Here is a 59,025-nt window from a genome sequence, read left to right as displayed (position 1 = left end):
GCTTCTGATGACATCTTCTATTTCATTGCTTGAAATTGATCTGTTTAAATTGTGTATATCATCCTGATTCAATTTGAGCAAATCATATGACTCTAGAAATTTGTCGATGCCTTTGATATTTTTCTATTTTATTGAAGTATAAGTTTTCAAAATAATTTCTAATTATCTCCTGTATTTCTGTAGTGTGTTGTGATATTTTATTTTTTATCATGTATGTTTATGATTTGAGTTTTCTCTCTCCTTCTCTTGGTTAGCATGGCTAAAGGTCTGTCAATTTTATTTATTTTTTTCCAAGAACAACTTTTTGTTCCAAGAACCAACAATTTTTTCAATTGTTTCTTTTGTTTCAATTTCATTGATTTCAGCTCTGATTTTAATTATTTCCTATCTTCTGCTGCTTTGGGTGTAGATTTGTTCTTCTTTTTAGTACCTTTCTTATGCTGCTCATTTTTTAGATACGGAAATTGTTGCTTAGAAAGGACAACTGACACATCCGAAGTAGTATACCTCATGTACAGTGAATCTTAGGTTTGAATTTCTGATGCTAGAACCTGCACTCTAACCCATGCTTCTGTATACCTTCTTAGAAAGAGTAAAAGTGAAATTAATCCTGGACCAGTGAAGAGACCACAGGATACATGAGACTTATAAAATCCCACCTTAGAGTCCCATCTGGTAGGAAATCAGGGAACATTAAGGGTTATAATAAATCGAGTTTCATTGTCCCAGCTCTATCCTATCCACTGAACATATAGCTTTAACTTATCTATAAAGTGGAGACATTAACAGTGCCTTTTCCAGCGGGGTTTGAAAGAATTCATTCCAATAGTATGTGTAAAGTGCTTAACAACACTGGTCACATAGTAAGTGCTTGATAAATATTAAATGTTAAGATAGCACACTACAGTATAGAACATTTCTCACATGGGGACACACTACCTTATGTTCTCCCATGACAATCCTGAATTTTAGGATACCGGATTGAGTACTCCTTTTGCTATTGTAGTATAGAAAATGGCCCCAGTGTAAGACCAAAGATTGCAGTATTTTGAATCCATTATACAGTTGGGTTCCTAGAGTAAAAGACAATCACCTAATCCTGATTTGTGAATCAGGATTCAACATGCCAAGCACATATCTGGGAGGTGTATGGATGTGTTTATTTCCCAGGGAGAAAACTTTGTCTGCCTGTCCTTTTCTCTGTGACACTGGAAAGTGCAGCAGGGTGGGCTCCCTGGGCTGCTTCCTAGCCCCAAACAGGAAGCCTAGGAAGCAGCCCAGGAACCCTACTCTGCTGAAAAAGGTGCTGCTGAAGAGTGTCTCCAAGGCTTTCAAATCAATGGGAGCCAAATGGCCTGACAGAATATTAAATGTACTAACTTTAAAGGGGCCTCAGGAAGCCATGAAGCCCAAAGTAGAACATTTAAAACACTCTGAAGAATGAACAATTGAACTGGGTGTGGTGGTGCACCCTGGCAGTCCCAGAGGCTTGGGAAGCTGAGGCAGAAGGGATTGCAAGTTCAAAGGCAGCTTCAGCAATTTAGGGAGGCCCTGAGAAAATTAGCAAGACTGCCTCAAAATAGAAAAAGAAAAAGAGCTGGGGATGTTGTTCAGTGGTTAAGAGCCCCTGGTACAAACAAACAAACAAACAAACAAACAAAATTCCAAGTTTCTTTCTTCAGAGGCATTTTCTGACTTATATAGACAGACATTGAAGAAACTAGGAGGTTAATTTGTTACTCATTTCCACCTTCCTTCATTCATATTAACCCAAATTCTGCTCAGTCCATTATCGGTTAAAGATTGTGTTTTAGACCTGCTAACCTGAGACTGTTATACTAGTTATTGTACACATTTGGACAGTTCATGGATCAATTAATGCCCTGAGCTTTGTGGCTCCAGCATAAAGACCAAATACAAGACAAATAACCTGTTGTATAGACCAGTCACTCTTCCCTTCAAGAAACATGATGGGAACCCACAGGATTTCCATACTTCTAATCATCAAACTAGAGAGCGCCACTGTTTCAACAGCATGGAAACTGAGGCACTGAGTTTAACTGAGGTTAAGTTTAAAATTAGACAAAGGACCAGGAAAAGAGGCTTAATTTGGGGCTTTGACTACTACTCATCTGAAGTCTCTGCCTGTTAAGTATTTTTACTTTATACCATTTATTTCTAAGGTTAAAGAAAATTTTTCTTAAGGGAAGAAATAGTTAAAAAAAACATTCTACACGGTACCATTTGGACTAAAAAATATTTTGTGATTAGACCTTAATAAAAAAAAGACTCAATTCCTTTTCTCTATAATTTATGTACTTAATATATACTTAAATACTTTCTAATTATTAGAACAACTTCAAATACTATCAAGATTCTGGGAAGCCATAAAGAATGCCAGTTATGGCTTGAGTTGGTACAAAGCCCTGTCTGTGAGCTTCCAGTCTCCAGAGGAAGTGATAGATAAAAATAACCACTGGCAATCTGTTTTTTTTTCTATAACTGGAAATTTCCACACATATCTGCTTCTGACTTGCTTTGGAAAGTTAGGGGGAAGTGACTCTCTTTGCTTTCAGTCTAGCAGCAAGAAGGAGCCTCAGGACACTCACTAGGGGCCAGATTCCCATGGAGTAACTTTCTAAAGTGCAGTAGTGTTTGTTCAGAGCCACAGGCTGCAGAGACAAGAGCCCCAAGCAGTGAAGGGCTGGGCTATTGAGTTCCTTCCTCTAAGTACACCATGGCTAGGTGCTGTCCAGTCTTGCTGCAGGCTCTTGATTAAAGTGTTGGGTGATCCAAAGATATTTGAAAAGTGCAAGTGACAAACTCTGCTTGCCAAGGGATCCTTGTTCAGTTTCTAGAAGACTCTTGAAGATGTGGTATCAGCATTCCAGCTCCTAAGACTACAGGTTCAGATCTAGGGAGAAAAATCCACAATTAGGAAAAAAACAAAACAAAACACATTCCTGAGTAGAAAAATATATCACCTCTCAATAATAGACTGAAGTAAGAAATTACTTTAGAAAACACACATCTGTCTGGATCCAGCATGGTTGAAAACCTTTCATCCCCTCCTTTCTACCACTGCCCTAGTTCAAGTCTCCTCCCAGATATATTGTAGGAGCTTGTTCCTCCGTTCTAAGAGTCCCAGACACTTCAGTAATACTGGAACACATTTCATGGGGCTTGCTCTTGAAAATCATTTACAGTTCCTTATTGCACCAGATATTTTTATTAGTTCCTGCAGATCCATTCTCCACCCGCTCTCCCCAGGATGATGACATTGTAGATGGTTGCTAATGACTTCTGCTCCTCTTCCCTATGGTCTAAACAGAAAGGAAAGGGCACTTGAAGTCTCTTGATGTGTATGTGTGTGTGTGTTGGGGGGGGGAGGGAATTCTGAGGATTATGAGGCTAAATAAGGTGGACTTTGGAATAAAAGGGTAACATGAGGGCTACATGATTTTCCAAATATGTTCTGAGAAGCACAAGGTAGCTCAAGACTCTTGCAGAAAAATATAGTAGGGTATTTATATTCTACTCCAATTTCATCACTTTTTTAATTAAAACTTTTATAGAAATTTTAATTGACTCATAATAATGACATATTTGTGGGGTACAGTGTGATTTTCAATACTGTATACAATGGACAATGATCAGATCAGGGTAATTAGTATACCCATTACCATTAATATATACCAATATTTATCATCTCTTTGCTTTGGGAATATTCAACTCCTCTCGACTAGCTATTTCAAAACATATAATACTGTTGTCAACCATAGGTATTTAACTGTGCTATAGAACAAATGATTTCTCCTATGCAACCATATCCCTTTTCCATTAAACATTCTCTTTCCATCTCCCTGTATGATTATTAGTCTCTAATAACCACGATTCTACTCTCTATTTCTATGTGATGAACTATTTTAGCTTCCACATGTGAGAATATGCACTATTTGTCTTTCTGTGCCTGACGTATTTTATGTAATGCAATGTCTTCCAGTTCTAGCCATGTCCCTACAAATGACAAGATTCATTCATTATGGCTGTATAAGATTTCATTGCTTATTACAGAACATTTTCTTTATCCAATCATCCATCAATGGAAAATTAGTGGATTTCATACCTTGGCTATTGTTAATAGTGCTACAGTGAACATGGCAGTGCAGGTATCTCTTCACCATGCTCATTTCCTTTCCTTTAACTATATACACAGTAGAGTAATTGATAGATAATAGGGGAGTTCTATTTCTAGATTTTTGAGGAACCTGAATACTATTTTCTATAATGGCCCTACTAATTGATATTCTCACCAACAGGGTGCAAGAGTTTCCCTTTCTCCACATCCTCGCCAGTACTTATACTTTTTTTTTTTTTGTTAAGAGTCATTCATTTTTACTGTAGTGATGTGACATGTCATTGTGTTTTGATTTGCATTTTCCTGGAAGTAAGTGATGTTGAACATTTTTTCATATGTTTATTTGCCCATTTTTAAAGTCAGATTCTTCCCATTGTTGAGTTGTTTAAGTTCCTTATATCCTCTACCACTGTTTAAATATGCATTACCTATAAGATTTATGCTCATAATTTACTTTGTAATGGAAAAAGAAAACAATTGGGAACTACTGGAGTAGGAAAGAGGAAAGGAAACACTGGTGGTAGAGTGCTGAGGTTGCAGTTAGTTCCAGGTGGAAGAACAAAACAAAAACAGAGACTGGGCCTTTTGCCAGGGGTATATAGAAAGCTGGCTCCTTTTATTTGAATTTTAGCCCAAATTATACCACTGAGAATAGTCTATTGAGTATCATCTCTAATATTTGATTGTAAGAATATTGGATGGCTGATATTATGCTTAGTTCATTCTTATAATTTCCATAAGAACTACCTGAAACAGAGTCTTACAAATAGTAGATGCTTAGTACAGGTTTGTGGGCAAAAGAATAAATGAAAGAATAGCACTATCCTGAGAATTGCAGGATCTATTTTTCCATCACTATGTTATTCACTTATTATTTCTTAGTTCCAATATCACTATTTCTAAAATAAGAAAGCTAGATTACAGGCTCTACAAGCTCTAACAAAGCATGGTTTGATGACCAGAATAATAAATATGATACATATTTATGGCATCAGGATTGACTCCTAAAGTATTACAGCTTGACAGCCTACTTGTCTGCATCAGAGTAAGAAGGCATAAGCCTAAAAGCAGCACAAGTGAGGTTAGATGAAAAATAACTTCTACATATGCAAAGGTCATTGTACCACAGATGAGGACTCAAAGGGCCTGTGTGGCAGATCTAATTCTATCCCCTAAGCTTTGAGATAATTTTGTACAAGTCACCTCATCTCTTACATCCTTGCAGTATATTCATCTTTTTAATGTAGCTGTGCTAGAAATCTTTGCAAGACAACTAAGACATGGTTTGTATCTTTAAAAGAAAGTATAACTTTGCCTTCTTTAGAATTGATAGGGAACCTAAGGAACAGTCTTATACAATGCAGTAACTACTGAGATATAGAGAGGTGAGTAGGAGATCTCTCTTTATTTAAGAGGCATCCCTGGATATTTAAATAGAATATGTTGGGACATTTAAAAAAGTATTAAATGTATTAAAGTATGAAGAAAATTCACAAAGTAGAAAACCATACAAGATTCTGTAATCCCAAAGACAATAATTCTTGACATTTTCATAGTTCTCCTTCTTCTTTTTGGAGAAAGTGGTAAGGTGAACATGTAAAAACTTTTAATAGAACACAAATGATATAGTAGATTTTTATATACTACCTTTTTCTACTTTTTGTTATATAGAAAGAATTTTCCTACATTATTATTCTTCAGGAAGGAAATTTTAAATGACACCATATAGTTTATTGAATAAAGGTTCTAGTTTTCCACTGTTGTGTCAGTCAGGATATATGAGGTTATGCTGCAGTAACAAACAACTCCAAAATCTCAATTTAATAAACAAAGTTTTATTTTTTGCTCATGCTCCATGTCAACTGAAGGTCAGCAAAGTTTTTCTTCTAATTTTTAGTTTCTAAAAGGCTGAGACTGATACAGCAATTATTATCTCAAATATTTCAGGTTACTAAGTCAGATGGAAAAAAAACCCAGCAGAGCATATGGTGGCTCTTAGGTGCTTTCATTTAATTTACCAAAGCAAGTTACACATCCACATAACTACAATTGCAGGGAAGTTCAGTTCTATCATGTACACAGGCAAGAGATGCAGGAAATGATGAAAGAGCACAAACAACCTCTATGCCCACCATGGAGGAGGATGAGGATGAATTATCTCTTTGGCAATCTCTAGTTTTATTTGAGACTTTTCCCTTTACAATATGAAAATAAAAGCCTTGAAGGTCCATCTGGGGAAATTGAGGAGAGTGGAATTCCATAAGAATAAGAACATGAAGCAATTTTCCCAGAATTACCTAGAAAGTTAGGGGTAGAACCACAGAGTGGAAAACACCACTGAGCAACTGAGCCCTGCTGGGCACTCTCACAATAACCAGATCTGGCTTCAGTTGCTGAACCTGTGACAGATTTGGCTTCAGTTGCTGACCTGTGAAGTAAAACTAGTAAGCCCTTCCTTTCTTTAGTGGGAAGGGAGAATATTCACCTAAATAAAAGTCTGTCAGAAGTATGTGCGATGGACATGCCCAGGACAAGTTCCAAGAACCCATCTCTCAAGATGATGCTGAGTCAGAATATGAGGGTAGAGGATGACTTTCAGGCAGCCTGGAAGTGAACACTTCCTCACAATGGAGGATTTAATGGTCAAGTTGAGCTGAGTTGCAGAGAATGGGTATGGGAGATTGAGAGTCTACAGCTGGCAAGGCCTAAACAATATCACAATATTAGCTGTGGCAATTTCTGGAAAATACATCATATATTATTTTAAATATTACTTTTAGTTGTTGACGAAATTTAATTTTATTCATTTATTTATATGTGGTGCTGAGGATCGAAGCCAGTGCCTCATACATGCTAGGCAAGTGCTCTGTCACTGAGCCACAACCCCAGCCCTGTACATTATTTTAATATTCTTTATAATTTTTATTTTTTTCTTTATTTTATTTTCCTTATTTTTTATTGGTGCATTATAATTATGTATAATAGTAGGATTCCTTGTAATATATTCATGCATGCACATGAATATAACAATACAATTTGGTCAATATTGTTCCTCAGTATTTCCCCTTTCCCTCATTCTTTTTCATTTTTATACTCAGAAAAACTATATATAGTAGTGAGCCAAATTCGGTCAAAATCAGTCATCTTTAAAATTTTTGCAGAATAGATTATAAGATACACAGCAAAGGGATAATGGAAAGATATCAAACTTAGATAGCTGCATTAACACTACTATCTCACTTCATTACACTGGCCAAATAAACATAAACTATAGAAATGTGGTGTAGCCAGAAAATAATGCTGTAATCATGTGCTTGAGAGTGGGCTAGTCTGTGTGTTCAAGGTAGAGGCATGAGCTGGGAGACCGTCTTATAGATTAAGCAAGGGAGGATCATGTGGCAGGTAGGTGTGGTTTCTGCACTTGAGTACTTGGGTCAATTTGCTGGGCCGGGTATTTGCTAGGCCTTGGGCAAATTATTTAACCTCTTTGTGTTTCATTTTGACATCTATAAAGTGGAGGTGGAGGAGTATGTACCTAAGCAATTGCCAAAAGGATTAAATGAGTTAGTATCTCCAAAGTCGTTAGAACAGTAGCCTGGCATTGTAAACATAAAGTTAATTATTATGGTGTCTTAAAGTTGACCCTGCAAGAAGTTTGAATTCGGGTAAGCAAGAGGATCATGGAGGGCATTCCAGGCAGCAGAGCCAACATGGGCAAAAGCAGAGGTGGGAATGAGTTTGGCAAGGGAAGGAGCGAGGATGGCGATGGTAGAAGCGGTGGGGACAGCTTGAATTGAGGAAAGTTTTTGTTGAGGGGTATAGATGAAATTGACTTAGTAAAATGTGGCTGTCAAAAGGACTGAAAAATCTTGGGAAGAAATTTAAATCTGGTCCATCTTAAAGGGAGAAGAAACTGACATGATAACGAAAACAAGGTTTGGTGGGATTGGATCTGGCAGTGGTGTGCTGACTCTCCCTTAAGGGTACTTCCCCAAACTTTCTATAAAAAATTAAAATCCTCATTAGGTGTTGTCAAAGAAAATAAAATATTAGATAAGTCAAACTATCTCATGATTCCATTTTATTGAGAAATAATTTTCAACATTTTGGTTTGATTTTGTCAAATCCTTTTGATTACAAGTTTTCTTCCCCTCTAGATTTACTCAGATGTTCATTTTTTGAAATACAAAAGTAGACTCTGGAATGACAGAGGTTTTCTTATTGCTGAGAGTCTGAGAGACAGTGAGAAAAAAATTCTGCTGAACTAAATGAAAACCCAAACAATCTTCATGCAAATCTGGAGTGGCAGGTTCATGCATGAGCAGGTATTAGACAGTTGCCTGTTAGACAATTACAGTGACCAGATAATAGATGGTTATTTAACTTCTGTGTTTAAAGGCTTGTGCAATTTTAAAGGTCTAACAAGGCAACTTTCTCTAGCTAACGTCGAGGCCTAGATTGCTACCCCACAAACTTCCATCTCCCGTCTCTTGCCTAATTTTGGTGTCACGGAGTCCAGTTCTCTGGTCAAATGCTAGTCTAGATGTCATTATGAAAGTCTGTAGCTGTGACTAACATTTACCATCAGCTAGTTTTTATTTTTAAACTCTTCTTAATTAACGCAGATTACATCCCACAACACAGGTGATTCATTCAATCAGTTGAATGCCTTCACAGCAAAAACAGATTTCCTACAGAAGAAGGATTCTGCCTTAAGACTATAACACGAAGATTTTGCCTGAGTTTCCATCTTGCTGGCCCAGCCTACAGATTTCAAACTTGCCAACCTCCGCAATCTGTGAACCAGTTTTTTAAAATGTATCAGTCAATCTGTCTCCCTCCCTCTGTCCTTCTCTTCCCCATTGTCTCCCCCACTATTGACACCATTTCTATGGGGTGCCCTTGACTAAAACTAAAAACAGACACCAGTTTCCTGGCTATTCAAACACTAGGGTCCAGACTTAACCTCTTCTCAAAATCATTATCTTCATATCCTGTTCCTTTTCTTTCCCAGGAGATATCAGCCAAAATGCTAAATTAGTTCTTGCTAAAGAGTTAATAACTGGTGAATAATATAACAGGAACTTAAAAAGTATCTACTAAATCTAACACATTGATGTTTGTCTTGACAAAAACCATAAAATATTACCTGAAAAAAATCGAGCCATTTTTTTCTATCATTGCTGATCATTAATCAATATCTGAATTGTATGCAGATCTAAACAGGACTGCAAATACTTAGGCTAATCAGAAAATAACTGAATGCAACTGAAACAATAGAGAACACAAAATAATGTATTAGATAAGTGTTAAAATATGTATGTACATGACAAGAATGAAAATATTGATAAATACACACATAGTTATCTTTGAAGAAAAGAATACCTACTCATTTCTATACCCCATGACTTATTCTGGTCCCAAACCTAAGGCAACATCATTTATCCATCACCATACTCCTCACCTAGAAGTGGTCCATCACACCATCCTCATCTTTGCTTCAAGCATCCTTGGCCTGAGATAAGGTCTATTTACCTTTCTGGATTTGGTCCCAATTTCTCAATTTACAGGGGACAAACTAAAATCTAGAGGGGCAATAGATTTTACCTATGGTTCTGTGGCTAGCTCACAGAAAAATTCAAATCTAAATCTCCTGAATTTGAATCATGAGCACTTTTTATCCTCCTAGTACTGGGGATTAAACACAGGGTCACTCCATCATTGAACTACACCTCCAGTCCCTTTTTATTTTGTTTTGTGGTAGGGTCTTGCTAAATTGTTCAGATTGCTCTTAAACTTGTGAACCTTTTGTTTCAAACATCCCAGGTAACTGGGATTACAGGTGTGCTCCACCATATTTGACTATAAGCACTTTTAAAGATAAAAGTAAATATTTCAGGCATAAAACAAAAAGTATGGAGAATAATATAGTGGATATCTATATATCCACCTGTATATGCAGTTTAAGAAATGAATTTATTAAAACTACCAGATTCATAGTCAAGAGTCCTATGTTTTCTCTTATATGTGGAAGCTACAGAGAAAAGAGGGAAAAAGGTGGATCTCATGGAAATAGAAGGCAAACTGGTAGAGCAAAGGAAGGGAAACAGGGGGAAGAAGGAGGGGAGGGAAAGGGAAATACTGGGGAATGAAATTGACCAAATTATTTTATGTGCATGTATGACTATGTCACAATGAACCCCCATTGTATATATAATTACAATGCACCAATAAAAATTTTAAAATGAGGTTGAATTTGGTATTCATCATTGCCATGCTAGTGTTGTACTTTTAATTCATATTAATATTTCTCATAAAACTACTGAAGAATTATCTGTGTTTTTATAAACTCTTTATATAATAGTGATTATACTATCTGTATCTTTCTGTGATCTGTCTTTCCTCTCAAAATTACATTGTTTAGGGGCCAGGATTATGGCTCAGTGATAGAGTGCTTGCCTAGCATATGTGGGGCACTGGATTTGATCCCCAGTATCATATAAAAATAAAAACAAATAAGGTATTGTGTCCATCTACAACTAAAATATATATTATATATAATATGTATTATATATTATATATATATTAAAAATTATATTGTTTAGACATATTTATCTAAAAATACACCTAGTTTTGGTTCTTCCACTTTAATTTCAGCTTAGTTAAGTAATCCTGTCTATCTATTCTATTGATACATATTTGATTGTTTCCAATTTGCTGAAATTATAAGCAATGGTATCAAGAACCTTTCTATATGCATCTCCTTAGGTATACATGTGAACATTTTCTATGACATATATCTAAGTAGCCCTAACCTCATTTTACATCTCATGTTACATCTTCACAGATAAGTGCCAGGGAGAAGGAGAGGCAGAGAGAAGATCAATGTCTCATGTCCCTCATTTTCACTCTCCACCTCATCTAGAGGGGAGAGAATATGACTTATGTAATTGGGGAAAAGGGAAATATTCTCTTTTTTAAAAATTTGACTTTTAATTAAGATAGTTACTTTATTTTGAATTTCAGATGCCATTAAAAGAAGGTCTGCGATTTTTCTGTTTATAAGGAATAGTATTTGTTAAACACGCTTGGTATCCTGTTTACCCAATGAAGGTATTCTCTAATAGTGCAATATTTAGATTATGTGGCAGTCTGTCACGACCCCCTTGTCCGCAAGGAAGACGCGACTCAGGAATCTTCTTTCAGCAGTTTATTCAGGCCCCTGATATTCTTTTAATGATTCTTCTACTCTACTTCTACTACCCGGAATAATAATTGGATGCCCCTCCCAGCCTTAATAAAGCACCTCGAACCCCAATGCAAAGCTGCCACGTGTACCCTTCTCACAGGGTGCTAGAAAATGACACGCCAACTTTCTCTGATAAGGAGCTGGGAACATGCCAACTCTCTCTGATATGGAGTTGTCCTTCACAGACCACAACGGAGCCAGCGCCATCATGTAATGGCGACCACAGTCCGCAGGAACGGCTCACCACAGCTCCCCCTTTTTGTTTCACTAAGACAATACAGGCGAGAGTAGAGGTCCTATCCCACTGTGTAAAAGTGGCTGTATAGTATGGGCCAGCCCCAGGGGGCGCCTTTCCCAGACCTGACACCATATCAGTTGACGTCTTTTTTTGTGGGGCGGGGCGGAGACACGTCAAACCCGCATGCAATAGGACATGTTCCCCTTGAGGTCTCTTTTTTTAATGGATCACTCAAGTGCAGTGCCTTGTCTCGCATCCTGTATCGTGACGATGGTGAGTAAGAGGGAATAGCTGAGGTTGAACTGTGGCCATGCAGAGGTACAACTACGAACAAGTTGGCAGCACCCTGAAAGAAAGGCACGGACTTTAAAGTGATAGATAAAGACCAGTGTGGAAACCCTTTTGTGTGCAATGGCAACAAGACCCGCAGAGTGCAAGGGCTTTCCAGCACTAAGAGAAAGACAAAAGAAGGACATGTCGTACCCAGTGTAATGTTATAAGAACTTGGGGTGCAACGACCATGTCAAAGGCACTAGTGTAGAAACCCATCTGTGTGCAATGGTAGCAAGACCGGCAGAGTGCAAGGGCTTTCTGACACTAAGAGAATAACGAGGAAAGACATGTCAATTTCAGTGCAATGTTATAATAACTTGGGGTGCAATGACCATGTCAAAAGTTTAGTGTTTAAGATGTGCAAGCCAGACCTGTGGCGAGTTGCCAGTTTCTAAAGCAGCAAGAGCTTGTATGATCATAGCCTTATCTTGAGCACTACGAGCCTTAAGGCGACAGAGAAACCACAAACAGAGGAACATACCAAAACAACACAGTGTACCAAAAATGCCTACTCCCACCCACTCTTTAAAAAAGGAAAAAGCAGAAGATATCCAATTGGTGAATTGACCCAGAGTCACGGGATCGACACGGGTACTATTTAAGACAGCTATCTGGGTTAGTTGAGACTGGATCATGTTTTTCGCTTCCATGGACCAATTTTCGGCCAGATATCCACCAATGATGTGGGAAGCATTTCTGGAATCATTAAATCTGACAGAGGTTATACATAAATGTGCACGTTGGTCAATGTAGCCCAAAAGTACTAGGTCAGCCAATTTTTCTACCTGAGCTTGAAGAAAATCTATTTTTTGGTTGGTAGCTAAAATCCCTGACAAAATATGTTGATTAATCGCATTTTGCGATTTAAGTATAGTGGACGTTTGTTGAACAACTTGATTAATAGTGGCAGCAGTTTGTACTTGACTGGCCATGGCTACTCCGGCCGTAACTGCTGTAGCAGCAGATGCCGCCACGGCTGTCACTATAGTTGTCGTGATTTTAAAATCTCTGTGGACTTTAAGTAGCTCTACAATAGGAAATTTATCTGGATCCGCAGTGACTGGGATTGGGACAAAAGTTGGAATTTTTATAATTACTGCTACAGTCCAAGAACCATTCCAACACTCAGATAAGAAACAGGTAATAATAGAACAATCCAGCATCCCCAATGAGGTGTGATTAGCTAAAAGGAACAGGAACGGGGATTGTATACAGACCATTGTAGGAGGCAATGTGGCATAACGTAACAGAGAGTTGAACGAAACAGATGTAAGCCTATTACCTCATTCACTCTCCTTAGTAGTGTCAGAAACATTAGCCAGCCAACTTTTGGCTCCTAGTAATTGAGCCAATGTGGAAATATCAGCTGAAGCCCCCTTCTCATTGGAAATGAGCCATTGAAACCAGGACCAACCTGTTCTTGTAGAGGAGTTGGCATTGTTGTTAAAGTTATAAACATATCTCTTTAGAGGGGGGGAAAAGGAGAAACCTTTAGCAACTTGATGTTTTTCCCAAGAATGATCCTGACAAGGCGTAAATGTCGGGGGAAAACCAAAATTAGGGGTACAGTAAGGAGAGGCCTTGAAATGAGTGGCATAGCAAGTATTATTAGAAGAAGGAGGCATTGGGATTAATACCTCGGAGATAATAGTTAAAGTAGTTATGTTTAAAACAGAGCTAGTTGCGGGGGTCCCTGAGCCTGATTGTTTCCCTGAAACTACTTGGCTCAATATAGCACTGAGAATACTCCCTGAGACTCGACTGGACCACAATGGGTCCTCCCAGTTAGTCAAATTTTTGGTCTTAAGGCTAATACAATTAGTGTTTCCAAGACTGAAACAAAAAACTTCTGTGAGATTAACTTGAGACTGATTAAAAATATTTTCCATGTCCCCTCTAGGAGAGGTACAAGGAGCAGACATCTCACATGAGGTAGAAAAAAGAGTGGGGAGGACACTAGAATTACTATGAATTGGCATTGGCATTGGCCATGCCCGTGCCACTGCCCACCACTGCATTGGTGCCATCTGTACCGTTGGCACCAGCATCAGAGCCAGAGCACTCATCAGAATGAAGCTCCTCATCATGGGACTGTTGTGGCACCTCCTGCTGCTGGTTAGTAGATCTCGAGACTCTTCTTGTCAGGCGTTCAGGGATCCACAGCGGCTCCGTGCGATCCTGGGGAAAAACACATACAGATCCTCGTGCCCATGTCAGCACGGGGTCAGGGCCGTTCCATTGGCCCGTAAGAACATCCTTCCACTTAACATAGCCAGTCACAGAGGGCTGAGGGGACACATGTCTATCGGCCGCAGAGCGGCCATGAATATCCAAATTCAAAAAATTAATGGTAAAAAGAGCTAAGGACAGGCGTTCTTTAGGAGTGTGGTCAACTCCTATTCCCCCTTTTTGTTTTTCTAAGGTTTTTTTTAAGGTGTGGTGGGCACGTTTAACAATGTCTTGTCCTTGAGGATTGTAAGGCAACCCATGAGCAAGTTGTACTCCCATAGTAGAACAAAAGGATGTAAACTGTCTGCCCGTATAAGCAGGTCCATTATCAGTCTTAAGGGATGTAGGTGTACCCCATGTTGTCCATGTCTCTAAGCAATGAGTAATAACATTACGTGCCTTTTTTTTCGATAAAGTAGAAGCATGAATAATTCCAGAGTATGTGTCAATAGAAACATGTACATATTTGAGGTTACCAAAGTCAGGCACGTGAGTTACGTCCATTTGTCAGATGACCAATGGCTTTAATCCTCGTGGGTTTACACCATAAGTAGGAGGATGAAGAAATGTGACACAATGGGGACATTGTAATACTATCTGACGAGCATCTGCTCTGGAGATGGAAAAACGTCTGTGCAGCGTTATAGCATTGACATGAAAGTTGTGATGAAACAATTTAGCTTCTTCTAAGGAGGAGGCCAAGCATACCAACTGGCTTCTAGTTGCCGAGTTAGCACAGGCATTACCCTGTGATAACGGGCCAGGAAGAGAAGTGTGAGCCCGAATGTGCATTGGATAGAAAGGGGCAGTACGGCTACGGATAAGCTGTTGAAGCTGATTAAAGTAAGCAGACACAGCATGGGTGTCACTAATAGCTCCTACAGCCTCCAGAATTTTGAGCGCCTGTACCACATAGATGGAGTCCGAAATGAGATTGAAAGAAAAAGAACACTGTTTAAAAACTTTAATGACAATTTGTAGTTCTACCCATTGTGGATTTCCAGGAGCAAATTGATGCTGGACAGGGGGAGAGTCATTAATCACATAAGCTCCCATTCCAGACTTAGAGCCATCAGTAAAAATGTTAACAGCCCCCGGAATTGGAGTGGGTGAAGTTACTTTAGGGAAAATGATAGGATGTTCTTTAACAAAATGGAGTAATGGATGAGAAGGGTAATGATTATCAATATCCCCTTGAAACGAGCAACATAGAATGGCCCAGTTGTCTAGAGTAGCACACAAAACATTAAGTTGAACTTTAGAATAGGGTATGATAAGAGAAAAAGGTGCTTGTCCAAAAAATTGAATGTTCTGTTGAATCCCTCTAAGTGCTAACGCTGTAACAGCATCAGGATAGTATTCTAAAGATTTTTCTGGGGATACATGTGGGTGGATCCATAGTAAAGGCCCATCTTGCCACAGTACTCCAGTAGGCTGCCGCATAGTGGCAAGCACACATAACTGGAAAGGTTTATCACTCTGGAGCCTGTATAGAGTAGCATGTTGTATAGTTTTTTCTACTTTTATAAGGGCCGCTCTGGCCTCTTTAGTGAGGGTACGAGGGGAAGTAAGATCTGGATCACCCTTAAGAATAGCATACAAAGGCTGGAGCACGATATTAGGAATATGTAAATAACCTCTTATCCAATTAATATCTCCCAACAGTTTTTGAAAGTCATTTAAAGTTTGGAGATCTTGAGTTCTTATAGTAACCTTTTGTGGTTTTAATATGTCATATCCAATCGTCGCTCCCCAATACTGAATAGAATCCCCTGTTTGAACCTTTTTAGGTGCAATATGTAATCCATACTGAGCTAACAACTTTACCAGGTCTTTATAGGCCTCATAAACTGACTGTTGTAATTTGGCTGCCAATAATACATCATCCATATAATGAATAATCTTAATGGAAGGATATTTTTGTCTGAGAGGTGCGAGTGCCTTCCCTACATACATCTGACAAATCGTAGGACTGTTAGACATTTCCTGTGGTAAAACAACCCACTCAAACCTTTGATCTGGTTCCTCATGATTACACGAGGGAAGGGTGAAGGCAAAACGCTATGAGTCTTTAGGATGCAAAGGAATGGAAAAGAAACAGTAGCAAATCTCCCTTGTCCCAAAAGCATTTTTTTTTTTTTTGTCCCAATGGGGGTGTCCTGCTGCATGATTTTGGGCGGCCTGCTCTGCTGCGCCCTCTAGCACAAATGCTCTCCAGTCCAGATATTTGTCTGGGGAGACACAAGCCCGAACGAGGCTAGCCCAATCAGAGGGAGTCATGTAGTATCTGGACAGATTCTCCACCTGAGTTAGTGTAAAAGCGGCATCAACCCCATAAGTGCGCACAGACTCTGCCAGGGTTTTTACAATTTTGAAATCCAAAAGCTCATGAAATCTTTCCCTATTATCATCCTGAAAAACTGGATAAGCAAGACCCATCTCAGTGTTAACAGCCCTCCATGTTTGGGCGTGGAAACTTCGTCCTGAAACACCCCCGCCATACGGAGGCGGATCGGGAGGCCGCCCGTTCCCGAGCCCTTGCTTATCTCTGTTCCCTCTACCTAAACTCCCTAACTGCCGGGACAGCGTTCTTATCTCCTCCTCCTCAGCGTCTTCTGCCTCTGACCCACTTTTGCATGGGGGCGTGCGCAGCACACTGAGATCTGGATACAGTCTCCTCCCGTTTTCCACGCCCCGCACACTCCCCTCTTCCTGAGACACTTCACTCTCTGTTGTTTCTGATTTTTCCTCATGCAATTGTTCTAAAACCTCCTGCCCTTTAACAAGCGCTTCTTGGCATCTGCCATCCGTAAGACAACTACGGACCATCTTTTAGAGGGGTATCACCCCGCCCTCTAGCATGTCCTGTTCACGAGCAAAGTCAAGGTCTTTGCCTAATTTATCCCAGCTGGGTGTAGTGAGGCTGTCTGAAAATGCAAACCACGGTGTAGCTGTATCTACCCTCTGTAAAAATTTCTCTAAGGTATTGCGTTTCACCTCCAGTCCCTTGGAACGTAAAAAGCCATCTAAGGCCAGAAGGAGTGGACTTGAAGTCACGGCACCCATGACGCAACACAAGAAAACACAGAAATTGAAAGTGAAAGTACACAAAACAAAATGAACATTTACAGAAAACAAAAACGAAAATACAGAGTGCAATTGCTATGAGATGTAATGCCCTCTCTTTTTACAGAGGAGCAGGTACCTTTTAATGCTCCCTCTTTATGTATAGAGGAGCCTCCGCTTTTTAACAGCGGGTCCCACCTTACCTGGGACTTACCGGTGCACCTCCCTGACTGCTGAAAGTTCTGGTTCCTGGGTGTTTCTTTGTTTCTTTTCTCCCGGGTTTCGGCACCACTTGTCACGACCCCCTTGCCCGCAAGGAAGACGCGACTCAGGAATCTTCTTTCAGCAGTTTATTCAGGCCCCTGATATTCTTTTAATGATTCTTCTACTCTACTTCTACTACCCGGAATAATAATTGGATGCCCCTCCCAGCCTTAATAAAGCACCTCGAACCCCAATGCAAAGCTGCCACGTGTACCCTTCTCACAGGGTGCTAAAAAATGACACGCCAACTTTCTCTGATAAGGAGCTGGAAACATGCCAACTCTCTCTGATATGGAGTTGTCCTTCACAGACCACAACGGAGCCAGCGCCATCATGTAATGGCGACCACAGTCCGCAGGAACGGCTCACCACAGCAGTCTATGGTCTAAGACATTTAGGATATTTAATATACCCTTGTGTGTTCCCTGATTCCTCAAAGAGATTCCTCAGATAGAGAAATTTCTTTCCTAATTGCTCAGATTCTAAGCCCCTTTTCTGGTAGCATTATCTCTTTAGGATTGAGGTTACAAAGTGATCACCCACAAGCCATATTAGCCTATGGGCATGTTTAATTTGGCTTGTTTGGTTTAAAATATTTTCAACTAGCACTTAATGAATAACAGATTTTATGTAAACATCTGGATTTTCATCTTAGCAATGACAGGCTAGCTGATAGGCCGTATGTTCTCCAGATGGCAGGAGTCCCTACTACTCCCTACCTGATTGTACCAGATCCTTTGTATTCAATTCATCACCTGCCCAGCCCCAATGGGCATCTGAGGTGATCATCTCTGCTCTCAGGCCTTTCAACATTCCTTCCCTATAATAAGCAGCTAAAGGAATTGCTAATACAAAGGCTCTGAGCCTACAAAACACAGACAAAAACTGTTGCTTTTCCTGGAAACTCATCTTTAGGCCAAGAAGACTTTTATAGGAGTCAACGATTTCAGTTCTTAAGAAATGGGTGTTTGATCAGGCCTGCAAATGCTAATTGGAAACTTTAATGAGTCAAGATTCTCATTGCTGATTCAGAGAAGCTCAGTGTAATTGGATCTCAGTACAGTCCTTTACCCTAGGCAAAGAACCTAGACTACCCTAGGTTCTTTGCCTAGGGTATGAGTATGCAGTAAGGATTCAATTTCAAGAATGGCTTTCAGACCAGTAGTGGGAGAAGAGGAGGGTGCAGAGGCCAATGTCATTCCTTTCCGTTACATTTTGTGTATTTCTATGTAAGAGCTGGACACAGACCCTGGAATTTGAAGTCTCTCTAGAGTTGTTTTCACAATTGGTACTTCTGGAATTGTGCTATATTCAGCAGAATGCTAAAATAAGTACCTCTGAATATTCTGTGTTACTCTTGGAAAGTTATTTAAAGTTTCTCTGATTTTCCTATGTCATTTTGAATGACGTGAATCCATGCATCATGCCATATGATTCCTAGATCACAAAAGGAAGGGAAGCTTTTGCCGAGAAAGTTCAAAGTATCCATTTTCCAACAGGACCCAGGCCCACCTGACCCCAGAGCTCCTCTTCCACATGGTTTATACTTTCTATTCAACCAGCCTGAATGACTTCAGCAGCGCCCCCTTCTGATCTCCACATTCATTCTTCTTCTTCCACAAATTCCAGCTCCAAGCCTCATGAAGAGATTTCTGTTCACCCAGATTGCTCTTGAATCATAGCCCTCAACAGTATATATCTTAATCATGGTTGTAAACATAAGTTGTTGACTGTATCCAGATTGAGTATCTACTCTTTGTTGGCAAATTTTAACCATGCTAACTTTGTGAGCCCAGACCTCTTGTGCAGTATGGCCTAGGAGAGCTTAGGAATAAAGACTGAGCAAAAAATAGCACGCTTGCTTTGGGGCTGAAAATCAGACACCATCTTTGTTCTCCAAGAAATATATGGAGCAATGCAGGATAGCAAGATCAAGCCTTAGCGAAAATGCCACAGAACAGGGAGATTGTATATATGCTGAAACTATTCAGTTGCCTTTCATGAATTAATAGAAGAATGCTTGCAGTTGCCCCTCTGTACCCATGGGTGTTCATGTTGGTGAGTTCAACCAACTATGAATCGAAAATATATATTTTTTAAAATTGTGTTTATACTGACATGTACAGACTTTTTTTCTTATCATTATTTACTAAACAGTATAACAACTATATAGCGTTTACATTGCTTTAGGCATTATAAGTAATCTAGAAATGATTTAAAGTATATGGGGGATATACACAGGTTTATCTGCAAATATTATGCCATTTTATGAGAGAGACTTGCACATCTACTGATTTTGGTATCTTTGGGGTGTGGGGTCCTGGGAACCAATCCCTTATGAATTCAGAGGGGTGGTTGTATCTTTTAATTCACACTAAGAGAGAAAAGGGGCTGAAAAAGAAAAGCAAACTCATGCTTACTCACAGCTTTGTTCACTTCCCTCTTTACTGTGGTGACGGATCTTTTTGTTGTGCCTGAGTTAATAAAAATCCCAGAAATAGAATGAGCGTTGGGGTAAACATCAGTCAGTACTTAGGAAGGCTGTTGTTCCTAGTGATCAGATATGAAGGTCTTCGAAGAATATGATAAGGAAAGTAAGGAGAAGGGAAACTGGCCACTTCCTTGTCTCCAATCTTTAGGTGGGGATCAAAGAGGGCAACCTTGGTTGTAAAGAAAAAGAATGTCCTCATTAAACATCTGAAAAAAAATGCATCTGTGTAGTGGGCATGCAACCTACCCTACACCATCCCCTTGCTTTTAGGTGTGCTGTGGTCTCTGATTTTGTCCCAACCTGCTACTGCTGAGGAACACCATGTGATTAATAAAACATCTAAACCCTCTCCATTGAGTCCTCCAAGTTCTTTCTTTGATATTAGTAAACATTATATTGGGCTTTCGCAGCCTTGGTGTTGAAAAATGAGAAAATTATTCTGTTTATAGATTAAACTATGGCAGAAGGAAAATAAATCCATATATAGAGTTCCAGATGTCCACTGTGGTTTGGGACCTCAAACTAAATAATACATAATGTAAAATCTGGACTCTAGGCCAGGACTCTGAACAACAACAACAACAACAACAACAAAAGTTCAGTTTCTATTCCTTTGTTTGCCCTTGGATTCCCCCAGACACTTAGATGATGAGGGGCTGCAAATTTGGTATATAATCCAAGAAATGTCGGGTTCTAGAATATTCTCTCCCTTCCTTCTTTCTTAACTGCCACTTCCTGCCTTACTTCCCTGGCACAGAGCAGAATGTATGGTTGCTTAATTTGAAGTAAGATGTAAATGACTGATGATTTAAAGTGACTAATATAGCAAAAGCACAAGTTCGTTGCTCACCACTAAATCCCCTGCTTTCATTTCTTCCCCTGATTTTACATGTCGCTTCCATTCTGATTCCCTTCTAGGGCTTGATGCTCAACTCTTGCCCTTGCCTGGGTTCCTGAATTCCATCACTGTTTCTGCTTTTGCTCTGTTCACCAGGTTTTTAGTAATTCCATCATAACCATCCTGATCTTGCTCAGAATTTGAGGGACTCTACCCAGCATTGTAGCCTCCCCTAATGTTCGCATTTGAAAGGAATTCAGTGGTTACCCCAGAAGAATTGATTTTGAATGCTGACATTTTCATTGGAGGCCTTTTTAATGCCACAGGTCAGTGCTACTATTCTCTGTGGGTCTATGGCAACCATAAACCAGCAGCTGTGGCTTTTGGAATAGCTTCCTGTAAAGCTCTGGCTCAGTCTTCTAGGTGGTGCCACTCAGAGTCTGGTCTATAGGCTAGTGTGGGCAAACTGTTATCAGTCTATGATAAACATAGAAATTGAGTGTAAACATTTAGAAACTTTTGGAATAATTCTTTTATTATTTTCTCTGATGGCATTTTTTGAAATTTAATATTTGTTGCATCTAATAAAAAATAAGGTTTACTGTTTTATGCTTTTGTTCCTTCCATTACATTTTTTAGTAAGTGCTTATTATAAAATATCAACATACTGGAAATTAAAACAAGCTAATCCTTCAACAGAATTTGAGAAACACTTCAAGATCTGGATACTTGTTCCAGAGATCTAGATTCTATAGCAGGTGGCCTTTCTGGATTGTAACTTGGCTTGTTATTAGCTCAACAAATCAATGATAAAGTCACTCAAATCTTTTGGATTGAGAACTTGCTTTTGTTTTCAATTGCCCAAAGATAATGCTATTTAGACTGAGCCAATTTTTTTTTCAACAAAAAATCTACAGGTTTTAGAGTCACACTTGTGGACCTGTGTTCACATACAAGCCAGATGACTGTAGGATGTCAGATAACCTTTCTGAGCCTCGGTTCCTTCATCTGTAAAGTAAAGACATCACCTCTATCTCAAGAAATTTTGGTGGGATTAAGTAAAAAGAAGTTTGTAAAGAGTCTGAGTGCCATCTAATAACTTTCTGCTGTGATGTAATTTTACATATCTGCAGTGTCAAATATGGTAGCCACTGGCTGCAAGTGGCTCTTCAGCAGTAACAATGTGTGAGTAATTAAAATATAATTAATGAATCGAATTTTTATTTAAATTTAAATAGTCATTATATTGGATAGGTCAGGTCTGGCATATTCATCAGCATATAGTAGGTTCAATGTTTACAATTTTATTAAAATATTAAATAAGTCAGGTAATGCTTTAAACACTGGGCACATATTGGTGAATGAGAGGAACACAGTCCCCGTATTCATGAAACTTAAGGACTAGCTGAAAGCAGAACTTGACATTACTTTTGCAACAGAAATTGTTAGCTTCTTCTCTGGAACTCAACAGATCACCTGGGGCCCTTAATGGTTATCTTAGGAGGAAATGGTAAATAGGATATTTTATGAACCAACAATTGCTGCCCTCCCAATCCACTTTAGTGTGCAGAGTTGGTGGTGAGGCATGGATAGCTAAATCTGTTTAAGAGCCAAGGAGCCTTCTAGAAAGAAAGAAACTGAGACTACTACCTATCAACTTTAGTCTTCAAAGGATTAATAAGTTTAGGACAACAATGGCCCTAAGAGGAACTCAAGAGAGGGAAGTGAGGACAAGTGTCTCATGTTCAACACGACAAGTGTGGAAGAGGCTGGCTGTGCACAGCTATGGTTAAGGTAGGAAGCCTCCCCTGCCTCTCTAGCCCATGAGGGTCTTGCTTTGGGACCAATGGTAAAGCATATGAGGGTGAGCCATAGAAATTGTAATCTGGTATCATCATGTCTGCATGGGAATCTAGACCTGCAAGGGTACCTTTTTGCAGTGGAAGGAGACATCAGAAGAGAACAAAAATTCTGTACAGCAAGAGTAGAGTCAGAAACAGCACAAAATTAGGGTTCTCTGGTGGACTGACCTAGCTCTCCAGTAGGCTTTCTGCCTCTTTGGAAAGAGCACTGGCCCTGTAAACTGAGAAGGCTTCCTGATAGTTTGTGGGAGGTGGAGAAATGCATACTGTATGTGTGGGGTGAGACATTGATCTTCTTGCTAAGAAGAGCAAGTGGGTGCTTGAGGGATTAATTAGAAAACTAAAAAGAATGCAATGCATTTGTAGCCAAAGCTATTAAAAGCAGGTTCTAGACATTTACTTCTGTGCTGAGTGTATTGAAAGAAGAAGTCAGTGCTGTGGAAGCATACAACAAGAGGATTTAATAGGTGTGGCAAGGGGGTAGAATTGGGAGACTGATGAAATGACAGCTGAAATTTAAAGGATGATTATAACTGAGGTAGACAAGAAGAAGGCATTTTAAGAACAGAGGACATCATAAAAGAAAGTTCAGAATTGATAGTGGGGTGCCTCTGGGGACTAGAAAATCCTCTATGGTGAGAGCTTGGGTAAGAAGGGCGGGTGATAGTGCTATAGTCAAAGCTGGAGATATGAGTTAGATGCCCAGGGCTCATTGGGACTTCATCCAGTGAGCAAAGAGAAGTCATTGAAGAGGTTGAGCAAAGGAGAATGGTAGACTTTTATTAAAGCCTATTCTAGCCTATTCTCATCTAGAAAGGAAGAACAGATCATTAAGGAGGTGTCAGAATTAGATGCATGGAGATCAGTTAGGAGAATTCTGCTGTGGTCCAGGTTGAACACATATGTGGCAGTGAGGTTGTGTTAAAAAGCTATAAACGTTCCTTCTTTTGCTGCTTCCCATTTACACGTAGAGAGACCATCTCAAGCTAGTCGTGGTGGAGTGCACTTTTAATCACAATGATTTGGGAGGCTGAGGAAGGAAGATTGCCAGTTGCAGGTCAGCCTGGGCAACTTAGCAAGCCCCTGTCTTAAATAAATAAATAAATATTAAAAAAGTAAAAGTAAGTAAGTAAATAAATAACTGACTGGGAATTGCGGAACAAATTTAACAAAATTACACTATGGATATATATGTCACCGTGAATTACAACTTTATGTTTATAAAGCACCAAGTTGAAAATAAATAAATTAAAAATAAAAGGAAGACCAATAGAGTAGAGGAAAGGGAATAAGAGAGAGGGGAAGAGGAGGGAAAGAGAAAACATTGGGAACTAAAATGGGGCAAATTAAATTCCATGCATATGATTATGTCAAAGGGAACCCAGTTATTATTTATAACTATAATGTACTAATAAAAGCATTTTAAAAAAAGGGTGAGGGATGTAGCTCAGTGATAGAGCATCCTTGGGTGCAATCTCCAATACCAAAAGAAAAATAAATAAATAAAAGAAAGACCATCTCAAAGTTGAGTGATTTGTTTAAGGTTGTAGGGCCAATAAATGGCAGTGCCAGATCCGCCTAGCTTTCTGACTCTGGTTAGAAAATCTGTCCACAGAACCTACAGTTCTTTGCTCTAATCCATGGCACTCAAGGTTGTGTGCATGGCAGACACATTTCTTCATGTATCCATGTATCTTCCATACAAGAAAGCAGATCTGAATGCAAATGAGCTAGATAGGAAGGGGTGTTATTAGATGGACAACCATGATTTCCCTCTGGTTCATTAAAAAGGAATGTTAACAAATTTAGTCACTTAACTCTTACTAGTAACAAAGCTTTCTCAATCACAGTTGAGTCTTATATTCCGGTAACTCTGAGCTACTGACATCCTCAGTAATTTTCAAGACAGAGGTAATAACATGCTCTGTATTTGAGTGTGACTCTATTCCATTCCGCCAAAGATAGCCTGAATAGAAGTGACTAAAGGGTCCTCAGGTCTCAGGCCTGGAACCTTGTTTACAAGAGTTATGTATGTGGGAGCCAAAAGAAGAAAGGCAGAAGGTAAGACTTTAGTGAGTCGCATCTGCCACAGCCCTCTGAGAGCATAGATTTGTAAAATGATTTTATTTAAAAGTCAAACATATATTGAACAAACACTGTAATTCTTCCTCTTTTGCCATGAAGCACCCTTCCCTTCCACTTTTGTTGTCTGCCTTCACCCTCTCTCCTTCCCTCTCCTCCTTCCTCCCTTAGTCCTTCTTTCTCTCCCCTCTCTTTTCTTTCTTCTCCCTCACTTTTTTTCTTTCTTCATTCTCTTGAATTCTATAGGTAGAGGGTTTTTATGGTCACATCCAAGCTAATATGGAATGGATTAACAGAGCATGATAGATGATAATATAGATGATGGTTTTTATATTCTTCATGGCAGATGAGAATACAGAAGTAAATGTAGAATAACAGTCACTAAAAACCTGCTCAACCACCTGCACTAGTGCTGCCCCAAATTCCTATCGAATCATTCTCGTATGTCACTTCTTTTTCTATAGACAAGGCCAGTGTAGATCTTGGGAGAAGTTCACTAGGTGCTGACGAAGGGATAGCCAGACAGGCCTGTGTACATCCTGGGATTTTTGCAGCCAGGACAAGGACACCAAGGAAACCAAGGTCAGACTCACTAAGGACAGAAGCAGGAGTAACAAATGCTCTGTTCAGGGCTCAAAGACTACAAGCATGCCCTGTGCCAGCCAGTACAGCAGAATGGGAGTGGGCTGGTGAGAACACACTGGGTTAAGGAGGCATGCCAGGGGGAACTGCTGAGGCTCCCCAGCCTCAAATAGCCTCACAATTGGTTCTCTTTTCCTTTACTCAAACAGGGGATTCAGATTCCTGGGGGACAGGGGAAAGTTTTACCCTGGCTCAAGCCCAGGATGGGGAAAAGAGGTATAAAACTGAATGAATCTTCAGAAACACTCCTGGACACCTCTCACCTGCATCTGACCACATTGCTGTCTGCATTGCCAAAATGACATTACTCTTCATCAGTCTGATGAAAGTTTTTAGCTCCAAGAATAAAGCCTAGCATGTTAGCTATGGGAACAAAATTTTCTCTTTAAAAAGCTCAGTGTATGGAATTTACCTCACTGACGACTAGAGCTATTTTTTTGTAGGAGAAAAAAATCATCAGGATGAACTCAAAGCCCTGTCTTGATTGGATTTCATGCAGACTTTCCAGCCCACTTGATTACTGTAAATAAAACTTACCTTTTCTAGAATACAGCTTTTGGCAGAGTGGTTTTCTCATGGTTATCATTGTGACTATGAAAATTAAAATAATGATGCAGGAAGGGATGAGAATGAACAGCAAAGAAGTAGTAGGGATGTTGGGTTTCATCTGACCTGGGTGAAGGAAAGAACCAGAATCTTATTACATGGCAGTTCAGAAATAGACATCAAGTTGGCCATATGAGTGGGTTTTAACCAACACGGCCCCTGTGTTGAGCCTTTACTCAGTTACTGTAAATGCTCTGTACATCTCAGCTCATGTATCTTCATGAAAACACTATAAGGCAGGCTTAACTGTAATTTTACTAGTGATGAAAGGCTGAGAATTTTCCCAAAGGTAGACACCAAATGACTTAGCGGAGATACAACCTGGGCTGTCTGTTTCCAGACTCCATGCTTACTGCCACTCTGATATACCTATTATCTATCTATCAATCAACCAACCACCAACTTCCTTTTTATTTTTTTCTCCCTCTCTTCCTTCTCCTTCCTCCTTTCCTTTCTCATCATCACCCTTCCTCCCTCTTTCTGGTGGGAAAGTCCCTCAGTCCAAAAATATCTCTACCCCCCTACCCCCCTTACACACACACTGACAAGCATTCAAGTGCTTAGAATCTCTATCATTGCTCAATTTCAAGGATTATCAAGATCCTTTTGAAAGAGTAGAACATCCCAGGCAGTGGTAATTTAGTAAATTTGGTGATTCCTGCCTTAGTACAATGACTAGGAATGACCCTTGGCTAATCAAGATCATGGAACCGAGGAAGACATCAACTTAGTAAAGGAGGGAGATGAGAAGAGCAGTGTTGGAGGCCGTGGAAAGCCTTGTGAGGGAGAGCTCTGGGTAGCTACAGGTTAGAACAGGGGTCTCAGATGGATAAAGGACAGGACTGTAGGGATATTCACAGTAGGGAGATGAAAGGCTACCAAGTTAGGTTGAGTCATTTTCAAAAGTCTGAGTTTTGTCTCATGGAGCAATTTACACAGAATAAACATAACAGTTTCATCCAGGAAAAACTGGACAAAACTGTTCAGGAGAAAGGGCTCAGTCCTGCCACCTGCCTCCCTCCTACCTCTTCCTTCCCTGTCCTGACAAAGTATCATCTAAAAACTATAGATTGTTTTAGCTGAGAAGGGATTAGACATTATTTAGTCCTAAGACTGTCATTTTAGTTGAAGGAGCCTCAGAGATACCTAATAACCCATCTGCAGTCTTCACTTCCAAGTCGGTAACAGAGCCAGGGTTGCATACCAAGCCATGTCTGACCCAGAGCTCAGGCCCCTCAGATACCATCCCCATCCAACATATGACAGTGAGAGTTAAGAAAGAAAAGGATAAAGAACTTGTTTGGATAAGCGATGTTGGATAATGCATATTGACTATAATCTTCTTCACGTCTAGGAAATGCTTATGAGGCACTTGCTGCATTTAAAATTGCGAGTAAGAAGACTGGGCTCCTCATTGTCCCCACAATGGAAGAGGTCCCTGCTCATCGCCTGGACAGGTTCCCTCAGAATCCCTTGCACATGCAGAAACTTTACTCATTTCTAAAGACTTTGCAAAATTGAACATGCTAGGACATTATCTACTTGGACTCTAAGTATTTGGAGGATAAAGGCCTTATCTAAGTCACCTCTGAATTTTCTGCACTGTAGCACCAACCATGTATATTTACATGTCAATAAAAATTGTCAGGCCAAATTGATGGGCTGTGTGTCTAGTCCACCTAGTTGATTTTCCTAGCTATTAGTTACCTTGTGGTAGACTGAGGGTTATCCCTTTAGACCATCCTATCTTTCTTCCTTAGTATTAGTGCATTATCTGAACACATAGCTTCTCAGAGACAGCATTTCCAGTACCCACTGAAGTAAGATAAGTTCAAACAGAGAAGTGGTCTTCTGGATCTCAGCCTTAAAATATTGGATATATCTCCATTCTTTTTCCTTTTTGAGGATAGAAACACAGATTTGGTAGTGACTCTGCTTTGACAATTCAACATTCTTGAGAATAGAAGAGCAACAGGGTGGAAATAACCCAGATCTTTGAATGGATTTATGGAATAAAGTTGATTAGCTGCTCTGAACTACCTTCTATCTCAGAATATTGCATGGGGAGAAATATATTTCTGCCTTGTTTGAGTTTCTGTATTTTTGGTTCTCTTCATTATAGCAGCTTAGGCTGTGTCCTAAGATATATCTTTCTAGATTGTTTTATAATAATTGAAAATTCTTTAGCAATGATATAATGGTGCAGTGGCAAAAATGTTTGTCTTGTTTTACCCCAGTCCCATGCGTTCATAAGGAAGTCAATAATCTTGCTAGGGGTGCCATGTTTTTTTACTGCTTCCTCCCTTTCTGAGTGCTAAGCCCTTTCCAAGATACTTCCTTAAATCATCATGATAACCTTTTGAGGTATCCACCATTATTTACCCTCATTCTACACCTGAGAAACTAATTTCTAAGTAGTATGTTCAAGTTTTCAACATTTGAAATTCTGTCTTGACTTTAGAGACCATGTTCTTGACCACTGCCTGGAGTCACCTCTAGGTGTCCTAGGAGGCCTTCACTTTTCTCTCTGTCCCACAAAGGTCTTTTAATAGTCATTTCCTGTGCTGAAGTCCTGTTACATTTCCAAGGAATATGCAATAACTGGCTGCACAAGAAATCCTATGAATTCATTCCTCCCTAACTTCTGATTGAAAGTTAGGATGTTTAGTCATTTGTGCTAGAGTTTCAAGCACACCTCACACGCTCTCATTTCTGCATTTGTCTTATTCATTGACTTCTGGAGAAGCTTGTGGTGGTTCACAGCAACCATCAGTGAGCAGCTCGATTTATAAGAATAAGTAGAAAGAGATCAGTCATAAGACAACTTGAAAATAGCTTTGAGAAAAAGAAGCAAGGCACCTGTTGGAGGATTGTGAATTTTGTGTTTTGTTGCTGGTATTTGTGCCACAATTTGGGACATCATTTGGCTGCCTTGATCTGACTTCCTATATAGTCTGGTAGTTGAGATGATGGGACAAAAACTAAGTCTCGAACTCATCAACCCAACATTGATTGAACAATTGTTATTAAAGGCAATGCACTCTGCTTTTCATTTAGTCTAGCTATGGGACGAGGTATTTTCTAATTCTTGTCCACATCCATTCTCTTCATTTCAATACTCTGCTCTGAGACTTGGTATGGCTGACCTTTATGGAAGCCATCAGTAGACTCCATTGTTCTCAATAGGGAACAATGGGTTCGGTCAATGGGAGGCACTGGCAGGAAATTGGAGGTGGGAGGAGAACAAGGTTGGAGTGACATTCTTCCAGCTTCTGCCCTTTGTAGTCGCTGCAGCTAGCAGTCTCCCTCTTCTGAAGGTTACATCTCCTAAGTGATGCTGTTCCTACAGCTATCTCCTCCTGGTTCCAGTAGCTTCTCCAACAGTTGTAACAGTTCCCTCAATATTGATGCCCTATGTCCTTTGTAGTTTTCCTAAATTCTGATCACACCTCCATAAACAGTCCTTTTATTATACCCTCCTCTAATGACTTACTTTGAGTATGCCACCTTGTTCTTGCTTGAACTCTGACTGATAGAGCTAGGAGGTGGGGCCAGGGCAGCTCTTACCTTGAGGGTCAATGATGGCTGAAGTAAGTTCTTTCATCTTAGCATTCCAGAATATGCAGCTGAAGTTTCTGCCAGGCTGTGGCTTTAGGCGCAGAACACTAGTGACTTGGTAGAAGCCTTCAGGGGTCCTGGTATAGCTGGTGTTGGCAGGAACACTGACATTTGACCAGGACACTTCTGCTAGGGGATAACCTCTGGCCTGGCATGTGAGTTCCACCTCATCTGTCCCTGTGACCTTGAGGATGCCAGTATCTATTTTCTTGTAGGAAGCTGAACAATAATGAAAAAGAAATGTCTTTCATTTCTTATTTCTGTAGAGGTGTGTACCCAATACCATGTGAAATGAATAAAATTAATTCTATTAATATTAACTAATAATATTTTCACTTTTATTCTTGGTACACTCACACACTATTGGTGGGACTGCAAATTGGTACAACCGCACTGGAAAGCAGTTTTTTTTTTCCCCTAAAAAACTAGGAATGGAACTATCATTTGACCTAGTTGTCCCACACCTCGGTATATATCCAAAGGACTTAAAATCAGCATATTACAGTGTACAGCCATATCAGTATTTATAGCAGCTCAATTCACAATAGCTAAGTTATGGAGCCAATGTAGGTGCCCTTCAGCAGATGAATGGATAAAAAAAATGTGGCATATATACACAATGGAGTATTACTCATCCATTAAGAGAAATGACTTTATCACATTTTCTAGTAGATGGATGAAGCTAGAGACTGTCATGCTAAGTGAAATAAGTCAGTCCCCAAAAATCCAAAGGTTATGTTTTCTCTGATATGTGGCAGCTAACCCACAATAAAAGGAGTTGGGTAGAGAATAGAAATTCAGTAGATTTTACAAAGGGGAATGAAGAGAAGGGAGAAGAGATGGGAATAGGAAAGACAGTATAATGAATTGGACATAGCTTTCCCATGTACATATCTGAATAAACCACATTGAATCTCACCATCATGTACATCCACAGAAATTAATTAAAAAATAAACTATGAGTAAATTGCCAAAAGAACAATAGAGAGAAGAGAGTGGGGGGTGGGAAAAGGGAAGGAGAAGGAGAGGTACTGGGGTCCTAAATAGAATAAGATGTATTCCATGCTTGCATAATTATATAAAAATGGATTCTACTGTCATATATAGCTAAAAAGAATGAATAAAATAAAAAAATAAAGTTTAAATAATAGAAATAAATAAAATAAAACCCTTTCTCTGTCTTGGATATCATATTGGTTTACATACATCGAATTATTTAATCCTTACTATACAATAATAAGTTAAACTATATGCTGACCCTTGGAGGAAAATTAAATTCATATTCTTAGTTTGTAATCAGAGAAACATCAGGGAGACTTGAGTATATGCTTCCTGACTTCTGCATTAGAAACACCATTGCAGGATGATTCTTCATGTAGTTACAGAAGCAATATGAACAGGAAAAAGAATATGTTTTCCTGAGAGATCTAGTAGGACCCAGGACTAGCAGCTGAAGAAATTAGGTTCTGAAACAAAGGACTTGACCTGTTTCATCAGTCTCCTTAGAGCCAAATTTTGGCTGATCTCTAGCAATCACACAGTATCTGAAGCATGTGTTCACTTTATCTCTTATGTTATTTATCTACATTTATTTTCCCTTGATTCTCTTATAATCATTTAATCCTATTCTATTGTATTTCTATAAACTCTTTGGTCTTTTGCAGAACAAAGTCAAGAAAATGGATAACTTAGAGCAGTGTGTTGTGTGTGAGGGTCCTGCTAACTTCTGTAGGGTGGCTCGGGACAAGCAGCTCATCTTAGCAGCTGAGGTGAGATCACCATTGAGTGGTGATTTCAGAAGTAGAAGGGCCAGGAATTAGGAGCTTGTCTGAAGCTTTAATTGAGATATATAAATGATGGGGCAGATGGAAAAAAGGTTCAGCTAAAAGAATCAGCAAGGTTTGGAGAAAGGACAGAAGTCCACATCCTACATTACAACATCCAAGATGGCTCTACAGTCTCTATTTTATTTGGGAAGTGGCTGAAGAGGTATTATATCAGCAATACATGATGGGGAAGCTGGATGGTGGTTGATATTCTTCAGAAAAGATGAGTAAATTTTAGAATTTCAAAGATGGAAGTGGTCTTAAAATTCTAATTTCCTAATTCCTAATATCTTCTTCAGTAACTCTGCTAGATAACTATCTAGATGAATGTTCTATGTGCACTTGAAAATAATGTATATTCTGCAGTTGTTGGGTGTAAATTTTATAATATCAATTAGTTCAAGTTTGCTAATTGTATTGTTTAAATCTTCTACTATGTTTTCTTTTCTTTCTTTTGTTTATTTTTGTGTGTGTGGTACTAGGAATTAAAATCAGAGGTGTTGTTCCACTGAGCTACATCATTAGCCTTTTAAAATTTTTATTTTTATTTTGAGATAGGATTTTAATAAATTGCCAAGCTTGGCCTAAACTTGGGGATCCTCCTGCTTCAGGCTTTGGGGTAGCTGGAATTACAGACATGTGGCTACCATTTCCCAACTTCTTCTACTATATTTTCTGGTTTGTTTGTTCTCTCAATTATAATAGAGTTGAGTTGAAAGCTCAAATATGATTGTAGATTCGTCTCTTTCTCCTTTCAATCTGCCAATTTTTGTTTGAAATTTTGATAGTAAGTTGGTGGATGAAAACACATTTAAGATTGTGTCTCCTTGTAGGATGGATTCTCTTTTTTTCCATATTTACTTCATTTATTTTCATAATTGTCATTTACATAGATATACCAGTTTGTTAAGTTGATCCTTGTTCCCAGTTAATACATAATTCTAGAACAAACGTACTTGAACATAAGTCTTTTTGCAAACATGTAGTTTTGCAGTTTATTTTCAAAAAAGGAAAGAGTATGCCTTAAATATTTTTACCAAGACTTTGAGTGATTTACCTCAACACTCTTGCCAATGGCACTAAAATTTTAGTCACTTTACTGTTGAAAAATGGAATTGCATTATTGTAGGACCGATTCTTTTATCATTATGAAATACTTTTTATACCTATTTTTCTAATCCTAGTAATGAGATGGATAGTTAACTTTTGGTTAAATACAACCTCAAATGGAAGCTCCTCCTTTATCTAGAAACAGTCTTGCCTGGATTAGGCAGTCTTGATCAGGACTAATAAGCAAGTTAAACTTTTATTGGGAAGATCATCCTTACACAAAGTCTCTTTGTAGCTTCAACCCATTGGTAATTGTTTGTTTTAGTATCACAACATAAGGTAAGCACAGTAATTGATAACATGGACTTCAGAATCTGAGGGATTTTCTTCTTCTTCTTTTTTTTTGGTACCAGGGATTGAACCCAGAGATGCTTAACCACTGAGCCATATCCTCAGCCAGTTTTATTTTTTTCTCTTTAAGTTGCTTAGGGCCTCAATAAGTTGCTGAGGCTAGTTTTGAACTTTTGATCCTTGTCTCACTGTCTATCACATTGACGCAAATGAGAAGAAAAAATGTAGTTTTGCATGTCTTGGTCTTGAGGATCCAGGCAAATTTCTAGCAATCACTGAAATAAATCTTTTAGAATTGTTCCCATTCGCTTGTTAAATAGCCCGAGAGAAGAATTTGATTAGAGTTTGCAATTCCCAGGAGCTTTTCTCCCTTTGAAATTCAGGACATTATTTTCTTAACTCCAAATTTCCTTATCATCTTGTTTCCTCAAGGGAAAATAGACATTGAGAACAGAGAGATAGCTCTATGGTAAGTCATGTTAGCAAATGCTTTCCCTGGCCTTAGAGACTTAACAGTTGACCTTTTCACTTCTGCCTTGCTTTTCTTCCACTGCTAGTCCTGAGCCCTTGGTCTTCTTGTTCTTTAAATGGAAATCATGCTGTCTTTTCCTGTACCTGTTGAAGTTACCCTCTTGTCCATCTTGGGCTTTCTTTCTTTCTTTTTTTTTGGCTTAAAGTACTTCCTAAAACACGAGCAGATTCCTGGTATTAGCTCTTTCCTGTATCCATCTCCACCTTACTCTGTTCCTGTGTGGGGTCCTTGGCATCATATCCCTCCTGGTCTGTTTGGCCTAGTGTACTGTTTGCTTCAGCCAGGCCCCCTGCCATAGACTGCTCCCAGTCAGACGGTCACCACCCGGGTTTTCAGAAACCACAGCCCTTTATTATTACCTCTTCTGGATGCTCTAGCCATTACACCTCACATTTCTCCTATCCCTTTGAAATCAACTCTCTCTTCACTATATTTAATGTGAATTGCTGTATGGACATTAAAGAAGGTAATATAAACCTATTTTCAAGGTTTATGCCATGAATTTTAAGGCAAAAGTCTGTTCTCCTTCAGTCCTATTTCATTTATGGGAACCCTCACTGTGGCACCAGATCTATCCTGCTTCCTTTAGAAGTCTCTGATCAGGAGAAGATACTCTTAGGTGCTGGTCCTAAATATTTATTTATTTATTTTGCTTGCATTACTCCTAAAAGAACTAAGAAACACTATGGTCCCTCATTAATTCTTAGAATTTTTTTTATAAGTTTCTATGTTGGAAAATTAGAATTTTAATAAATAATTTATATTGTATTTTTTTTAGTAAAACAACTATATTATTCTTATATATGCACCTAATGGCATCTAAATATTTAAAAAGCTGTCTTTTTTTACACACCATCATCCACTAAAAAATACAGAGAGAAATTGTTTTCTAACGGTCAGAGCTTTATATTGTATCTTTTCTTGAATCTCACTTCTTATTTTAATTTCCCCATAGAAGTTATTTTTTTTCCAGTGCTGTGATGGAACTCAGGGCCTGAAACGTGCTAGGCAAGCACTCTACACTGAGTCACACCCCTAGCTCCAGAAGTTTATCTTGCTGAGACAAATGTTTATATTTGACAGTTTTTTGATTTATTATCCTTATGCACCTTGTAATAAAGTATGTATAGCTACTGAAGTTAATATTTTTCTTATAACCATGAGGCATTAAGTACTCAAAGTTTTCTTCTGCACTGAAATCTAATTTCCATTATCAGCATATATATGATTACAATGTAAAATGCTATGAATATTGGTAATTATTCAACATGAAAAATACAAATTTCCTGGAAAAGTTTTGCTTATTTTTCAAATTATTCCTGAATCTGAGGATACATATGTCTTAGGGTTGGACTGCTTCAACGTGGTAGTATACAGCATCCATTCTCTTTCAAATTTTCATTTTCTGTAGCTAGAAGGGCTGTGGGATCTTGTTCATATGAGTAAGTTGATGGAAACTTGGAACAGTTTTGTTCTACTTAGGTATGTCATTCTTTGAATGACAGGATTTATATGGCAAAATTACTCAATTTTGATTATATGATCATCATTCTATTTGTGCTTTCATCCATTTTGTTGAAAGCAGAAAATTTGACACCATCTGCTTTGCAAAATGGCCAGTTAGTCATGATGGTTCCATAAGGTGTGGGTATTTCTGTTTACTCTTTTTGGTACTATGAAGGTTTAAACCTTGGGGCAATGGACTACATTTATGGTGAGGTAGAAGTGAACTTTTTAGGAAGTGGAAGAAAGCAATAAAAAAGGAAGTGTTTTATGGGAACCCCAACAGCCTTGTCTGGAACACATATTCTGAGGTTCATCAATTTTGGGAAAGAGTACTTGGGGAAGATGAGAATCTAGAAACTTACTTCCTAAAACTGATTGTGCTCATTCATTGCTTAGAAAGTTGTCATGTTCCTCATGTACTCCAATGTGCATTCCCTTAAGGAATAAATCTCTCCACACTGGAAAAATCCCTGATCTAGCTGAGGTAGTAGGCGAAATGCCTCCCCAGGAATGAGAGGCAGCCCTCTGTCTGAAAGAATAGTGTAGCCACCCCCCAACTTCTCAAAGACCCTAGACATACCATAAATAGGGATCAATAAACATGGGGGTGGTGTCAGGGGTGCAGATACTCTAGGACTTTAGGGGATCCTGAGACTGCACGGCTTTCTTTCCTCATATGAATTGAATTCAGACTAACATAGTGTTCTCAAGTTCCTCCATGCTGATGCCAAGAGGTAGGAAAAGCAATAAAGAGAAAGCGGGTATGTGGCTTTCCTCTGGACACACCGATGGTTGAAGGATGGGGTAGTCAAAAAATATTTGGGTTTTTAAAATAAATCTCTGGATACTTTCTCTATGCCAGCCACCATGTCCAGTTCTTTATGTTTATTATCTTTGATGTTTACAACAATCCTATGTGGTAGGAGCTACTATTATCCTCTCACTGATAAGAAAAACAGAAGGTTATGAAAGGTGCCACAGGTGAAGTCAACGTTCATCCTTGTGCCTAATCCTTCTCTTATGTCCTTTTTTGTTCTGGATCATAGTCACACCATTGCTGCCCAGGTCAATAGTATTTGGGGGCCAAAACCCACAGAACATCCAGAAGGCAGATCCTCAGAGGCCTAATGAGTGGGGTGGGGAGGGCTAGAGAGCCGCCGGCAGTTTAGCTCAGAAGTCTATCAACAAGCCAATCAACAAGCTGATTCCAATCTTTCATAGTTGTTAAGAGTCTTGCTCAATATGACCTTTCCTAGAATAAACAAGAACACGAAGAGTCTCTTCAGATTTAGGTTCCCGGCTCTTTTGGGGTAGAAAGAGATCCAAACCAGAGAAATGGGGACAACTATGGGCTTAGCCAGGCTCTCTTGGGCCACCCACTTTACTTCTCTGGACTTTGGTTGCCTCATCTGTGATAGATAGGAGTTGGGCTTAAACAATGTTTTCCAAACTTTTTATAACCCAAAGTGAGAAAGAGAGGGAAAGAGACATACACACACACACACACACACACACACCCCTGAAACAAGAGTTTGATTGTTTTTGTTTTCATACTGCTGGGGATTGAACCCAGGGGAATTCTACAACTAAACTACATCTGTACTCTATTATTATTATTATTATTATTATTATTATTATTATTATTATTATTATTATTAAGACAGGGGCTTGCTAAGGTGCTCAGCCAGGAACAAGAGTTTTTAAAACAACACTTAGCCCTACTCTGTAATACTCTCTGACCTATTTATTTATTTATTTATTTTTGGGGTGAGGGGAGAGGAAACACCCATCTGGTTGCTTCTCACTAACTTGATTTTTTATCACAATTATAGTTGGAGAACTATGGTTTCTGGACTATAGGAATAACTACAAAGAGTAGCTGACTAACTAAGCTGGTCATGTTCCCTGAAAGAACTGAATTAGGCAAAGCTTATCTTTAGCACCTTCCCACCTTTTGGGATCTTGTTTTCCTGGCTTATTCTAGCCTCATTTTATTTCTACAAATCCTACTCCTGTTTATCCTTACTTAGCTGCTTTATGTGCAGGTGTCAGAAAACATTTCCAAGCAGGTGCTTCCCTCCACCCCCTCTGAAACAGCTGTCTCCTTAAAACCCTTAAAACAGGTTTCTGTTATTGGCAGCTAACACAGCTGGAGAGGTGACTCCATGAATTCTAGCCCTTGAAAGCACTCACCTTTGACTTCCACAGTCAGGTACTTGTAGTCCAAGGCGAGCCCGCAGATGATCAGGCAGAGGTACTGCCCTGCGTCTCTCACTTGCACTTGGGGGATGTGGAACAAAGCCTTCCCCAGGGGCAGCTGCTCCTCCAGCAGAGTGGCTCTCTCGCTGGGTGAGGATGTACCATTCTCCACCCTTTGAAAACTGGCTTTTATGGCTTCAGTTTCCGTACAATCTTTAGTGTCAAAATCACACTCGAGGGTCACATTGCTGCCGTGGTCTACTGTGTACAATTTCTTCGGGACTGTCACTGTGAATAAAGCTGAAAGGGAAAGACAGCTCACTGTTGCCTGCCTCTACTTGAAGGTTCAGTTCTTCCAGAAAGGGATCTGAGCCCCATTCCACCCTCATTTTCTGGGAGATACCTATTGGCATCCAGGCCTTCTTTTGGGCTCCTCTTTCTCTTTTGCCCAATCCGGCAGAGCAAGGGTGGAATTCTTGGTTCATTGCTCTGAGCTGGTGAACATTTCACCCATGTACCTTATTGCCCTCCTGCTCTTTCCTAGGCACCCCAACATGAGCTTCTGATGGACAGCAGTGGTTGCTTTCCATAGCATCTCCCACCTACTTCTCTAGTACCCTGTGGTCATTCCAGATCATCCCTCTTGGGAAAACAGAATCTCTCCTTCCAACTCCCTGGCCATCAAAGTCTGAGTCCATGTCCTTAACGGCCTTCACACCCTGTTATCTGGGCTCATTTTCTTCAATCTATACAGATCAATTCATGCCTTTCCCTGCTAAATATTACTTCCCTAGCCAGTGATAGTAATAAAAATTATCACTTGTAGAGTTCTTAAACATTTCTGCTGACACATTGTCTCATTTAGACTTCCCAGGAAGTGAGGTAGTCAATAGTGTTATCTTCTTTTTAGAAAATTAAATTGAGGCACATTAAAGTTAAGCAGCTTGCTCAAGATTGTACAGCAAAGATCAGACCAGGGATTTCTTTAAGTCACAAATGCTGTTGAACACCACATCATACAAACCCACTGTGGATGCTATTTTCTATTAATAAAGGGAAAGATGTTTAATGTGTATTTACTATGTGCCAAGCACTGTTAGATACTTTATGACTGTATCATTTAACCCTGAAAATATGACCATGAAAAACATATTATCATTAAGGTTGGATAGTTAAGGAAACTGGCTCAAAGAAATTGGCTCCTGAAATATTGTTAGTAAGGTTAATATTCATAACCAGTCAGTGTTTGACTTCAAATCTGTAGTTTCTGCTTAGATAGTATCTCCCAAAATACAAAGCACATATCAATAGAAGTATATATAATTCTAGATGGGGTAGAATCAAAGCCTAAAGAAAGTTGAATTATTTAGAGAGAAATTTATCCCTTTTCAGAATGCACTTCAATCCCTCAAGTACACGTAATTTATAATCAGACTCTTATACCATCAATGCTTGTTCTTTTTCCTTTTGATAAAACAGGAAGCTTCCAGGCAAATAAGTGTTATCAGGGTGGAGTTTAACAACACTATTTTATTTTAATTGCATTTACTTTGTTTCTAGTCTACATTTTATTAGTATAAGCAAGACTGAATTTCCAAGTACAAAGGAGCATCCTGTCTAGCTAAAAAAAAGCTGAATTGATTTAAATAATTCTGTGAAACCATAGTATAAAGAGTAGCCAAATATGGCAAAACTAGTGAAGGCAGTGTTTGCAATCATAAAGCATGAGACACTGCCCCAAATTATTCTGCTTCCATCATTAATGAATAGGGATCATTATGATGGAGTATGGAAAGATCTGGAAGTAGTTTCCAAATCATCACAGATTAGATCAAATTATGTTCAGTAGAGTTTGCTTCATTCATTCATGAATTTATTCAATCAAATTGAAATCAATCAGATCAAATCATTCTCTCAAAAAATATTGGGGGGCCTTCACCTAAGCATTTGCTTTTCAAGGGCCATTTCTGTATAAAACGTGGTATGGGAAGAGCACAGGACTTAGTGTGTTCAAATTCTGCCTTTTTCAGGATTAGGAGCCTTTGATCAGAACTCAACACTTAACTTTCATGAATCTCAGTCTCCTTTTTGTAAGATGAGGTTAGTATTTACTTCTCAATATCATGGTGAAAACGGGACAAGATATATTACATGTGCAGGGCTCAGGTCTGGTAACTAGTAAGTACTTGGCAAACTTTCATACCATGTTTTAATTCTTGGGAAAGTAGCAATCTATATATGAAAACATGGCCATTCTTTATTAGTCAAAATTCTTTTTACTAATCAGGATAATTTATTCCTGACAAGAGTTCACAGCATAGTAACTTTTGGGTTTCCTGCTTGAATGATTCACAGTACAATTTTCTTTGGATTCAAGTTTTTCCTCCCATTGAACTGAAAGTCTTGGAAGGCAATAACCAAGTTGAGTTTGCTTTGATATCACTCAGTCCTTGACACATGCTTAGTTCCATATAAGGGTTTAGCAAATAAATGGCAGAAAGAGAGAAAGAGAAAGAAAGGAGATGAATACCAGAGATGATATGACTTGGCATTCTCAGTCACCACACAGCACAACTGATAGTTATCTGCACCAATGGGCTTTATAAAAAAATGACAGATATGTTTATATTTTGCCTACACTCCCTGTTATAACCACAACTTTGACTCTTTCTACAGAGATCTATGGTCAGAGAGGAGGTTCACATGTGACCACTGTTCTTTTGTGCAAGATGGGATCAGGGCCAAGGCTATCAGGTGAGTGTTTTCATATACAACAATGCTAATCACATCTGTGCTTGCTGACCCAGAAGAGAAGACCTTGGGATAATATTTATGAAAAGGGACATTGTGCTTCAGGATTTCCTATATGATTCCACTTTGTAGAATCCCCTGCATACTGTAACAACAAGGCTTCACATAATGGGACCATAGTCTCCTTAATGGGGTCCTGTTAAGGGTAGACCCCTTTATGATGGGTACCATCTCTACATCCTCAGTCCCTTGTAATTAAGACACTCTGCTTGAAAGAATCATATTTATCTATCAAAGATGTATTAACTATCTTCTGTTTGTCAGGTTCAGGAATTTTCTACTACTTTCGCTCTTCTCAGTACTTCCTTCTTTTATTTTACATTACATGATAAAGCAAGAAAAATCGAATGTGATGGGGGGTGTGCAGGGAAAGTTAGTTGCTGTGCCTTATTAACAAGAAGAATTAGAGATTTGGTTGTCGATTCTATTGACTGCATTTAGCAAATTTATTTACCACATAATGCTTTCTTTACCACACGATCAAGGGAACATCTGTAACTTCCTCTGGAATTCCCCTTAGAATACAGCAGAACTCCCCTCTTTACTGCCTGAGCTCTAGATAAATGTTTGTTTTCTTCTTGTTTTTCTTCTCTGCCTTGTACAGGGTTATGTGTTAAGGGTTGTAGACATAAAGTATGCTACCTTTCAGACAGGTGATATTTTTTGGCTAGTATTCACAAGAGAAAAGAGTAATGAATGAACATGAATCATGTCTATGAGTACCTTGGAACAACTGAGGTTAATTGGTATTTGGTATAACTTTGTCTCAAAGCTTCCAATATGCAAAGCTTTGGGCTTGATTGCCTCCTATAAAATGCGGGGATTAGGAAATGCAACACACTTGAAATCCTAAAATATTCTTATTTTTTATAAATTGCATAGGAAATCAAAACACTTTTGCAAGCAATTCTGTGAAGAGGCTTTTCTCAAGCTTGGCTGCACATCAGAATCACTAAACAGAGGCCTCAACCTCAGCTGACCCTGGAATCACTGAAAGGCTGTCTTGGTCTGTTCAGTGTTTCTTTAACAGAATACCTAAGGCCATGTCTTTTATAAAGAGGCTCCTGGTTCTGGTGACCTGAGGGTCCAAGCAGCTAGGCACCAGCCTTCTTGCAAGGGCCTCCTGGCCCTATCACAACGTGGAGGAGAAGCAGAAAGGGAACTGGCTGCATGCACAAGAGACTGAGCACTCATGCACAATGATCAGGGTGGCTTCATTTTATAACAGCCCATTTTCATGACACAGGCTTAGCACATTCATGAGGGTGGAGCCCCCAGGACCTAATTACCTTCTACTAGGTCCTACCTTTTAAAGATTCTACCACCTTAACATCGCCACATGGAGGACCAAATCTGCTGGATGTGAGCTTCTGCGAGTAAACTATATCCAAATCATAGCAGAGGCTTCTAAAAAACACTAATGCCCAGACTCTGCTTTGGCTCCTTTAAAATTAAATTATTTCAGAGGTGGGACCAGCATTAATTTTTTTTTAAATTTTTTAGTATTTATTTTTCAGTTCTTGGCGGACACAACATCTTTGTTTGTATGTGGTGCTGAGGATCGAACCTGGGCCGCACGCATGCCAGGCGATCGCGCTACCGCTTGAGCCATATCCCCAGCCCCCAGCATTAATTTTTTAAGAACAATTTTCCTGGGAGTATAGAATGTGCAGACAATAGTGAGTTACATTAGACTAATAAAATACATGTACTTGCAAACTCTTTTTACCATCTTTCTAAAGTGTTATCCTCAGCTTTACCTGGAAACTAGTTAGAAGTGAAGAATCTCAGGATTTCTCCAGATGTAGAGAATCAGGATCTTGCATTTGGTGATTTATATGCACAGTAATAGTTGAGTAGCAGCATTATAAAATCTGTCTGCATCTGGACTGTTACCACTAGGAATTGGTGTAATAATTAACACTTTTTTAAATACAATGAGCCAACTGCTAAGATAACCCTAATGTCATCATCTCATTTGATCCTGCCAACACTTCTGCAAAGTAGGAGTTACTATTCATATTTTAAAGATAAGGAAACTGAGGCTTAAAGCAGTGATACAACTTACTCATTGCCAAAGAATGATGGTCATGTAATTAGAATTCAAAATCATTTGTGTGTCCTCAATGTACATTATCACTATGTTCCTAATGACTCTATAGATATATTTCCACTGGCATGTGTATGTTATACCCATGAGTGAGATAAATATATTTTTTTAGCTTTACGTTAAAGAAAAGATATTGTTTTCACTTCATGTCCCACACATGAGTTACTACATTAAGCTAGTTTAACTTCTGAAGTTAACAAATGAGAACATTGGGAAGTTTCCACAACTGCATATTAAGTGGGCAACACAGGTTTTCTCATTCATTTGGGGCTCTTAAATCAATGAAAGGGCAAAGGACTTAGTGAAAGCATGAAAAATTCATATATGCAAGTCTCTTAGCCAGATTAAAGCAGCTAACTTGAATAATGCTGTAGTCTTTTTAAAAATTCTGAGGGAAACTTTGCATTTTATTTGCAACCAGTCATCAATGAGAGTCAGCACCTGTCCCATCTCCAGGAAACACAAAACAAATCATTTGCATTATTTCCCCAAATAGTTTTTTCTCCCAAGATAGCTTCCTCTTTAAGCTAATTATATATTTTTCATTTAACATCAGAAGCTTAATTTATTTTTCAGACTTCCTATATGATGTACTTGAAAGATGAGAGGGGGCTGGAGGGCTGCTTTACACAGCTATATTCTTCAGAAAATTCCGCAGTTTCTGGTTTAGGACAAAATCCTGCTCTGTGTACCTGACTCATGCTATATTCCATGTATGAGCACTGTACGGAGACACAGTAATCCTGCTCTCTTAGAAATCTTCTCCCCAACTTGATTCTTCTCTTTTGTATCTTTCAGGAGTCAGTAAAAGTAGTGGAAGATAGGCCAAGTAGAACAATCTGATCTTAGCCCTAGAGTAACCTCAGTTACCCATGATCATGAATACTTCTGGTTTTCATCCACCTCTGAAGGATGAAGAAAGGGAAACATCAATTGAGAGAAGGGTGACTAGGCTTTTTTCCCTTCAAGACATGATAAAATGTAAAAGTAAATATTACCCTTTAATCATTTTTGGATTACAAGATATAATTGGGTTTTGAACAAATGTATAAGAATAAAAAGATTCAACTATAAAGCTACAATAATCAAAAGAGGGTGCTACCGGTGAAAGGCTAGACACAAATCAGTGGAACAGAATAGATATTAGAAGTAGACCCACGTGTTGGTGCAACCATTATGGAAAGTGGTATGGAGATCCCTCAGAAAACTTGGAATTGAACCACCGTTTGACCCAGTATCCGACTTCTTGGTTTATACCCAAAGAACTTAAAATCTGCATATTACAGTGATGCAGCCACATCAATGTTTATAGCAGCTCAATTCCTAGCTAAACTATGGAACCAACCTACATGCTCTTCAACAGATGAATGGATAAGAAAAATGTGGTATATGTATGTGATGGAATATCACTCAGCCTTAAAGAAGAATGAAATCATAGCATTTGCTGGTAAATGGATGGAGCTGGAGAATATCATGCCAAGCAAAAGAAGCCAATCCCCCCAAAACAAAAGGCCATTTTTTTTCTCTGATATGTGGATGCTAATTTACAATGGGGTGAGGCTAGGGAAGAATAGAGTTACTTTAGGTAGAGGGAAGTGAAGGGAGGGGAGGGAGTCTGGGGGTAGGAAGGATAGTAGAATGAGTCAGACATTATTACCCTATGTAGATAAATAACTGTATGACTGGTATGATTCTACATTATGTACAAGGAGAAAAATGAGAAATTATATTCCATTATATATGATGTATCAATGTGCATCCTACTGTCATGTATAACTAATTAAAACAAATTTGAAAAAGAAGTAGATCCTCAAAAATATGACAAAATGATTTTTGACAAAGATTCAACAGCACATCTATGGAGAAAGGATAGACTTTTCAACAAAGGCTGCAGCTACTGGATATCTATATGGAAAAAATAAACAAGTCTCAACTTATACCTCACACCCTATACAAACACTAACTCAAAACAGATTATAAACTTGAATGTAAAATGTATAAACATAAATGTTTAGAAGAAAATCTTTTAGATTTTAGTCCAGTAACTAGCCAGAGTACTTAGATATGATACCAAAAGCATGAAACATAAAACATTCATAAATTCAAATCCATTACAATTAAAATCTTTGCTCTGCAAAGACCCTGTAAAAGAATGAAAAGAAAAGCCACAGACTGTGAGAAAGTATTTACCAAGTACATATCTGATAAAGGATGTAGATCTGTAATATTTAGAGAACTCTCAAAACTTTTCCTGAAGATAAACAATCCAAATTAAAATTTTTCAGTGATTTGAACATACAATTTACCCAAGAAAATACATGGATTTCCAGTAAGCATATGAAATTGTGCCTTACATTATTGGTTAAAGAAAAATGCAAATTAAAACAATAATGAGATATTTCTACACATCTATTAGAATGATGTAAAATAAAAAAAAAAACAATGTAAGTACCAAATGCTAGTGAGAATGAGGAGAAATGGAAACTCTCATGAAATGCTGCTGGGAATCTAAAAATCAAATCTATGGAAAGGTTTAATAATTTTATATAAATTAAATTATACTTACCATATGACCTAACAATCCCACTCCTAGTTGTTTATCCAAATGATTTGAAAATGTATGTTCACACAGAAATGTAGATGCAAGCATTTATAGCAACTTTATTTAAAATTACCCCAAATGGGAAACAACCCAAATGTCCCTCAATTAGGAATGAATTAACCAAATATGGTACATGTATACAACAGACTACTACTTATTTACAAAAAGAAATGAACTATTGATACATACAATGATATGAATGAATCTCAAATGCATTTTGCTAAGTGAAAGAAGACAAATAAAAAGCTAATATATAATACACAATGTTCACATATATGGAAATATCATAGCAAATTCCATAAATTTGTATAATTAATCTATTAATAATAAAAGATAATGATTTAAGAGAATATCAAATGAATGATCTCATTTATATGACATTCTAGAAAGATTCACATTTTAAGGACAAAGAATAGGTCAATGGTTCCTGCATTTAAAAATTGGGAGAGGACAAAAAAAAAATAAAAAAAATAAAAATTGGGAGAGGACAATATCAAATATCAGAGCATCAGATGTATGATGTATTAAAGGACCTAATGGGAGGGACATACTCTAATACAATAGTAGTTGAGGACTTTAACACCCCACTTTAGCAATGGACAGATCCTCTAGACAGAAAATAATAATAAAAAAAGTAGTAGAGTTGAACTTCACCCTAGACCAAATGGATCTAACAAACATCTACAGAATTGTTAGCTAAGTGCAGTGGTGCTTACCTGGAACCCCAGTAATTTAGGAGGCTGAGGCAGGAGAATCACAAGTTCAAGGTCAGCCTCAGTAACTGAGGCCTTAAGCAATTTAATTGGATCCTATCTCAAAAAATGAAAAGGGCTGGGGATGTAGCTCAGTGATAAAGAGCCCCTGGGTTCAAACCCCAGTTCAAAAGAAAAACAACAAATAATTAAATAAACAAACAAACAATTAAATAAAGAAACAAAAAATGGAAACTACAAATCAAAATTTTTGATGAATATAGATACTAAAACCCTCAACAAAATACAGGCAAGTCAAATTCAAGAGCAAATTAAAAATATTATTCAAGTGGGATTCATCCCAGGAATGCAAAAATAGTACAAAATATGCAAATCAATAAACATGAACACCATTTCAATGGAATAAAGGACAGATGGACTTCCAAAATGATAGAGAAAATACATTCAATAAAATCTAACATCCCTTCATGTAAAAACTCTGAACAAATTGGGCATATAAAGAACATATCTCAACATAATAAAAGACATTTATAAATAATCAACAGCTAATTATATTGAATAGGAGTTAAGCTGAAATCTTTCTAAGACCTGGAATAAGACAAAGATGATCACTTCCACCACTTTTATTCAACATAGTGCCAGAAGTTCTAGGCAGAACAATAAGGCAAGAGTAAGAAATAAGGGGCATCCAAATTGGAAAAGAAGTCAAATCTTCACTGTTTATGTATAGAAACACCTAGAACTCCACTACAAAATGATTAGAAGCAAGAAATGGATTCAGAAAAGGATAAAAGCCAACAACATATAAAAATTAGTAACATATGCCAATAGTGAAATATCTGAGGTAGAAATCAAGAATGCAATCCCATTTACAATAGCTGCAAAAAAAAAAATCCCTAGGAATAAATTTAACTAAAGAGGTAAAATATTTCTTCAATGAAAATTATAAAGCATTGATAAAAAATTAAAGATATACAAAAAGGGGGAAAGACATGCTATGTTAATGGAAGATTTGATATTGTTAATAGTCTATACTATCTAAAGCAATTTGGAGATTCAATGTATTTCCTATCAAAATACCAATGGCATTCTTTTTTAAAATTAATTAATTTATTTCTTCTAATTTGTTATACATGCCAGCAGAATCATTGTACACAAATGGAGCACAATTTTTCATTTCTCTGGTTGTACACAAAGTAGACTCACACCATTCATGTCTTCATAAGTGTACCTAGGGTGTGATGTCCATCTCATTCCACCATCTTTTCGACCCTCACACCTCCTCCCCACCTTTGCCCTATCCAAAGTTTCTCTATTCCTCCCATGCTGTCCTCAATCCCTAATAGGATCAGTGTCTAATAATCAGAAAAAACATTGGACTTTGGTTTTTGGGAATTGACTTACTTCACTTAGCATGATATTCTCCAACTCCACCCATTTATCTGTAAATGCCATGATTTATTCTCTTTTAATGCTGAGTAATATTCCATTGTGTATAAATATCACAGTTTCTTTATCCATTTATCTATTGAAGGGCATCTAGGTGGGTTCCACAATTTAGCTATTGTGAATTGTGCTGCTATAAACATTGATGTGGCTGCATCACTGTAGTATGCTGTTTTTAAGTCCTTTGAGTATAAACTGAGGAGTGGGATAGCTGGGTCAATGGTGGTTCCATTCCAAATGTTCTAAGGAATCTCCATACTGCTTTTCAGATTGGCTGCACCAATTTGCAGTCCCCAGCAATATACGAGTGTGCCTTTCCCCCCCACATCCTTATCAACACTTATTGTTGCTTGTATTCCTAGTAACTGCCATTCTAACTGGAGTGAGATGAAATCTTAAGTAGATTTTCTCTAATTGCTAGAGATGTTGAGCATTTTTTACATATTTGTTGATCAATTGTATATCTTCTTCTGAGAAGTGTTTGTTCAGTTCCTGAGCCCATTTTTTGATTGTGTTATCTGATTTTTTGGTGTTAAATCCTTGAAATTTAACACTTTTGGTCCTTGAAACTCTAGCCAGAGCAAATAGACAGACAAAACTAATTAAAGGGATACAAATAGGAAAAGAAGAACTCAAACTATCACTATTTGCTGATGACATGATTCTATACTTAGAGGATCTGAAAAATTCCACCAAAAACTTCTAGAATTAATAAATGAATTCAGCAAAGTAGCAGGATGTGAAATCAACAGCCATAAATCAAATACATTTCTGTACATCAGTGACAAATCCTCTGAAAGAGAAACTAGAAAAACTACCTCATTCACAATAGCCTCAAAAAATGTATATTTGGGGATAAACTTAACGAAAGAGGTGAAAGACCATCTCTAATGAAAACTACAGAATACTAAAGAAAGAAATTAAAGAAGACCTTATAAGATGGAAAGATTTCCACTGTTCTTGGATAAGTAGAATTAATATTATCAAAATGACCATACTCCCAAAAGCACTATACAGATGTAATGCAATTCAAATCAAAATCCCAATGACATTTCTAGAAATAGAAAAAGCAATCATGAAATTCTTTTGAAAAAATAAGAAACTCAGAATAGCCAAAGCAATCCTTAGCAAGAAGAGTGAAGCAGGTGGCATCACAATACATACCTTAAACTATACTATAGAGCAATAGTAACAAAAACAGTATGCTATTAGCACCAAAATAGACTTGTAGACCATTGGTACAGAATAGAAGACACAGAGACAAACCCACATAAATACAGTTATCTCATTCTAATCAAAGGTACCAAAAGCACATATTGGAGAAAAGATAGTCTCTTCAACAAATGGTGCTGGGAAAATTGGAAATCCATATACAGCAAAATGAAATTAAACCCTTATCTCTCATCATGCACAAAACTGAACTCAAAGTAGAACAAGGACCTAGGAATTAGTCCAGAGACACTGTGTCTAATTGAAAAAAAGTAGGCCCAAATCTTCATCATGTTGGATTAGGCCTCTATTTCTTTAACAAAACTCCTAAAACACAAGAAATAAAATCATGAATCAATAAATATGATGGATTCAAACTGAAAAGCTTCTTCTCAGCAAAATAAAACTAATGGCATTCTTTATGTAACTAGAAAAAAAATAATTCTAAAATTTACACGGAGCCACAGAAAAAAACCCTAATAGCTGAAGTCATTTTTAGCAAAAAGAGTGAAGCAGGAGACATTTTACACTACCTGAGTTCAAGTCTATTACAGATGTGTAGTAATCTAGACAGCACAGCATTGGCATAAAAACAGACACACAAACCAATGGAACTGAATAGAATGCCTAGAAGTAAATTCATGTATCTATAGCCAATGAATTTTTTACAAAGGTGCAAAGTCTTTTTTAATAAATGTTCTTGGGAGAATTGGGTATCCAATTTTATGCAGAAGAATGATGCAATCTCTATCTCTAATCGGTCACAAAGATCATCTCATGCTATATTAAAGATTTAAATATAAGACCTTAAATTATGAAACCACTAGAAGAAAGCAGAGGAAATGCTTTAGGACCTTGGACTGGGTAAGGATTTTTTTGTCCTAGACCCTCAAAACACAGGAAATGAGAGCAAAAATAATCAAATGGGGTAACATAAAACTAAAAAGCTTCTGAACATCAAAGAAAACTCTCAACAGAGTGCAGATGCAACCTATATAATGGGGAAGATGTTTGCAATGTATACAGCTGACAAGGGGTTTATATCTAGAACATAAAAGGAACTCCAAAAACTCAATAGCAAAGATCAGATAACTCAATTTTAAAAATGGACAGTAGATCTAAATAGACATTCCTCAAAAGAAGATATACAAATGGCCAACAAATGCATGAAAAATGACTCAACATCACTAAGCACTGGAGAAATGCAAATTAAAACCACAGTGAGGTATGACTAATACATCAACCAGTAAGAATGGCTAATATCAAGAAGACAAAAGGTTAACAAGTGCTGGCAGGGATGTGGAAAAAGGGGAATTCTCTGAACACTTTTGGGGGGAATGTAAATCAGCTATTATGGAAAACAGTATGGAGTTGCTTAAAAAATTTAAAATAGAATAATCATATGATCCAACAGTTACCCTTTGGGTATATAATCCAAAAGAAATGAAATCAGTATGTCAAAGAAAAATCTATACTTCCATGTTTGCTGCAGCACTACTTACAGTAGCCAAGAAATGTAAACAACCTAAGTGTCTGTCCGCTGATGAACAGATAAAGCAAATGTGTACATGTGCATGATAGAATACTATTCAGCCATAAAAAATGAAATTCTGACATTTTTAACAACATGGATTGAACTGGAGATCATTACGATAAGTGACATAAAGCAAGCATAGAAACACAAGTGTCACATGTGGACTTGTCTTCATATGTGGAATCTAAAAAAACGTTGATTTCATAGAAGTTGAGAAGAGAATGATGTTTACCAGAGACCAACAATAGTAGATAGGACAGGGGGAGGGATTGTGAAGAGTTTATCAATAGATCTAAGACTCAGATAGGACTCACTGGGTTACTATTGCATGGTATGGTGACTGTAGATGTAGTATACATTTCAAAAAGCTAGAAGAAAGGATTTTGAAAGTTTTCACTGCTAAGAAATGATAAATTTTTGAAGAAATAAATATGGTTAGCCTGATTTAAACATTATACGATGTATATGTGTATCAAACATTACATAGTATCTCATTAATATGTACATCTTTTATGTTTTTATGTATTAGTAATTTTTTTTTAATTTGGAGGAGGATTTCTCATTTGGCCAATGATGGAACTGTTCTGGATCTTGATTGTGATGGGGGTTTATAAGACTACATACATTTGTCAAAATTCACAGATGAGTTTTATGTATGTAAGTTTAAAAATTAAAAATATGAAAATGTTCCTAATATTTTACTTCAGACTTTATAGATAATTCAGTAGAGCATGTTTGGAGCCTACAAGTAAGAAAAGAGTTAATGATTAGTAGTTTATTGGAATCATATTTCTAGTCAACCTTTGTTGCTGTCTTTGGGAGGCACATTTTTTTTTCGAGCATTAATCCAGGAAAAAATTGACATTACTGTAGTGTCCATTAGTAGGGAATTGGTTAAGTGAATCACAGCATATTTAATGAAATTTATATAGTTATTTAATTTTTTTTAAAAGGGGACAGAAAGGTTAGTGCTATGGGGAGTGTTTGGATAGATTAATCAAGGCATGGGCAGATGAAGACAGTCTGGGGAGTTGGCAAAGATCCACTTCTTGATAAGGGTGGTGCTTATAAAAGGGTTCAGTAACATTAAGCTTTACATTTGTTTCATGTGGTTTTCTGCATCTATGGTATGTTTTACCACCAGAAAGGCTTTAAAAAGAAAAATTATAAAAAACTATTTAATTAGGACTGGGTTTATGGTAGAGCACTTGCCTCGCATGTGTGAGGCACTGGGTTTGATCCTCAGCACCACATAAAAATAAATAAGTAAAGTCATTATGTCTATCTTCTGCTAAAAATATTTTTTTAAAAAAATATTTATTTAAGGAAAATGTACATCTGTGACCCTACCACCCACCCAAAGAACTGGAACATTACTAATAAGACATATCTACCAGAGGTAATTGACACCTGCATATTGTGCTTTATCTTATATGTATGTGTATGCTTAAGTAATATATTATTTATAAAAATGATATTGTGCTATATACCATATTTCTGGGCTTGACTTTTTTTTTAGGCTCAACATTATGCAATTCACATAGATAGATGCAGTGGCATGTTTTTGTAATTAATTTATTTGCTCACAGTATAATATTCTATTTTGTTCATAATCCATAATTTCCTTATTTATTTTCCAGAATGCCTGGGTTGTTTTTTTATTTGAAATGATGAAATGCTGCTATAAGCATTATTTTTAAAATTTAAAAATAGAAATGTATGCAGAGAGAGTACTAAGGCATTATATTGACATAATTCAAATATGGTGTTTTTCCTTTTCAATGAAGAGTGCAGGTGGAAGGTTGCACCAGGAACAATGAAGCAATGGGGTCTTTAGTGTGGCCACCGAAGGTATGACTCTCCCAGGAGCAGGATGTGGTAGCCTGACTGCTCTCATATTCTTTTTTAAGGGTTTTTTTTATTTTCAAAATTATACTTTTACTAGACAAATAATTCCTAAATTCAATTTTTTTTGTTTAAAAGTTTTAAAATGAGTAAACATGATGGATAAAATTGTCCTTTCTACAGCATCCCAGATCTTTTTTCCCTTACCAGAAGTAAACACTCAGATTCTTTGATTTCTAGGTGTTTCAGTTTTCTTTCTCCTTTGAAATACAAACTCTTTAATTAGGGAGATGTGAAATGACAAGGTTTTAAACCAACTCCTGAGGAAAAGGCATTCTAAAATTAAGGCATTCAATGTTTGTCTGAACTGAAATTATTGGCAGTGTGGAAAGCAGAGTAAAATTCTGAGTTTGTGGAAAATCAAGGAAGTAATGATTTTAACTTCTTTTGGGTTAATTTTTCAACTATCATCCATATGTTTTACTTTTTGAAATGTTCAGAATGAACTTTCAATAGATATCTATATTCAGATCTATGTACAAAATCCATTCCCAAGTTGGAAGACTTACGAATTTGTCTTCCATATTTGCTTACCGCCATTGTTGTAGCCTAGTAAAGTAGAAAGGACAATAAATCTGTTGAAATATTTCATGTGCCACCAAACTATGTAATTTTAAGAAAATTAAATAACTTTCTCAAGTCTGTTTCTCCACCTTCCCAATGGTTATTGTGAAGATGAAATGACATATAACATTGGTAAATCGCCTAGCATAGTGTCAGGTATTTAGTCCATGTCCTTAGTAAATATGATCTCTATTCCCTATACCCTTTAGTATACCTAATGGAGAGCAAGTGCCTTCTCATTGCCTTGGGCTGTTTACCTTAAAAAGAAAAATCCTTTCTCTTCAAAAAGATCAATGATGGATTAAAAATCTCTCTCTCTCTCTCTCTCTCTCTCTCTCTCTCTCTCTCTCTCTCTCTCTCTCTCTTTCTAGGAGAAAAGACCAAAACAAAACAAAACAAAAACAAAAACACCATTGGACATTTAAACTACAAACCCACAGAGGTTGCACAATCCCCAAGCTTTTGCCTGAAGCACTCAGTCCTCTCAGGGGACAGGGAACTCTAGTTTCAGACCCTTCTTTTGAACTTTGGTCACACTAGTTACTTTATGAAACTTAAAGCCCTTTAGTATAAAGCGGGTGCTTGCACCTTTTGCATGTCTCTAAAATCCCAGCCAAGTAGGATTCCTTGCAAAGGAAACAAAGAGCTTCTTTAGCTTGTACTGCTGGCCCAGGGTAGGAGGAGGCAGAATATTTGAGTCTTCCTTTGAGGAGGGTGCCAAATCTATGTTTCCAGGACCAGAAAAGGCTGGGCAGCCCAAGTAAGGGAGTGGAACATAGCTGAGAAAAGAACCATCTGGGGCCACCTGGACTGGGAAAGAAAGCTCTTCAAAAGGTTATCAAGTGCCAAAGGATTATTTGTCAACCAAGAGCAGAATGTTAGGTGATTTCCATGGGTTTAGGGCTGCTACCACCAAGGACTTTATCCCCCTTTCCACCTCTTTCTTTCTCTCTTACCTCCTGTCATTTGACCAAAATGATTCACTCCTGGTCCTTACTGCACACTATAAGGGTCTGAAGTCTGCTTGCCAGGAAAACAATCAGTTCTTAAATGGCTCCTTTCCACTTGCCCATATCCTTCAGTAGATGATCCATCTTCAAGTCTAAAGGCAGAACCTTCAGATGCATTGTTCACTGGGGCTTTAGGAAGACTCTGAGTTTTCAATTCAAGTAGTCCACATTAAGGTAAGAATGACCAAAGGCTGCTGCTGTTGCATTTTAAAAGAGCAACTCACATGAAAGTATAATAATAGGTAGAATGTCTTCGAGAGACTCTGTACTAATAAAGTCCTCTAGATGTTTTGGACCTTGTCTACTCACTCTCCCTGCCACAAGGGAAGGGGAAAGCCCCTTGGCATTTCACCTTTAAAGAAACTCAGTCGCTGATCTCTAGTATCCGTTCAGATGCATGTGGCCTGAGTAGTCATGCCTTCTTGTCATTATTCTTATTGGATAATGCAGATGGATGGATCAATATCCTCAGTCCCCATTTTCATAAGAAAGGGACATTAGAATACACAAGCCACCCTGACACAATTCTTTTGCTTGAAGCAGCCAGTGATTATACTTCCCCTCAAAGAAAGCCTTCAGCCTGAGGACCACAGGCTCATTATTGGCCTGAGTGAGGGGCCACTACCTGCTCCCCTCCAGGACCCGTCCCTCCCTTTGTCTTCTCTTACCTGCTGCCTGATGAAGCTGCGATCCTAGGTTCAACACTAGCAGGAGGAAGAACATGTTCTGTATTTGATCTGAAATAGACAATTGAAAGTTTCAGAGCCTAACGCAGTCTTTCTGGGCCTCATGATTTGGTGATTTGCTTACTCCGGAGAATAGGGTAAAGACTCATAAATAAATATTTTGGGGGAAGGCATAAATGGCAGGGGAGCGGAACTGCAAAGAGAAGTTGTAGTTTGACTGTCTGGAGGATAGGGGATGTAGCGTAGAAGGAAGTGAGACAGTCTTTCTCAGTCCAAATGAGAAGCTATTCTTCCTATTCTAATGGCTTTTTCTGAAGATGAACCAGTTTTCAGGAGTAGCCCACACTGATGGTTATCTGCACCTCTTTGTGTCTGCCACAAAACTTTACATCATACTTCTCATCCCCCCAATAGCAGGCCCTCAAATACCAGATGTGTCTTGTCAAATGGATAATGCACACCACCTTCTCTAGCTGGATTGGAAATCAGGGAATTGGATATTTGAGAACAGGGTTTGGTAGAAACAGAGCTGTGTTCTCAGGAAATACTTGCTAGTTGGCTGAGTAGCATAGTAGAGCTGTCTTGAGTGCTGCAATCCATGTGCTCATCATGTGACTTACCTCTTACCAAGAGGTTTAAATGGGGAAAATGGAGAGTAGGTTCTGATGGGGGTTGCCCCACCTTGGTCCTGCTCTACCTCCTGTGCTTCTATCTTTGATCCCAGGCTTTTTCCATCCAAAAGATGGCTCTGGTTGAAGGGAAAAGAGCAGAGCACACACAGCTATTTTGTCCTCAAAGGGACTTTACAACTTTGATTAGCAAAGGGACCATTTCTCAAGGAAAATCTGTTGGAGCCATACATCTGAGGCTATAATGGCAGAGATACTCTGTGTGTGATGGAAAGTCATTTGAATGTTTGAACCAGCAGAATGACATGACCTCATTTACATTTCTGAAAGAGGGCTCAGCTTTGGCTAGATGACAGACTTGTTGGGAGGAGAGGCAGTTGGTAACATTAGAAGCAGGAAGATCAGTTAGGAATATCTTTGCAGAAATGGTGATAGCTTGGATTAAGTGTTGGGGCTAGTGAAGGTGACAAGTGGTCTGTTGAGGCATTTATGCATTTTTCTTTGTCTTTCAAGTTTATTCTAAAAATTTCAACAGCTTTATGAAAGTATAGCTGACATACAAAAGAAAGCAATTTCTTAAAAAAGAGAAAGTAATCTCTGTGTGTGTATGTGTGTTTAAAACAGACTTTTAAAATTCTACAATACAATTCAGTGGTCTTTAATATATTCACAGAGTTGTGCAGCCAACACCACTATCTACTTTTGGAACATTTCAATTACCCTAAAAGGAGCCATACCATTAAAAGAAACTCCCCATTTCCCTGTCCCTCTCTCCATAACCTCTAACTACCCCTAATCTGCTTCCTGTCTCTATCAATTGCTTATACTGGTCATTTCATATAAATGGAATCATACAATGCTTGGCTTTTTGTGACTGGCTTCCTTTACTGAACATAATGTTGTCAAACTTTATCTGTGTTGTAACACATCAATACTTCTTTCTTTTTTTATTACTGAATAATATTAAATTGTATAATATAATGCATTTCGTTTATCCATTCATCTGTTGATTGATATTCAAATTTTTCCACTTGTTGACTATTTTGAAAAACTCTTCTATGAATATACATGTACAAGTTTTTGTGTATATATGCTTCCAATTCTCATGGATATATATATGTGTGTGTGTGTGTGTGTGTGTGTGTGTGTTTGTGTGTTTGTGTGTGTGTATATGTATATGTCTAATAGTCATTTGAAATGCCTATTAGACTGGCAAGTGGAGGTGTTCAGGAGGCAGTTGGATAACAGGTCCAAATACATAGTGTGTGTGTGTCTATGTGTGTGTATATATATATATATATATATATATATATAATTGCTGGCTCAAATGGTAACTCTGTGTTTAAGTCTTTGAGGAACTGCCAAACTCTTTATCAAACATATGTTTGAAAATATATTCTCCCATTTTGTAGATTGTCTTCAAAGCTTTTTAATAGCATTCTTCCAAGCATAAATGTTTTAATTTAAAATTAACTTCAAAGAACATATAAATTTAATTTTGAAAAAGTTCAGATGATCTACTTTTTTCCTTTATTGTTTGTGTTTTTGGTGTCATATCAAGGAAACTGTTGCCTGGTCTGAGGTTACAAAGATTTACATTTATGTTTTCTCCTAAGAAATAAATATATTCTAGTTCTTATACTTAGGTTTCTGATTCATTTTGAATTAATTTTTGCATATGATATGAGGTGAGGCTCTAAACTCATTCTTTGGTACATAGACATCCAGTTGTTCCCGAATAATTTGTTGAAAAACTATACTTTCTCTTTTGTGTTGGCTTGGCACCTTGCAAAAAATTGCTTGACCAGAGATGTGTGGGTTTATTTCTGGGCCTCCAATTCCGTTTTCATCTCTATTTCTCCTATGTGAGTACCACACAGTAGTGAATACAATAGCTTTGCAGTAAGTTTTGAAAACAGGAAGTATGAGTCCTTCAACTTTGTTCTTCTTTTTCAAACTCCCCCCCACTCCCCACCCCCGCCCTGTCCCATTCTGGCTCCTTTGAATTTCCATATGAGTTAGAATGGGCTTGTTTATTTGTGGGGGAAAAAAAAGTTGAAAATTTGGTAGGAATTGTATCAAATCTGTAGATCTGTCGCAGGAGAAGAGATGTCTCTGGAGAAGGGTCCAAGGAGTTCCCAGAGGAGAGGGGAACTCAGCTCAGGGCAAGAAGTGTTCTTGGCATAAGTGATGGGAAGGAATTTCAGCCCGAGCCATACAAAGGCATAGACAGAAGTTTATTTAGGAAGAAGATACCCATTCAAGAGAGAATATAGACTGTCTCGAGAGCAAAATGGAGAGGCCTGAAGGAAAAGCAGGTTTAGGAGAAGAAACTACAAGTTGTATTTCATGTTTGTATGATTTGAAATGCCTGTTAGACTGGCAAGTGGAGGTGTTCAGGAGGCAGTTGGATAACAGGTCTAAAGCTTGAGAAAGAGATCTTAACAGTCATCAACACATAAGTGTTCTTTAAATCCATAAGCTGCATGACATTGCCTATGGAGAGACAGGGAAGTGAAAGTAGACACAACTGACATGTGCGGCATTTCAACATTTATAGATCTTGGTGAAGAGAGGGCACCAGCAAAGAAGATTGAGAAGAAGGGTAACAGGGCAAATGATAGTATATGTTAACCATATAATAACCATATAATAACTCTGTATTCTAATGCTTATGCTTAACCATAAGCATTAGAATACAGAGAATCCTTCGATCTCTGTATTCTAATGCTTTGATTTTCTGGAGGCTTGCTGATCCTAAAGGGGTTGCCCTTCCCTCGGTTAGCCAGTTACAAGAAGTAGGAAACAATATGCACATGAACACACCTTTCAATTGCAAACTAACCAACCCAGAGTTCATACTCTCAACCACTTCCTTTATTGTGCCCTTCCACATTTACAGTCACCAATCACTTGCCCTAATCACCCCAACCCCAGAAAACTAGAGAGAGCTCCTATGGTCCAGGGCCTACAGAAATCATTCATATTAGTCAACCATGAATCTGCTTTCCTTGTCTCATCTGCTCCTTCCTATGGAAACTACAGTAAAGGTGCCTGCCCATGTGTCCCACCTACCTCCTTTGCCCCATGACTGATCTTGGCACTTCCCTATGTAGCCCCTGCACTTGCATCCTTTTTTTCTTGGGATCCTGAGTATAACAAACTATCTTTCCAGTGGCTGAGGGTTGGCCACATGGGACATAAATTCCTTAAGTAACAAAGTGCTTAAATTGTTTTTCAGGAAAAGCCTTCTGAATCCCCTCAAGGACGATGTGATCAGCTGTTCAAGAATGGACATGTGCAGAAGCAGCTAGCTCCTCTGGTCAATGACCTTTTGACGTCAAATGTTCCAAATTCCCTGCATAGTACATAACTCCCTCAGGAAAGAAACATGTTCCTTCTGAGGCACAATGACCATCTCTGCCTTTTCAGAGGAATCTCAAACTCCCTCTTCTTGACAATCAATCAACAAGCAGTTTCTCCCTTCTCCCTCTCTGTAAATTTGCATTTACACAATTTACATCATTCAGGATGTAATTTGTGCATCAGGGAGACAGATTTGAGCCTTTTCCCTCTCTGCTCCTGACTTCCTTGCCAGGTGACCTTCCAAGAAAGCTATTTCTTTTTGCCATAATATCAGCTTTTATGTACACAGGCAATGAGACCATGCTTGGTATCAATGACAGTTGCCTCCTGATCTGTTGGCCTCACCATATATATAAAAAAACAAATAAAACTTACATTTTAAAACAAGGCACTACAAGGAAGGAGCGACTGACAGAGATAAATGTTGCTGCAAGTTGGATTTAGTAGTATGGAAGTCATCCATGATCTTGACAAGTGCACATGAAAGTTCTAGAGGTAAAGATGTGGAGATGATAGAATGTAGCTAACTCTTTAGAGAAGAGTGTTACAAAACCATGAAGAGAAATGAATCAGTAACTAGAGGGAAATGTGAGGTCCACAGTTGGTTGTACTCTTGGTTTTATTTTCAGAAGGGTGAGACAGGTAACAAATGGGAGCTTTGCACAGGGAAGTGCTCATGGCACACCTAGCTGAACTTGACAATACTCTTCCTCATCAAAATGGAAGAATACCAGCTGGGCCCTCCGGTACATGCCAATAATACTAGTGACTTGGAAGGATGAGGTAGGAGGATTGCAAGTTCCAGGCTAGCCTGGGAAATTTTGTGAGACATTGTCTCAAAATAAAATAAAAAGGACTGTGGATATAGCTCAGTGGTAGAGTGCCCCTGGATTCAATTCTTAGTACCCACCCCGCCCCCCACACACTAAAGAAAATGTAATTTGAAAAGGTATCATCCTAGGCACTTAGCAATTATGAGCTGATTAGCACTTTTAAGCACTTTTGAGCAGCACTTACCAACTTCCTATTTTTAGAACATGAAAGAATGACATAACATAGTGCTAGTAACAGAAAGGACTCCTGGAAGACCCATCTCTGGCTTTAACTTCTCCTTCTTCCTTGCCCATCCAACGGGACTTTCCTGACATACTGTGCCCTTGGCAAAACTGAGAGACAGACATTGTTACAAAAGTACTTTCCAACCACAATTCTCCTGTATTAAACTTTCTTCTAAGAAAAAAAAATGGTTAAGAGCTCCGTGAAATGGTTAAGAGCTCAGTCTCTAAAATCAGACACATCTAGTTTCAAAGTCTGGGCTTA

General features: G+C 38.2%; 1 protein-coding gene across 1 annotated transcript; it reads right to left on the bottom strand.

Moving 5' to 3' along the window:
- Positions 1 to 767: 767 nt before the first annotated feature.
- On the bottom strand, positions 768 to 53,890 carry Pdcd1lg2 (programmed cell death 1 ligand 2). Its single transcript, XM_040285730.2, has 5 exons — positions 53,693 to 53,890; positions 37,115 to 37,420; positions 29,606 to 29,875; positions 25,970 to 26,104; positions 768 to 2,914 (listed from the first exon to the last, which is right to left on the bottom strand). The coding sequence occupies exons 1-5, from the start codon at positions 53,745 to 53,747 to the stop codon at positions 2,901 to 2,903; spliced, it is 780 nt and encodes a 259-aa protein (XP_040141664.2). The 5' UTR covers positions 53,748 to 53,890; the 3' UTR covers positions 768 to 2,900.
- Between the last annotated feature and the right edge of the window lie 5,135 nt (positions 53,891 to 59,025).

The sequence above is a fragment of the Ictidomys tridecemlineatus genome, chromosome 4 (assembly GCF_052094955.1).
Source record: "Ictidomys tridecemlineatus isolate mIctTri1 chromosome 4, mIctTri1.hap1, whole genome shotgun sequence".
Taxonomy (NCBI): Eukaryota; Metazoa; Chordata; class Mammalia; order Rodentia; family Sciuridae; genus Ictidomys; species Ictidomys tridecemlineatus.
This window is presented reverse-complemented; position numbering and strand designations above follow the sequence as displayed.

Coding starts and splice junctions, on each gene's coding strand:
- Pdcd1lg2 (XM_040285730.2), bottom strand. CDS start 53,747: ATGTTCTTCCTCCTGCTAGTGTTGAACCTAGGATCGCAGCTTCATCAG. Junction 37,421..53,692: donor GCAGCTTCATCAGGCAGCAG/GTAAGAGAAGAC, acceptor TTTCCCTTTCAG/CTTTATTCACAGTGACAGTC. Junction 29,876..37,114: donor CCTGACTGTGGAAGTCAAAG/GTGAGTGCTTTC, acceptor ATTATTGTTCAG/CTTCCTACAAGAAAATAGAT.